Source organism: Anopheles nili, chromosome 2 (assembly GCF_943737925.1).
Source record: "Anopheles nili chromosome 2, idAnoNiliSN_F5_01, whole genome shotgun sequence".
Lineage (NCBI taxonomy): Eukaryota > Metazoa > Arthropoda > Insecta > Diptera > Culicidae > Anopheles > Anopheles nili.
In genome coordinates, this window is record NC_071291.1 from 57662404 (window position 1) to 57733808 (window position 71405).

A 71405-nucleotide genomic window follows, 5' to 3' on the forward strand; every position below is an offset into this window, starting at 1 on the left:
TCACGCGTGTAGTGCTTGGAACGAGATTTACCGGCGATATTTGAGTGCATCGTGTACAGTTGTCCCGTACGCTGCTGTCCATCAGTTCCATCGTTAAAATCCATATTTATGCGTCGCTGGGTTCGTCTTCCTGTGTCTTTGCTGGAAGCATCGCATTAAAATGCATCGGCCACATGTGTGACCAGAACACCCGGGGTTGGCAACGTTTGTCAAATCTTCAACTGTTGGGAAAAAGTTTGTGACCACTTTGGGCGCCCTGAACGATGCACTTCATTCGTTCAAGCGTGTTTGTGTGGCTTGTTACGTGTGGTCACGTCCGGTGTTTCGCAATGACCGAAGGTTTGGGGCTTTTGCTGTGGGAAAGGATTAAATTTGATTATATCTTTTCACTAGCAAAACTTCAAAAATATGGCCGTCGATTGAATGTTGTTTATTTGGTGCTGCTTTTTTTACAAAATTTGCAGGCATCTGTAATCCAAAATTGAGTTTTATTTGTTACGAAAGTATTCTTTACTATTTTCGAGCATCCATACGAACCATCACATGCTTTTTTCTTGCGTAACGAATATCCATTTCATAGCGGTAGGTGTACCATTTCACGGGACCTACCTACCCAGAAAACTTATTGTCTTCAACTCACCCACCGTTTGACTGCTGTCGTTCTGCAACTCTTCCATTTCTTTTCATTTTTCTCCGCCTCAAATACATGCACCAAACTTCCCAAATGAATCCCCTTTCGGTTCGAGCACAGTAAGGGGTAATATTTTTTATCCCTCTAGTACGCAGAATAGTCCACCAGGGAAGATTGGAAAGGTACAAAATGGAACGCTCGAAGGTGTGCACCATTTTTTTTTACCATCCCCGTAGTGAGCTGTAAACAAGCACAAGCGTAAGAGAAACGTGCCGGTGGAATCTTTCGGGTTGTATCTTGCGGTTGCCGCGTGTACGATCTTTCGCTTCACGGAAACTACTTTTCCGGTGTTCCGATGCTTCCAAACAGGAGGAGCTATCAAGTGGCAAGCGAAAAGTCGCACAGTGCTGTACACACTTAATGTACACCTATTGTTTTATTTTTATCAAATGATTGTAAAACTTCCACTACGAACTATTTACTCCTTTAATGTTTGTTTGACGAAGCAATCAATATTTTACAGATGAGTACAACTTTGTCTCATGTTTGATGTCCTACGTTTTAAGCACTCTTTACAAGCTTGTAAAACACACCCGGTCAGTGGAAATCAATGTACAAAAGTTGCGCGAAACTAATCGCCCTGCAAACCGCTCACCAGCTGTCTGTCGGTGATTGTGCACGCAACCCTTCACGCGAAACCGAAAAGAAGTTGTTGAGCAAGAAATGAAATGGAACAGAAGCAGAAGAGCAAAAGTACAACAACCCTGGAACGGAAGCAGCCGGCAAAAGTTTGCCCATCGTGCACCGATGCTACGCGCGTGAAACACCTGCACCACAACAGGTGAGTACGTGCGAAAAGCTCCCGGAACTACTTACAATACTTCGCGTGTGCTCTTTGCTTCCGGTCGTCGTCGGTGCTTCCGTGAGCCCGAAAAGCGCGTGTCTGGTGGAGAAATTTTTCCACGTCCCGGCTGTTTGCGATACCTGCGGCTACGTTTCGGGTACGGCATCATGCGAGCACCACAATCGATATATGCCAATTTATGGGCGAATCAGCAAATCGAGCGCTAGCGCACGTGAGTGGATCGTCGAGGCATCTGTTTTCGTGGCGAATGCATTCCGGCCCAAGCTTGCCAGCATTCTTCTGTTCTTTTGGGTGCGAGTGGTGAACGGTTGCAGCGGCAATTTGTCCCTGTTTTTATTTGCGCAGGTAATTGGCGCATTCATTCCCTGCCAAACGATGGTGCGCGTTTATATTTATCGTTTTTTTTGTGTGTAATAATTTGAAAGTATACTTCTTTTAACACATTTTAATAATACTATTCCTTCGCTTTGGAATCCATAAAAAGATTCACGAGGTGCTTTTACCGCTTTCCTATACTATCGCATCTTATTATATAACTAAACAAGAATCATGCTTAAAATCATCTATACAAAAAATAAAATAGTTGACTGAAATTAGTTTACTTAGCATTTTAACTATTGCATGCGATGTGATATGCTGACGATTGCTTGCATTTTAAGGAATAATGTGAAACAATTCACAACCATTGCTAGGTACTGATCCTTCTTGATTCGAAATTAAATTATTTTATTGTATTTACTCAAACGTTTAAACCTACAGCATTTGGATAATCGGTTCGATCAACATGTTTTAATAATGCATTCATCGCATCAGTTGCATTTGCACCAAAGCTTGTGATTGAAAACGCATGATTTTAATATTCTTTCCTCATCAGATGAACGTAACTAACTCCAATGGGAACTAACCCTTCATAACTACTCAGTCGATGCTCAATACTGAAGCACGTAATTCAATCGTGCTAAATATTGTGCCCTAACTAAGTGCATTATTGCATTACTAAAACTAACATTCCGTTACACACATGCTTATGTGACCGGAATGTTGGAATCAAAAAAAAAACAAAACAGGTAAAACTCCATACTGCCTCGGTGCTCTTCGTGATCGGAAACCAGAAGGGACCTCCGCCCGGCAGTAAATAATAAATTCAATTAATTCCCTTCCATCACGTACGACGGTAATGAAATGAACTGCAACAAAGCGGAGTTCTTTCCGGTTGCAACGACAAAACCACGGCACGGTCGCACGGAATCGAGCAAACATGGTCACCCCGGGACGGCAAACAGCGATAGCGGCGCACCGTTGTTTGCCGTTTTGTTTTGTCCGTGACGCTCACGTGTTGCAATTTAATTTGTTAGCTTTCAATCAAAGGTAACGAAGAGCTGTTGGTGGGTGTCGGAAAGCGCCCTCTAGCGGTGGCATTTCGTCGGCCTCCTTCGACCACTTTTACTAATCCTCTGCTACGAACGCTTGATGCATGTGTTTCACACGAGCCGTAAATCATTCGATCGTCTTCGGTTAATCAGCAAGCGAGTAATTTGTACACTATCGTGATGCATTTTTCTGTATTTTAGCAGACACAGAACAAACCGCTCTTACAATGCTGACCACTCTGCCGCCATGAGGGCGTGTTGAGCTTCAAATACGTGCACCTGCATTCGGGGACAACTATTAATTATAATAGCTTTACCCCGAATGCATCGAGATTGGATTAGGGTGAGTTTTTGGTTCCCACTCCGAAATATGGTAAACAGGCTTAGACAATGATGATATAACAAATCACGTAATTGGTAGAGAAACCACTAATCCATCTAGCTTTGGGTATAAAAGGACAGCAAGGTTGTCCAATTTCGCTTCGAATAATATTAGCCAGTATAACATTAGATAAAGTTGTTAAAGATAAGTTGTTGTTGCTAGTTGTTTCATTCAAAATTTCAAAAAATAAAGTACCTAATGGAGGCGCATGGTCTTTTACATCTTTTCTTAGCAGGTATGTTTTTAATTATAGTTTCGAGGCTTGTGCCATTTATGCAGATGTATCTCCTTTATTAATCGCATATAATATTTTTTGTTATAGATTCGTTTCTAGCTTTATTTGCCAGTGAAATAAGAGTAAAACTAGTTGTTTCATTCCCAATTTTTAAAAATGTACCTAATGGAGGCGCATGGTCTTTTACGCCTAATGTTACCGGGTATGTTTTTAAATATAGTTTCTAGCCTTGAGAGATTACTGTATATCCTATTAAGTTTTTACATTGATTTTCCCTACAAAACAGTGACATCAATGGTAGTTTCTCGCACGTATTTTAAATTTTCTGCTCTTCACAGGTTGTTATTTTTAATGTTCTATAGAGCCATTACTGTTACATTGCATGAGTCCAAAGAAAGTTTACGTTAAAACGTTACTTTCTAATAAAATGTGAGCTTCGTTATATAGAGCAATAAGGTTCTGCCGTCCATATATGAAACTAAAAACCTTTTACCCATTTCGTATACCTCTAGTGATAGTCACATTTCCATTACTTTACCCAAACGGCTTTTCGGTCGATCCATTGCCGGGATCGGGCACCACAAATTTACTGACTGCGAAACGATCGATACCAACCCGTAAAGTAGGCAAGCCTCGGACGATAATTAAGCCCGCGCATTGTCTTTCCCGCCTCATGGAGACGCCCGGTACTTCATGCGGTTGATTAATAGGTGTTGTGCTGCATTCGTTGCGTGCCATTATCCGCACTCGCCGTACCGTGTGGCATTACGGATGCACCGTATTTGCATGCGATCATCATCATCATCATCATCATCATCGCCACCGCCAATAGCAATGGCGTCACCAGCTACTATAAATCAGCGAACGGCTACAAATGCTAATAATCGATGCACGTACGCTCTCTTTCTTTCTCTTTGGTTCTTGGCTTGCCGTGGCTACCGGCCAGCGAACGACCGGAAGCGACATTGCCAGCGCACGATTACACGCCCAGCCAAACCCACTGTCTCATGGGAGAAAGAACTCTGCGGACCTGCGGCTCGGCGAAAGTGAAAAAGCTCCCACCCCACGGGAAGACAGCCGGCGGAACCGGAACCTAGAGCCGGTTCGTTCTTCGATTATTTTCCCCATAGCCGTTCGTTGACTGGTACCACCGTTACCTCGACTCCAGGCACGTTCCCGTTCTCGATAAGCGGGTTCTCTAGAATGGTGCGCTCACAACACAACAATTAACCCCACTGACGACTGAACACAGCGCCTGGAACAGTTGCCGGTTCCGCTCGGGGCCGACGAGACATTAAAATGCAATACTTCTCCATTTTGCAGCTGCAGTGGCACGCCAGGACGATGGACCGTTTACGCGGTATCCGATCCTTCGGTGTCCCGGTTTTTGCACTCCCCCTTGGGGAATATTGTTCGATTTCTGTCCCATTCGATCGGTGCCGGTGCAGCTCGAGCCGGAGCATACGGATGGCGGGCGCGAAAGGAGATTGATGCTTTTTACGCTCCGCTTTTCCGGAAATCGGTCTGAAAATCTGAGACACCGTCTGCAGCGGCCCATTTACACTGCACCCAGCGGCACAGCGTGAACTGCGGAAGAAAAATGGCGCAGCATTGCTGTAAAGTTGCGTTTGGCTCCTACGTCTCCCGATTGACCCCGGGAGAAAGCATGCAGCGTGCAGTCGCCGAATGAAATTTATCCGCTTAAGTACGGTGATTTGATAATAGCTTTGCTGATTTGTAGCTAGTGGATTCTAACTATTTGCTTCGCTTCAACAATACATTGAATAAATCAAACAATAAATTGCAACGTTGAGAAGCCATTGATTTTTTTTTTCAATTAATTTTGTTTGAGTGTGTCTAAATAGATGAATATTGCAAAAGACAATGATGGTAAGTTTTCCATTTGCTTAAAAAATCGAACGATATAAACTGTTGATTGTTTTTTATTGTTAAATATTACTGATCAACGGAACACTGCAGACATGGAGGAATTCCTTTAATACATCATACAAACCCTTATAAATATTATCGACATTTTGACCTAGCCTGCACATACTTTCTTATTTCATTTCGACTTTACAGACTTAAGATTACAGATTTGTTATAGGATTTGTGATTTACCTTTCGAAATCATGGCGCATTTTTCAATTAATTGTTATTAATTATTTCAGCTAAGCGATCGTGATGAAAATGATGCTTTCAACAGAATTTTTACAAAAATGACCTTACGAAAATTCATTAAAAATAAATGCTAAAATAGTTAAAACTATTCCTAACTTAATTGTCAGAATCCGCCACCAATTTCGACTAACTTTCAACAGCAAATAAACAATCAAGCTATATTTTGAACAATTTATATTTGAAATGCACATCAGATCAGAATTATCAGATCGTGTTGTGGTGAGCTTGATTTGTTGGGCATCATGACTAAAACAATCAAAATCAGCATTGGAATACTTGAGGACATTTGCCCTATTCTCATCCAAAGCTTTGTCAATCAATGTCTGTATGGATTTGTGTATTAGATAGTTTAAAAATTGAGCATTATTGATAATTAGCTGGTTAAATGATTATAAGATTATGTTAGGAAATTAACTGATTTATTCATATTTTTATAGCAAACGAATATGTTCAACATGCCCAGCCCTATGCTGTACTCCAACTGTCAAAGTGACAGTTATTTTATTTTTTTTGCTGCTTGTTGAAGCTGACAGTTGTTTGCTTCGTGTCAAACTAACTAACAAAACTGAGATTTCCGAAGCATCCGCGAGGAAATTTATATTTATTTATCGTTTGTCTCATTAGGTCCGATCTCCTAAATATCCCTATCAAGTGGAAGCATCCTTTTACCTAATTCTTTATTTTACAGTTGAAATAACAATTCGCGCAGTGCGGTGTTGTCTATTGTGACTGAAGGCTTTAAAAACACACATTCAACATGCACACTGTTATGACCCGCGGAAACGCGATTTTAGCGTATTCGCTAAGCGTGCTTTCGGTTCTAACCTTCTGCTGCTTTGCTTCCACGTTCTTTTACGATTATCGTACGGATGCAAAAATAAATACAGTCAAAGTACTGGTGTAAGTAGGATTATGCCCGAGCCGGGTGCCGGCTGCACGGGTTCCAAAAGCCACGTAATCATCGGCAATTTTAATTTCCAGCAAAAATGTTCCAGACTTCAGCGCTTCCAGAGAGAAAAATGATCTCGGCTTCATCACATTCGATCTCGGCACCGATCTCAACCCCCTGTTCAACTGGAACGTGAAGCAGCTGTTCCTGTACCTTACAGCCGAGTACACCACGGAACAGAACGAACTCAACCAAGTGGTGTTGTGGGACAAAATTATCCTGCGTGGAGAAAATGCCAACTTGGACTTCAAGAACATGAACACGAAGTACTACTTCTGGGATGACGGAAATGGTTTGAAGTAAGAACTAGTGGTGAACCAGTTGTTGTTCGTGGCACAACTAAACCTGTTTGTTTACGCCTTTCAGAGGACACCGGAATGTTACGCTTACGTTATCCTGGAATATTATCCCCAACGCTGGGCTGCTGCCGAGTGTGTTCGCTCACGGACAGCATTCCTTTAAGTTTCCAGAATCGTATATCGAATCACCAGTCTAGTCTTAGAGAAGATAAGATGTCGCCCTGCTAACTTCAAGCTGCTATTTGAGTCGACATCGCTTGGACTGTAATTTCGATCTTAAACCATTTTTCGATGTGAGTGAAGAATTGAGAATGGTATCGTAATAAATTGCGAAGGAATTTATCACAAATCACCAAATCGCTTGCACGCTGTGTAGCAATCCAAACCCAACATTTGAGGGACCTATTCGATGACGGTTCCTGGCATTGATGTAATCCAGCAAGATTCTATTTTTTTCTATTATGTTGAAATGAATGTTGTAACCCATTGTCATCCTAAGTTCTATTTCATTGATTTAATCTCAATTTGGTCAGTTGGTGAAACTACGAATAATTTAACAACTGTATTAAAACGTCTCGATTCAAAAGAGTTTCATCCCATCTGACGTATTACATTTGATTTTAATATGTCAAATTGCGTATGCTTTACGTTTGTTTTGGTAGTCATTACAACAGAATATCCTGTTTTTTTTAATTTAAAAAAATCTCAGGCATCTTTATCAACGCTGCCTAGAGAACAAAAGCCAGTAAAAAATTATTTTTTTCACGCGTACACACAAAAATCGCGTATTGCGCATACAATAACGATTATACTTTACTTTTGAAACCGAAGAAGAAGAAGAATTATGTAACTTTCAGTTTGGGCAACAAACCACCTCGCGATCACAACGATCAGATACTTTCACTTTCGTGCTAGAGTGCATTCAGATAACGTCCTTACATCGTCAGTTGTTTTTTTAGTGAAAAAAGTTATCAATTTTCAGAACAAAATGTTAAAAACTGCTCTGTTTGGCGCCCGCTTAGCAAAGCAGAGCTTTGTGAACGCGCACAGCCTGAGCTCCTGGCACCCGGTCATTACTACGGCTCGTCGCATGTACAATGACGATCATTCTAAAAGTCCTGCAGGAGCCGCTGCTGATGTTGCACCAAACCAAGAGCTTCAGCTCACGTATCTCACCGAGGAGGACAAGCAGGGCATCGCCGTCCTGGGAATGAATAGGCCAAAGGCAAGAAATTCCTTCAGTAAATCGCTGGTGACCCAACTACTTGATGCTATTGAGGTCCTTGCGCACGACAAAAACGTACGGGTTGTGATTCTGCGCAGTCTGGTGCCGGGCATATTCTGCGCCGGAGCTGATCTAAAGGAACGTGCCACCTTCACGCCTCAGGAGGTGAGCCGATTCGTGTCAAAACTACGCCAAATGATGGTCAACATCGAGCAGATGCCCACACCAGTTGTAGCCGCAATCGACGGGGCCGCTCTTGGCGGAGGGCTCGAGATGGCTTTAGCGTGCGATATGCGCGTCGTGGCCACCAACGCTAAACTGGGACTGGTAGAAACGAAGCTGGGAATCATCCCCGGAGCCGGTGGCACACAGCGCCTTCCGCGTATCCTCAATCCAGCCGTTGCGAAGGAGTTGATCTTCACTGCACGCCAATTCAGCGGTGAAGAAGCGAAATCCCTCGGCATTGTGAATCACGCCGTGCAACCGAACGAAACCGGTGACGCTGCGTACCAACGGGCACTGCAGCTCGCGATGGAAATTGTCCCCAATGGGCCAGTTGGCGTACGAATGGCCAAACGAGCGATTGATAAGGGTTTGCAGGTCGACATAGGCACCGGGTACGCCATCGAGGAGGCTTGTTACGCGCAGGTGATTCCAACAAAGGATCGCATCGAAGGTCTGCGTGCCTTTGCCGAAAAGAGGAAACCAAACTTTATTGGCGAGTAATAGCGACTGCATGCGAAACGCAAAACCAAGAATGCTCGGTTCGACCAACCGCTAACAGTAGGGTATAACTCACTGTGATAGAAGAAAGTGCATTTATATTCCATTTACAATTTGCTATCATTTTTTTTATTGACTCGGTATTCTTTCCAACCGAATTAACCGAACCAACCCTGCGTACCTTGCAGCAATGCCAATTATCTGTGGTCCTAGCCGACCGTAAACGAAACCATGGAAGTTAAATAAACATCCGTTCGAAGTTTTGAAAACCAAATTCATTTTGCAATCCACTTGTTGCTTCTTTCTCGTTTGACTACAGCTTTAGCAATTCAACCAACTGCTTCCTTGTGTCCTCAGGCGATGTGACGCTATGTCCGATTGTCTGGGGATGACTAAAAATTTCGTAATCGTTTCCACCGGGGCTAGTCTTATCACCAAAAAAGTGTATTTCTTTAAACTCGCGCGAGCGCTTGGACACATGGCGCAAACAGAACGTCTTATCCCATCCCACTGGATACACGTCGAAGCTAATCTGTCCACCGATGCTGTACGTTAGATCTACTTCGTGGAATTCCTTTCGAACACGGTCAATCATCTTCTGTCGTACCTGATGTGCCTGGTCATATTCGTAGAACTGCTTGCGCTCTTCCGAAGAACAGTTGCGTCCGATTGGGCTGATGTTCAGCATGCCATTGCGGAATTCAACAAATGTGCCACGCTTTATGGGTAGCTCCAGGTCGGCGATATAGTGTAAGCAAAAATTTATGAACCGCTTCAGAATATCCTCTCCAAGGTGCTGACTAATAGACATCTTGCCCATCTCCTTGCCACCTTCGTACTGCACCAGCCCATTTTCCGGAAAAACATAGTCGAACTTTTGCAAAAATTCTTGCCCATTCAACTGTTCGCACATCTTTTCCAAATCAGAACCACCCACCACTCCAATAGTGGCCCGAGGCAACACTTGCTGGTACAGAAAATTCTTCATTTCCTCCGTGATAAGCTCTCGCGGGCGTGTTAATGTACCATCAACATCGAAGAGAATCAACACGTCCTCTCTTGGATGATCCATCTTGTATATGAAATAATAAATTACAGCTCTATACCACAAAACAAGATGTAACTAAATCGCTATTGACTAATGCCCTTCAATGACTAACGCTAAAATTCAAACAAACACCTATCCTTGACTGGGAAAGTGTAGAGTGCAGCGAAAGTGAAAAAAAAACTTTGCCAAAGTAAACATTAACCGGCTGTCAACAGACGTAAACAACAAATACGTGGAATAAAAAAGCTCGGCGAAGCTTTCGGCAAATGTCATTTTAAGCTGCATTGCAAAATATCACTGCGATTATTCGGTTGTATGACGACAGTTAATTACAAATAATTTATGTTCCAGAATTAATTCATTTTATGCTTTATACGCTCAGCTAACGGTGAGGGCCGTTGCATGTCATGAGTTTGTATCAAAAACGCGATTTTTTAAAGTATTTCCAACGCGTTTAGTACACTGAACTGTAGTTCAGATTAATTGCTTTAATTCATCAACAATTATAGCAGCTAACATACACCACGTTGGAATTATTTGCATCATTGCTTTGCTGATGTCTGAATACACCTCATCTGTTTACCGATAGTAATTCACATCAAGATCGTTAGTCATGATTTTCAAACAATACACATTTAAACCGTTGCTTTCGTGTCTACACCAGGCATGATAATTTATGTGCCTCGTACCCACCTACGTACGTTTAATTTGTTCCGCATTGCACATTCCTACAGCTTTCATAGATCAATTTACATGACACTAGGCATTGCTATGGTGGCTAAACCATAAACTTGAGCCCTCGTTTCTGCGCCTAAAATATGCGTGAAAAAAAACCGTCTCCTAAAAAACTAGTCTCCAGAAGCGATCGATCCTGACTTTCCTCGATCGGTGTTACGTAAGCTCCCACTATCGTTGTGTGTCAACTGGCACGTTTTCAACTGCTGCTCATGTTTTTTTTTGGTTCCCGACCTGCTCTGACCCAACATAAAAGATCGCCTCAGACCCTGCGAGTGTGTTGGCGTATGCAGGAAAGCTGTCCGTTGCCATTTATGCAACAATTCACCTCGAGTTCGATGGGCATTTGAAGGTCTAGACTCTAGACAACCGAACTTTGAAGCAACGAAACCCGGTGCTGCAACACAACTTAAGCTTTCACCCGAAAGCTATTTTTAGCTGATCGTGCTATTGGCAAAAAATATTCTCCTTCCTGAAACTAAACCGTCTAATCCTTTCGCTGAGTCGTTGTACATCGATGGGAGCAATTTTGCGCTTTATTTGGAAGGCAAGTGAGTGTGCAAATGGTTCTCCCGACGCTCTGCAGCACCCTGCTTGTGGAAGTTAGCATGCTGTAACCGTCTCGTATGCCGATCAGGCTTGTCCATTTATTCGAAGGAGTCGCCAGAGAGCGTTTTTAGATGACTTTTTCTGTCTCCCTCGGTCACTGGAATGTTTGGGATCGTGTTGCATAACTAGGCGAGTTTCGATTCATCATACCAAGCCAAAATGCGATCGAAGAGATGCTGCAGCGAGTATGTTTATTTGGCACGGTGCGGAATAAAACTCGTTTTCCTCGATCGGGTTCGATTTCGAGCCAGTTGGCTGAAGATCGAGCAGGTTTCGATGGTCGCTGGACCGCGTAAAAGTGGGACATCGATTTTTCGACGAATAGTAGCTTGCCGGTTTGGGCTCAACATTTCGTTGCTGTATTTGAGCTTGCAGTTTTAGTGGCAATAATGACGAAAATGTTGTCTATTTTTGCATCTTTTAATCGTTTTGATCGGCACATTCATGCTTAAAAATTCGAATGACATAATGTAATAACAAATTGAATGTAATGTAATAATGAATTGAAAAGAACATAAATTCAAAGAGCTAGAATAAAAAAAAACCATTTCAAATCCGTCGCACACAGAGCTTGTAGCTGTAACAAACACAAATATACAAACTGAATTCAATGCATTATTGCCATCAATGTTCCAGACTTCCTATTTATCTTTGAACAAAGTTAGTTGTGTTCTATTTAAAAAATACCATTGAACAAAATAGACTCACAATGGAATTCATTCATTAGAACAAAGTTTATTTTAAAAAAAACGTTAAAACAGCAAGTCATCAATACATAATCAGAATAACGTCTCAGTTTGTGGCAGCGTATTAATTTCATTTTTGAATATGTAAGGCATTCATCATTTGAGTAATACTATATGATCAATAATTTACGTTTTTTACTTATCTCTGGGTGTAAAATCGTTTCTAAAAATTGCTAACTATCAATTGATAATGGCCATATAAATCGATAACAGTCAATAGGCAATGCGATTCGCTTTAACTAGCCCAAATAAAACTAAACTAACTTCATCCTTCGTCAGTAGAAAGGCGGATATTTGCGATCAAACAGGCTCGGTGATAAGAATTATCTGCCACACCGAAGAACGATTTGTCTGAACTGGTGGTGCCAGTTGTCGACCAGAAGCCGGTTTAAGTCTCAAGGTTGAGTATGTTTCCAACCAATCGAGCCATTGTAGACTTTGCTCCCGTTCGAGTTGCCGCCCGATATCCGCGTGGCTTGGTTCGAGTTTCATCACCCTGTAAGAACTGGTATCGGAAAAACCGGCCTGGATCATACTTTCCGATCACCTCATGCGGTGCGGTGTGTAGATCTAGAATCATTCCACAGGTTTCCGCAGATTTACTAATGCTGCGTACACAGCATACGCCGAGACATTGGAGCCAGAAAAATAAGTTTCTTTTGCCCGGGATCCTGCTGTTGGGTTGGACCACCGTATCGGTCACGGTAGGGCGAGGAATCTTCACCACCAAATGGGGGAATCCTGTTGACCAACATCGATAACCGGACGATGGCTATCGGACACCCCCGGACGGAGCTATCTCGTGATCTCGGACAACTTTGCCCGTCTTGATTAGGTTGTACGCGTCTGTCCTACTTCCTCCCGGTGACGCGTGTGCCCCAGATGCAAGTGGGACTCCTACCGAGGACTTCTCTCACCCGGGCTGGTATGACCGCAACCAGTTTTGTTCCCAAGACATCGAGCTACCCGATGCCATCAGTGTGATAAGATAGCACCCCCAGGGGTGGTTTTGCAAACACCCATGCCAACGACACCGGTCGCCTAGTGATCATGCATCTAACAACGGCACTTCCTGGGTGTATCTTACATCGGGCTTTGCAAATAATAATATGAAGTGCATTTTCGGTAGCGAGCTTTTTTCGAATGAACCACATCGCCATGGGTCGATTGATTCCGGTGGACGATTACGTTGAGAGGGTAAAAATTGCACATGCATGCAGGTCTTACGTCCACTTACGTCAGCGAGCACGATCCGGAAGAAGACTTACCGAATCATGCGCAGCTGGGGCTGCCCGGAAGTTTAACGAGCTTTTTTTTTATCTGGAGCACTCCACACACGATCGTTTCACTTTCCACACCGAAAAGTACCGTAATGTAACGCTCTTAAGATGCAGCGCGATCAGAAGGTGCTTCGTCGAATCGGTTTCCTACATGTCATGTGTCCCGGGCGCTTGATACCGGAAGTGAAGGAACAACTCTCGGCCCACGTTCGCCATCTCCGACTACGCAGTGAAAGGGAAAGTGTCGATCATGGTTCGCCTCGAAAGAATAGCGTCTTGCACGTGTCAGGGTGCCGGAGCGAAACTGTACTCCTTTTTCCGGGGTTTTAGCTGCTTCAAAGCTTCATCTGCACGAACCCGACCAATCCTTCGAAATCGTGCCCAGGGCCTACCCCAAACGATACGTTTCAAAAAAAAAAAGGAAAAAAGCTCGCCAAACTGCAGCAGCCCCACGCGCGTTGAATAATCGTGAGCCCTTTCTCAAATGTCTTTCGGGGGGGGGGGGGGGGGGGGGGGTTTGGTGATGGTCTTTAATGTTGGCGTTTTCTTGACGGCTTCTTGCTATCGATCGCCCCCGCACGAGCTGGAACTCGTGTTCGAGGGTAGAGCTATCTGATACAGGTTTCACCTTTCGACGTCTATGGAAGGTCATTCACCTTTTGTATGAAGGAAGTTTCCATGGTTCACTGAGAATGGTTTATTTTCGAAGGGCTTTTGAGCGTTTGAAATGGCACCAGCGGGAAAACACGCTAAATACCTTGTGAGAAAAATAAAACAAATTCAAACAAAACACAGTATCTATTTATTGTCATACATTTCTATTGCTTATATTATTTGGTTTACTTATAGCAGGGATTCTTGTGTGTGTGTTTTTTTTTTCTAGTGAAATAGCTTTACTATATTAGTTATCGTATTTGAATTTATTGTTTCTTTTTATTCTAAAATTATGCATGATTTAAGAACTAATAGTGTGGTCATATTAATACAGTACGTTCGTATGCATCCGTTGTAATATTTTTCCCGCCAAAAATCTTCCAAAAAAGTACTAAAAAAAGGTACTAAAAATAGTAAAAGTTAGAATTGCACCCATGAGAATGATGACTACTAATACTCGAATGCACCGATTTGTGAGCAAAATTCGCCCGTTTTTCGTTCGTGCGTCATTGCTGAATTTCGTGCATTTTTTCCCGCTAGCCCTAGTATACGTGGTCCGCCGGCAATTTCAGCACCATTCACTATTCCGTAACGCCAGTAACGCAAAACCTTCAAACCCCACCCGGCGGAACGTCGCCTTTCGAATGTCTGGATGAGTCCAGCACCCCACCCAGCACCTCTTCCACGAGCAGAAAACCCCCTCCTCAGGACCTTCGTGAGCCTCGTTGACGATTGTTGGAGTGTACGCGTTCTTAATTGGTTCCACTCGATCGCGTTTTAACGCGCAACGCTGTACGGTGATTTTGCGTTGTGTGGTTTGCCTTTTTTTTGTTTTACTCCTCCATAAGGCGGAAACCGATTTCCACGCCGCCCATTCGTGTGAGTGGGTGGGGAGGGCTGTTAATCCCTTTCCGAGGGTGGTTCAACGGCGGTGTTCTTGGGCATATAGCCGCTTGATAGTAAACCGCTGAGCTTCATCCAATCGAACATGCACTTCACATGTTGACAGGTTGCTAAATAAGCGAATGTCATATTTATTTAACGGCTAGTACATGCGTAATTAGGCGGCGTGTAGTCGGCACAGGTGAAGATATCGAAAGTGCACCGAAACACGAACAATCAATTTAAGAAGTAGTTAAAATGTATGTCTTGAAGCCGCCGGCAAGGAAAGTTCCTCATCTTGGTGGGAGATTGAACAAATATTGCACCTCTTACAAAGATGCATTCAAGTGTCTGCAATCGATTGGCTTCTTACAAGTGTCGCAGGCCGATTAGATTTGAAGATACAGACGGGACATCACACGGCATTATCTTTGAACAAACGGCAAACCTCACATGTCCGCTTCCCCTTTTTCAGGGGCTTATGATTTAAAGCACTGTGCTTGTAAAGCATTCACCACGTTCGGCCAATAAAACGTTCGGCCAATGGAAAGGATCGCGCTGGTTGACGGAAAGGAAGTTCACAACCGTGACCCTCGCGTGAAAAAGCCCGCACACACGGATTGTACGGCCATGGACGAGTGGACGAATGCACCAAGGCGTGAAAATGGCAAACCACCAAAATCGAGCAGTTGTACCATGGTTGGATCGTTGATTTTTCCTTCTCTCAGCCATTCGCCACCGGGCTTTGTCACAATGCTATCCGTGATTGTAGATTTTTTTTTCAGCTTGACGTGATCGACACGAGACCCTGTGATCGTGAGCGTGAGCAGGAAGGAAAAAATAGGTGGAAAAAAATGTCAAGGTTAGCGAGATAAAAGTGAAAAGTTGCGTCGAACCGTTTGCAAACCTCGCGCACTGAAGTCGAACACTCGAACTCGGCCATTATACTCGATCCCAGAAGGGTGCGAGTCCTCCACCAGAAGCTGGACCAGGAGCTTGCGTGAATAGGTGAGAATTGCGATATCACGACAATGCACGGTGTAAGAATTCCGCCGAGCTTGCGACGTGGACGGGCTTGGTGATCGAACGAAATCGAAATCGAAACCAGTTCACTGACGGCTCCGGTAGGGCTCCTTCAGGTGGAACAGGTTTTGGTGGTTTTCGCTCAAGCTGCCTAAAGGTGTTGTCCGGCAGGCCGAGATCACCCTGGGTCCAGACGAACTGGTTCCCATCGGCTAGCCGTTCTAAAGGTCAACAGGAAGATCCTGGAAGGAGGATCACTTTCGCGGACATTCGATCGATTGCCTGAGGCTGCGAGTGGCCCACGGAAGACCACACGATTCGTAATGCGTTATGGGTAGACCTGTTTTTCTGAATGTACATGTAAAATATTAAACTTAAATCGTAGAGCCGTTTGTATGAAATTATTTCCTTTCAATACATTGCTCATTCCTTCGAATGAAGTACAATTTCTTAACGACGTTAAACAAACAAGCAAAATGCAAAAATGAATACACCGAGTTCCGGATCTCTGAAACACGTGTTTAAGCGGCCATTTTTGTGTGCACAGCTTTTAAAAACAAGACAAAAAAATGGGATCATACTAATGGGCTGTATCTAATGAACAACACTGCGGATATAAACGAATTTGAAAATGTTGCGTTAGCTGCCTTTTAACGTACTCTGTAAAATATATAGCAAAGAAGGATATTGCATGTAAGCAATGGTGTCATGTAAAAAAAAATATTTGAATCAACCAAACAGCAGTTACGTTTTTATCTCCGTTTTTTCTCCAATTTCAATAATTTAATACTTCCGCTAGACACAAAAACGAGTCGTGAGCGCAGCTTTCGGACGACGTTTAGGGGGGGCAATTTGCCTGAAATCTATTAGGAAAAGAAGCCTCGTCTAATTTGTTGCCAGCACACGTCCACGAAGGCTCGTTTGGTTTTTGGTAAGGGTCGGCGCTCCCAGGCACGCATACACACGCAATCAGTGCCTGACCAGCGCCAACGTGACCGAAACTCGTTATATCTGCCGTGTGTGGCACGTCGCACGAAAACCCCCGTCACGAAACGCACGCAAGAAACGCGGCTGCATCGAGGGCACGGATCACCAGCCTAACGATGCAACCGCAGTGGGCAATTGAACGGTGGGCATGCCCAACCGAAGGAAAGAGACTGGGCATGGAAAAGCTCACCGTGGTGGGGTGGCCATCCATTAAAGTTACCGTTAGGTGGGCGCTGCCCGGTAGGCAGATAAGAAGCAGACACCAGACTGAAGCCGAGAAGAAATCACGTTATTGCGCTCGAATGCAACCACTACCGGGTCGAACCCTTCGATGAGTGGTTTTCCTTTCACGAGCTTTGCCTCGCGCTTAGCTTCCTTTTCTAGCGCTGCGGACACCAAAAACTCCCAAAAAGTGCTCCCTGCTCTTGATGAAATTGAAAACCACCACCACCACGGACGCTTTTTGCAGCCTCTTTTTCGCGAAATTTAACGACGGAATTGACCTTGGTGCCGTTGGGGGTGGCAACAACAAAAACCGTTTATAAACGATTGGGCAACTTCAGCTATGAAGCAACCCGTTTTCACTACCGCCCCAGTGAAGCGCGCCCGATTATGCAACCCGGAGTAGGTACTGAAAGCAACACCAACAAAAACGAGACTGAAGGAAACACCTCCCAAAGAAAGTTCCGCGATTCCGATGGGGCGCAAAACCCGAAACACTACATCAAACGAACAAAAAAAAACGCGCTTGCCACTCGCAGGAGAAAGTGCAACCCACGAGAAACGGCGAGAAAACGGGGTGAGAAAATGGAAGGGGTGGTGATTGGCCACATACAGGCCGCCTTGTTGCAGCTTTGCCCGGGACAAAACCGATGAGGTAATAGGAAACCTAAACAGCAACAGCTTGGCGCGATGATTCCTGCAAAACCCCACCGATCGGGTTGCAAACGGGTCCGTTTGGACAGGAACCAGGGCTATAAAATGCAGATTCGAAAAGATTGGCTCCATTTTCCGACGAGAAAGCGATCTTCGGATGTTTTTAATCGAAAGGGAAACGCTTCCTTCACGCGCTTTGGGTTTTTTTTACGAATAAAAAAGAAAGCAATAATACTTTATTCACATATACGCTTCCTTTCATGCTCCTGCTTCCGCCTCCTACAGTCGGATCTCGCGGGGGGTGGAGTGCATAGTTCGCTTCCTTATCCTTACAGTATTCTATAAATCGCTAGAGAAACAATTGCTATGGAATAGGGTACATTCTTCTTTCTTCTCTTCTGCTTCATTCGAATGTTGTTCCGCATTGCACCAAGCATAAAACGTGCAGTGCGCTTCAATGGCTACCTTTCACGCCCGAATCTTGTCTTATTCTTGTGTCCTTTTCTTCTCTTTCGATTTTTTTCCGTTAAATTTTTGGCTTAAATTTAGTCGTACATCTTAGCTAACACCGAAACAATTTAAAAAAAAACAACATCCACAACGAAGCGTGCCTTAAATCAATCAACTAAACGGAGATGGTCCTACCAACGTCACGATAATTGCATCGGGAAGTTTCGCTCAGCTTCAACTGCCCTTTGGCTTCACGCTGCCATCAGCTGGTCTGGCCGGAATCTGGGCGTCCTATGGCCAATCCAAAACGCGCACCTAATCGCATCGCTAGCACATTGACGCTAAACAATGGCCATTTAATAACAAACAAACGAAAAAATGCCGGCTATTACGACACAATCGATTGGAGATACTAATTTTTATTGCACTGCCGGAGGACGGTGGGTTTCGCGCATGGGAACCAAAATTAGGCCAAATGGTTTATCGCGCGAAACGCGTCCTAACACAAAAATGGCCCCTCCGTTTTTGACAACCCTGACCGCAACCCGGTGTCGACGCTCTATCAACCTGTCTGTCGGTTACTACCGCGCCATTGTGATAGTGAAACGTAGGCCTCCTTATCACCGCAACTCGCGTGTGCTAGTTTCTGTGGGCACCGGCAGGTGTGTGAGGTGGGTGGCAGTATTTGCAACTGCTGCTAACGCACGTTGCGGACGTGGAAGATGTCCGATTTTTTTTTCATTCTAACCACTTCCAACCGAGAGACCGATGGCACCGTGAGCAGGGACGCGATTATCGTGCCCGGTTTGGCCACAATACCGACGACGAACAGGCTCATTACCTCCATGGATGGGCTAATGATAGCGAACATTCCCGTAATCGTGCTCACCGTGTGGGTGTATCACTCGCAACAACAATCGTAACGATAAAAAAATGTAATAAAACAACATCCCTTCAAATGACACTGTCGCTTAAAATGTGATGCTTTTGCGAACGAATCTGCAACATCCGTTCTTCCCAGTAGCCAGGCGAGGCGAAAGCGTAAAATAAAACAAGTAAAAAATGTACCGATCACGAGCACAAGAGAATCGTACTAATAAAGGCGTGAGAAAATAGGGTATCGCTTGTAGCAGTAGATTGCAAGACTCTCTTGTCTTAACGTCTTAGAAACGTCTTAAAACCCTAGCTAAACCCGTGGTTTCTGCCTGGGGATGGGGTGGTACATAAAAGGATGCGTGGCGTACGTATATAGGCATATGTATATAAAATGAAAGATAAATTGCATATTGAACGCGCGTAAAACGTAATAAAAAGCATAAGCGTTGTTCCACCGGTCGACGCTATAAATCGAGGAAGCAAATGGAACGTCGTCCCGCACGGACAGGATCTTTTAGTTTCTTGACACGCACTTCGACACGATCACGTCAACACTGGATGTCATCCGCCCGTCCCAACCTATTCGACCGTAACGGATTTGGCGAGATTTCGCGGACAATCGACGTTGCAACCGCGCAGCACGGCGATGTGGTACGAAAGCAGCTGCATTGGGATGACGGTCAGGATACCCTGCAGACAGTCGACGGTGCGCGGGATCTCGAGGGCCTTCGACGAGAACGTCTTCGTCTCGGTATCACCTTCCTCGCAGATGATGATTGGACGACCCTCACGTGCCGTCACCTGCTGCAGCGCATTCATGCACTTCAGGTGCACTGGATCACGCATGATGATCATCACGATCGGCATCGTATCGTCGACGAGAGCGAGCGGACCGTGTTTCAGCTCACCCGCCATAATGCCCTCGCTGTGCATGTACGTCAGCTCCTTCACCTTCAGCGCACCCTCCATGCAGGTGGCAAAGTTGTACCCACGTCCCATGATGAGCAGCGACTTCTGCTGGTACAGGTCCTGCGCGATCTCCAGCACCTTCTGGTCGAGCATCAGCACCTGCTTGATGTGTGCGTCGAGGTTACGCAAACCCTCGATGATCTCTAGACGGCGCGTTTGCAGCGATAGGCGATCCTCGCTCATGACGAGTGCGAACATCACGAGCGAGATGAACTGCGAGGTGTACGCTTTCGTCGAGGCGACACCGATTTCCGGTCCAGCGTTCACGTGCACACCGCAGTGTGACTCGCGGCAGATCGAGCTACCGACCGTGTTGGTGATTCCGACGATCAGTGCTCCGCGTTGTTTGCAGTATCGCAGCGCCATCAGGGTGTCCGCTGTTTCACCGGACTGGGAGATGAAGAAACACACGTCATCACGGTAGATCGGTGTGTTACGATCGAGAAAATCAGACGCCAGTTCGACCATCACCGGAAGTTCGGTTAGTTCCTCAAGCAACTGGCGCGTGGCGACCGCACTGTGGTACGAAGTTCCGCACGCGATCAACATCAACCGCCGGCAGCGCTTGATCTCCGGGATGTAATCCTTAATGCCACCGAGCGTCACCTTGTTGCTGTCGAAGTTGACGCGCCCGCGCATCGTGTTGACGACCGATTCCGGTTGCTCGAAAATTTCCTTCTGCATGAAGTACCGATAGTTGCCCTTCATGATCTGCTGGATCTCCATCTTGAGCGTGGTGATTTCGCGCGCGTGCGGATCATCCTGGCTCTTCTTCAGCCGGTGGATACCGAGCGCACCGTCCTTTACCGCCGCCACATCATCGTCTTCCAGATAGATGACACGGTTCGTGTGCTCGATCACGGCGGACGCGTCGGATGCGAAGAAGTACTCCACTTCCTCGCCCGGGTTGATGAAGTCAGCCGTGTTGTCTGGTGTCGGTTCAACCTGCACGTTCCCAGACGAACCGTGTCGGTGGCCTTTACCGTACAGAATCGGCACGTGGTTAGTGGCCAGGCTCGTCTTAGCTTTAATACCGACCAGCAAGGGTGAACCACGTCGCGTCACGACACACTCCCCTGGGAAGTGCTTGGATTTGAAGGCAAGCGCAAACGCACCCTCAAGCTGCTGGATCACCTGCTCGACCAGCTCACGGAAGGAGTAGTTCGGGTGTTGCTTCCACAGATGATGTACCAACTTCGCGATCGCCTCCGTATCCGTGTCCGACTCGAAGGCGTACCCACGGAGCTCCAGGAACTTCTTGATATCCTTGTAGTTCGTCACAATGCCATTGTGCACGACGACGAACGCGTTCGTGTCGTCAGAACGTTGCGGATGCGAGTTCACCTCACTCGGTGCACCATGCGTGGCCCATCGCGTGTGCGCGATGCCCACGTGCGTCCGGCACGGTTCGGTGAAATCGAGCGTATTGGCCGCCTCACGGATCGCATCCTCCAGCACCTTCACTTTACCGGTGCGCTTGAACATCACGATGTCGGCATCAACCGTCGCGCCATCGACGGCCACACCGGCCGAGTCATAGCCACGGTACTCCAGCCGCTTCAACCCGTTCAGCAGCAGATCCAGCACCTCACGGCGTGACTTCGGCGTGAGGAAGTTGAGATACGCAAAAATACCACACATTGTTCCGCGCGTTGGGAAAGCGCCTTTTTTCCCCCTTGCGTAAAGGTTTCTTTCGTCCGCGTGCACACGTCACCTACGCAGGAGCGTGAAAGGAACACGTTCGTTTGGTTCGCGTGCCGTGACGTACGCGTACGATCGCGCAGCTAGCTAACGTAACGACCGAGTCGGGGAGACAAAGCGCTATTGCGGTGTTCCGGGATATCGAGCGGCTCGCGTGAGATCTTTCCGCGGGCGCGTACAACCGAAGACTGAGTCTTTCGCCCGCCGGTCAATACTAGTTTATTGTTGCAGCAGCAGCGCGCGCACCGTCTTTGGGCCCCTCCACGTTGTCGGTCCAGCACCGGGGAATCGCGGTGGTTCGTGGTGTTTGTGGCACCACCCTACGGGATGGTGGCTCCGTGTCCGTGTCTGGGGCTTGTTTGACTGGTTCTCGCGGAGTCTCCACGTCGGTACGATGAGGTGTGGCCTGTTTGGTGCCGACCTCCCTCACGATAGTACTTTGCAAGCAGGCAGTTTATCCTTTCAACGACGAGCCTCTGTTCGGCTTCGGGTTACTTTGGAAAAAGGTTGACTTCTTCCGTGGAGAACCGTGGACGGGATGTACTCCTGCACCTGAGATGGCAGCTCGGTAGTAGGTGTGTGCGATCAGAGCAACTTTCACGGCACAATTCACGCCACTGGTTTCACCTTCTGCTCAGCAGAACCTGTGTGGAACTGCAGGACTCTCCCTTCCTGACGAATAAGCTGTTTAGTATTCAAGGCAAAGCCTACAACACAAACCGCGTACGGAGTGTAATTGTTTCAGAATTCAAGCAACGAATGCAACTGTACGAATGAACTTTCCGCGTGAAAGGTAAAATGAAGTCAAATACCGCCCTCACTTGTTCGGTGATGTTGCTGTCCACGTGGACGATCGCGAGTTTCGTCAGCTGTGTGATAGTATTGTTTGCTGTTTTCTTTTTTTTAAATGACACGATGACTCATGTAAGCGGGGTAATTTTCTCTCACAGTTGTTACGGTAAATGCGTTTTCAGCGGACAAATAGCAACTTCTTTGGGAGATTTCTGGCACTTTACCTTTAACCGAACTGTTCCTAAACACACTTTTATTTCATTTCGGAAACAAGAACCAAAACACAAAATTCAAGAAACAAAACCGTAATCAAACTTGTATCTTAAGGGGTTTTAATAGCGTCACTCGCGGAACTGATAATCGATGATCATTAGCGCGGGATGCCACTACGCGTTCATGGAACGTTGGGTCGTGTTTTATGCTTTGGATGGCTTGATAAGATACCGAGAAGTTCCTGTACTTGTTATGTTTGTCGTTATTTTGTTGTTTTTTGTATCATTTGACGATTTTGTGAGCCGTCACAAATGCCAACACCGCTTGTCAGCTGACTGTCAAGATGGAAGCTTTACGTGTCAAAAATAGAGCTTTCTCTAATAAAAAGGGTGCCCGGAAAATGAAAGCTCACATACGTGAAAATTCCGTTAACGCAAATCGGGATAAATATCGACTCTCAATTTTAGATCTTTTGCTGATCCGCCATTAGGGCTTGTAAGCTTACAAAAAAATACCTTATCAGTTTAATTCCATCCAGTTTTAACTTAGATCTAACTTTGTTTTCTTTAGTTTGAAAAATAATTTCAGTGCTCTTAACGACAGTTTGGAGATTTTTATTTCTTTTATGTTAGATGTACATTTCATGCTCACGAAGACAGGAACGTAACGTATAGGTACTTTCGTCTATACACGAATCTACATTATCCCCTATTACTAAACAGATCAAATATTCGATTGACTATTATTAAATTGATGATCCACACACTCACCATTGGAGATTATACGGAGATTGTGTCGTGGCTTGGAAGGGAAATCAAATAATCGTTAGACGAACAAAATTGGATGGATATTCCAATCGTGAACACTGCGTTACCGCCTGTATAGGTTGCAAATCGAGAAAAATATACTCTTACATTTAGTCATTTCATTTCATGATGCTTCAAACAGATCCACGTATCCACATCTAGTTCAATTACTTTCATTTCGTAATCTATAATTGTTAACGATGAAACGACTGTCCGAAAGATGGTTTTCTTCCCTTTTCCTTATTCAAGAACAAACGCGTATTTTGGCACAGTTTAACGTCGATGACTATTGTTCGCTTGTCCGCACAATCTCACTGTTCGTTACACAGCTATACGATTTAAATTTATATTGATTAAAAAACAGAAGCTAAAACCTGCATAATCCCGAAGATATAAAAAAATGAAATATTAACAGCAAACGTAATTGACAGCGAAACAAATAACATCACAAGCGAGTAACGAAAAACTAATAATCAAATAATTCTTAAAAAGCTTTGCGTAATGATTTCACCGTTTTGCGTTATCCGATGAGTTCTGTTATTACGTGCTACCAGCGCATGACTCTACATTTTACTTCTGCTTCACATATTCTTTGGCCACAGTTTCTGAATTGGGATTGAGTAATATGTTCACTAGATAATCTCATCATGGGTTCAGTCTATCGGAATTATTAACCTTAAAGAGTAAAATCATTCGACCTTGTCGCACGGCGAAGAAAAAAAAGGAAATCAATTTAAAAAACCTAGCACAACCAAAAACCACCATTAGACATTAACCTATTCGGAGCACTGAGCCCATTTTAACTGGTTCCAGTAGTTTGCTGTCCAAATGCCATCGAATATCGTACATTTCATATACATTGCATGGTGATTGTTTCACAATACAAATCTACGGCAAGGAGAACTGGTTCGCTTATCATATAAATTTTCATGAGTATTCCCGTAAGCAAACAAAATAATATCAAATTATAAATTCATGAGCAATTGTATTCTTACTGATTCGCTGAGTACCACTTCGAGAAACTTCAATTTTTACTTCATCTTCTACGGTTACTATTAATTTTACAACCCCTAAAATTCCTGCAGGTGCACCGGGTTATGAACAAAATTAAACTTAATGAAATTCGCTCTCCGTTCGGCAGCCAATCAATTGCCGCAATTGCTATCTCTGCTTCGATTCGGTTCATTGCCGTTTAGCGCTAGAATTCAAAAAATGGACCCAATCCAGCCTAACAGTGCGATCCTATACCTTGAGTAATGGAGTTTTCCAGCACTATGTGAAATTCGTCCAAAGGTTCCAATATCTGCCGCAGGAATGTCAACAGGCCTTTCTTGCGCATGAAACTTTGCTCTTCGTACATCTCGGCCGTTACGCGCGTGTACGCCATAGGTACTAACATTCGGTGTAGCAGATGCTCCCTGGAAAATGAAGGAAAATGAGCTGATTATTTGTGTTTCAAGCGATGTGAATCATAATCGAACTCGATTATCAAACTTTTTACAACTTTGAACAAATGGTTTGATTGTCTTTACCTCAAACTTAAACAGATAAACAGTTGGAACCGCCCATCCTTGCCTAGCGTTTGCTTGACGTTATTGATTTCATCCATTAGATGGCAATAGCAGTGCCACACGGCCGACAGTTCCTGACGAGCTACCGGTGAGAGTGCCATACTGCTAACACCGGCAACACCACCACCTTGTCCTGTCACGCCGAGAGGATGACTACCACCGATACTCGTTCCTTGTGGCGGTGATTCCGGGCTGGACCCGCTGGTTGGAGGCGAGTTCGATGCACCACCGCGTACCGTTTCCACCGATTCCTCTACCAAACAAATCTCGAACTGTTCCTTCACCCGAACAAAGTAGTCCCAAAGGTAAAAGTTGCGCCCGAACAGGCGAGACGAGCGGAAGCCACACAGGAACGCCTGTTCTAGACACTTCACCAGCCCATTCTCACCGCACAACAGATTCGCTAGTGAGCTAGCGTCCCGATCCCGGCTCGGTCGGTAGTGCCATTTGACGATGGCGTTCACACAATCACCCAGCATGTGCTGAATGTCCGATGGACGTACCTCTGGCCGTTGTATGCTCGGACTACGGGTACGCGGTGGTGTTCTGCAGGCTTCCACCAGCTCTTCGCTGTCCACGGTTCGAGGTACAAGCTGCCCGATCAGTAGCCTCTCTATGGAACCGTCATCGATACCTCGACCAAGCCATCGACCGCAAGGGAATCTGTAAAATCGATGAAGAAGACATTTGATTTTAGTGATATCCATAAGATGTATGACACATGATATTAACGGACGATTTTTTATACGGTTTATCGTAAAATATATGCATGAAGGATTTTAAAAACGAAACACTCACTTATAAGTATGTCCGCTAACTTCATTCCTTATTACAACGTGTTCTACCAGCCATTTTGAAGACATTCCAGTATCATCATGACCGATTCGAAGAGATGTCAATATACCGAGTGTTTTGTGCTAGAATAAATAGAGAAAAATGACCAATTAATCAATGGGTTAATATACTGCCGGCCATTTTAAGAGATGCAGTCTTACATGAAACACAAATTCCAACGAATGCCGCGGAACATTGATTGTCTGCGTTTCGCCAAGGCTGCCGGATATCGCTATCCACACGTTCGCCGAGGTTGTCGCAGCGCTAGATTTCTTAGACGGGAAAATCACAACCCGATACGGTAGCTTAGTTGTCGGGTACGTGTTGGTGAAGCAAAAATAGTCCACAGCGTTCAGTGTGAGCAAATGGTACAGGAATTGTTCCACCTCATCGTCACACCGCACAAATGCGGACCGTTTGTAAAGTTGGCGCAACAGAACAGCATCCGACAGGAGCGTTCGCAAATGGCGAGAGAGAACTTTCTTCTCCAGGGCCAACCGTACCCACGCCCGAGCGTATCCGATGTGAGTTTTAATGTCTGTCATCGCCAAAATGTTTCTGTACGAATAGCATGTAATAAAAATTCGTTAAAGTTTATCAAATCTACCTGTTGACGAAAAAAATAACTTACCGTATATCAAATTCCAACGACTCCGGAAGTGATCGTAGTTGTTCTGGGCCTAAGCTTTTGCGCTCTCGCGATTTGGAACGTCCACGTGTCGGTGACGGCGGTGGTAGTTGAGGTTCTATGGCCAACGAGGACAGATCTGTGCAGAGTTTTGGAAACAAATCATTAAAATACATAGATTTCAAATACCATTAAAAGATGCAACCGAAAAAAAATACACTCAATAGCAAATCATAAAACAATATAGATCAAAGAATAAAACAAAATATGTTTAGCGAAAACAGCAACATAACAACAATGATTAAATCAAGTTTAAAATTTGGTAAAGCAAAACCATTTTGTACAATGATCAAAAATAAACAGGCCTAAAATTAAACAGTAATATAATTTTGATAGCAATGGAAACAAAAATATGGGTTCTCGACACGATTAATGTTCAATGAATGATGCTTGGCAAGTAAATATTCTCACATAGTATGTCATAGTATGTATATGAATATTCTAACATAGTATAAAATATGTCATTCGAAACTATTTTAGTAAGGTTTAAAACGTATCGTTAACCTCATACCATCAAACTTCACGTACCGGAACGCGCATGAACGTTTAGCGAATATACCGAAAACAACGATTACCACGCGCACACCCGTTAATGATTTCACTCTGGCCACAACTCTATTAAGCTCGCGAGTGCTCGGAAGGACATTACTCACCGCAATGGCTGCGCATGGAAAACAGGCTAGCTACCGACCCATTACGCATACCAACAAAAGAAGCAACGACATCGGACAACATAAAGTTAGTAAAGCGACCCGGTGACGCTGGTACCGTTTCCGGCGACGAGGCTGAGTATACCGATCCGCTACTCGCGGTTAGTTGGCTGGTGCTGCTACCTTGCAGCCGGCGAATTTTGTGCGCAATAGTAGTATGGTACTTAAAGCTCGCTGTACCACCAATTTTCGGAGGCTTTAGTGTGTGACATCGCGTTTCAGAATTGCTACGTGCTTTCACTTCGTTCAGGCAAAGATTCGTTAAACAACGTTAGAGTTCGTGTTGAAGCAAACGGAGGAACGAAAAAGAATGTTATCAAAGTAAATTATTGGAACAATACACAAACATAATAACTAAAGAATGCTCTGTCTGATCAGTAAGGTCAAAAATAAAAGCAAACTCATCGAATCATGCTATAAAAGGCGAAGAAGTAGAAAAATGACTTGAATGTAACCGTAACGTACAATCCATCCGCTTCCTCATGACTGTCCACGCTAAGGCTATATTAAGAAATAATGTAGCATGTGTTTAGAATAAATATCTAAATGATTCGCTCCGTGATTGTTTTTAATAAAATTTTTAACAGCTCCCTGATTTATTGAATCCCGGAAAATGATGGCAAATATCCTGTAAATCCTATTCAATGTGCTCTTGGAATGGTATTCGATCCTACCTGGTGTTAAATAGCTGTTCTCCATCTGATGCGTGCCTGGATTTTGACAATCCTTTATCTCCAAATAGGCAGCTAGGTGCGTCCAAAGGGCCGATTTACTCTGCTTGTTTATTAATCCATGTGACCACACCTTTTCCAGCAGATCGCACAGGGAAGCGATCATAGTGTTCTCCTCTACGCCAGTGACCGATGCTTCTCCACTGAGACCAAGCTCGATTGCTTCCGTACCCATCTTTTCGAGTAGCATACGTTTGGTTTTGCTTTTGATGTCCTTTAAATGAATAAAATACCAAGGTTAGTTAAGCATACCAATTTCGTCGACAATAATTCAATCACGTACCTTTAGTAGTTTCTCGACGAACGTCCAGTTTGCTTGAGCCAGCAGTGCGGGGCTAATTTCTGTGCCGGAAAGGTTTGCAGAGTTGCGATTGGACTTATTTCCGTCACCATCCTTCGGTAAGCCCGGGAGAGTTGAAGCATTGTTTAGCCCTCCACCGTCCAGTGATATCTCTTTCACCTTCCACTTTGTGCTGCCATTTTTTACGCGACGCAAACTGCTACCTCTGTAAGAAAGAATACGTTTGATTGAAAACATTGCAATTAATTTACTGGTATAGATTTCCTGTTCCATAATGAAATCCCGGCTATTAATTTTTCCAAAAGCCAAAAATCGTTCGTTAGTAAGATGATCACACAAAATGCGATAGTAGTAAGAAAGCAGAAAGTAACAAACATCACCGAAACATAAAACATTGTATGATACAAACCGATACTAGAATCGAATAAAAATCCTTACCTGAGCGAATTACAAACACATGCTCTCTGTCGTGTCAAGTTTCCTTGAAACAAAACTTCGCGAAGCTAATAAACAAAATCATGTGGCTGAGATGCACATCCTATTACTATTACTTCGAGAAAAAATATTATTCTTAAAAAAAATGACCATGAAACAATAAATGCAGCCGGTATTTGTTAAAAAGAAAAATAAGGATTTTTATTGTGTAACACATCGTTGTCCTTTCCATCTCCTAGAGACATCATCAACCCATTGCTGTACACGATCGATCGAGTTTCAACACTTGTACCTAATCACAAATGCTAGTGATCTTACCACAATGTAGACAACTTACAATTGCCTTATGATCCATACATCTACATTCTAAACATTGTCACGAAACATACTGTCCATGCAAAAACGTCACATTCATGCATAACATTACAGAAAACTCTACGTTTAGAGAGATTCATGGCTTAAAACGACTATAAACTAGAGAGAGAGGATATGCGTATCGAAACACCTTTGAAGGTGAAGGATTCTTCAAGAATAATAAAGGTAATGAGTGCATTAAGAAGCATAGCGTAGTGGGATTCTCTTCTTGCAGAGCAGTGAAGAATTTAAACTTATTGGAATATACACGTCGATATACATATCAGAATTGATAGTTAGGTGAACAATAGTGGCAGTTAAAGTGCAAAAAAAGAATATAATTCATTACAAGCTATACGAAGGATCTATAATGTAATTCAAAAGATTGATCCTGATTATTTCGCTGCATGTTTCATAAAAAAAATACCTAAAATATTTTTCTTCGCGTTACTCATTATAACTGTCTAAACGTCTGTCCGTTTGATCTGCTGATAAAACTGAGCACCGTTTGCGAAACATAAAAAAAACTCTTCGTATACCTACGTTCTGAAGCCGGCAATAATATCAAACATTAACAGGAAACAGACAAGTCGAAAAGAAGTTGAATTGTATCACATGTAAGTGAAAGTAAACAAAAATTCTTCTTATACGTATGGTAAACTATTGCATCCTAAGGGAGCTGCTTAAAATGAAGCTTACTCTACTGCAAACAATTAATCAAATATATAAGCAATGACATATGGAGAACCATTTTGCGTAAAAAAAACTATTTACGAAATATCACAAAAATTTACACTTGAGGATGAAGCTTGATGTTGTAGTTTTTTTTTTGTGTCGCCGTAAAGGGAATTTCAGCGTGTAGGCGCTATTTCCATATGAAACTGGAAACCAAACCATAATAGCAAAACGAGCAATATTTTAAACAAAGCATCAAACCATTATCTGAGAACCGGAACCCCAAAGCTTGTAACCCGAGGAAGCGATTCGATGGAAATCAATTTAGTGTTCAGCATTGTTTGACATCCTTTTTTTACTGTTGATTGTATTCCACGTACGATTTTTCTCTTCTCTCGTGTTTGCATATCCTTTCCTTCGCGCCTCAAGCCTTGCACCCACAAAACACAAACAACACCCCACTCACATGAACAAAAAGATTAAAAAAACAATCAGCGCAGCTGATTCCAGAAGGAGAGGAGAGCGGTTTGCCACACATACACACATAAAAGCGTATGGTGCTATTCGTACCTCGAGACGCATTCTTGGTTGAGGACGGACTTTTCCAGTAGCGGGAAGCTTCGGTAATACGGAGCACGTTTATCCAATATTTCACTCGGTGGCGCCACTTCCATGTCGACTGCCTGCAATCGTTTTTCAAGTAGCTTCTGCGTTTCTCTGGTCAGTATGCACGGTTCGTAATTTGCGGTCCGAATCATGCTTTCTCCTCCGTATCGCTTTCTATGTGTTTCGAGAAAAGATAAATAAAACGCACAAACGGCAATCAAAATACAGAATCCTTGAAGAGCTCGATATTTCTGGGCGCAAGATGCTTACCGAAGAATTTTTATCCTAGAATCGAACAACTTCAAGCTATACTCCATGTCGCCATTCAAACTATCCACAAGTTGACACCCGTTGACGCTATCGCCCCACGAGAGCATGATTTTGTTATCGATAAGAGTGGCAAACATCTGGCTTTCGAGAAAGCGCGACAGGAACGGGCGATGGTGCTGCGGTTGGTCCGACAAAAATGACGCCTTGTCGAAGTTGTGCAACGACTCCCTGTTCGTAAGCCATTCATCTTTACTCTGTGGAAGCGTTTGAAAAGCACATAGATACTCAAATTGTAAGCCTAATCAAGAAATCATTTATCCACGAGCTTTCGTGGCCCGAAACTCACCTGATTTGGAAGAATTACAAAGTGTTCATAAGCGGCGAACATCTGTACGAACCGATTGAGGAAAATTTCGCGAAGCGCATTATTTAGTCTCAGATCTTCATAGTACTGCTCGAGGGTGGAGAGCGGTTGCTTCTGCTTTGCACTAGGCATGACTTCGTTTGGCCCACCGCTGTCCACCTCATCACCCCCGCTACGTCGCACGATGTCCACTATCCTCTGCCGGACGTCAGGGCGCGCAGGAACGGCCGTCGGTGGCAGTGGTAAGTCGGGTGAGTTTGGCCGGTCCCAATCGAGCAGATCATGCAACGAGTGCTTTCTACGCACGTGCATCCCGGACGGCAGCGTGCAGCTGGCCGTCATCATGTCATGGTCCTTGAGGAGATTCTTTGGGCTGAGTATGCTGGGTGGATCGAACGACCGATCGCGCGGAACCGCGTATTTATCCAGTACGGCCGTGATCTCCGAGATGAAGTCATGTCGGTACGGGAAAGAGGGCAGCTCTTCCGGCAGCTGCACCGATTTCTTGTCAATATCGACGTAACACAGGTTCGCCTCACTACCAATGCGCACGCTGCTATCGCAGTCGGCGTGCAGCCCCATCACAAACGGAACCGGCGCATCGAGGAAGTGGTGCAGCGAGGCGGGCAGGATCGGAGCGTACACGTGCGGCCACTGAAACGGGAACAGCAGCGAGGTGATGCACTCCGCAACGATCGTTAGCTTCTGATAATCGGACGAGCGGAGCAGCACTTGGCTTTCAAGGAGCACGCATGTAAACAGCTGAATGACGCACTCGACGCCGAGATAGGTGAACAACAGCCGGAGTGGAAAGTCCATGAATGGTAGTTCGTCTTTCAGGGCGGGGCGCTGCAGCATGGTTGCTACTGGAGGTAGGTGGGGCTCTTCCGGGGGTATGTATATCCGGATCGATTTTCCCGGTGACGGTGTGGAAACCTCATACAGGATATTATACACGTAGCTCTCCAGGCTAAGCCGCGATCCGGGGTGTCGAGGAAGACATCTAAAACGCAAAAAAAAATGTAAAATTCAAACCATTAGCACACTAATTCATTTATGAAAAAGCTTCGGAAAAAGCTTAGGACTTCGGGTGCTACTATACCGGTATAGATTCTGTAGAAACAGCTCAGCCACGTGTGCATACGGCACCTGGCACACCAGCGAAAGGCTTTTGGCCACGTACAGCTTGTCCTTCATGACATCGTAGTAACTGAGCGCGGACGCAGGAGCCTGAGCGGCAATTTTGAAATGCCTCGGTAGGGACCGACTGACGGGGCTTTCCTTAACGCGCCGCAGCGTCGCCGGTGGCGGTTGCTGCGAGCTGGAGATTTCGGTAATAAACATCGACTGGAGCGTGTGCATGGCACTGCAGATTTGACGGTTGCGCACCTCCTCGTAGAACACCAGACTGAACCCATAGCAACGCTTGCCATCTTCGCGCGTGGTTGCGAACGCATGGAACCGTGGCTCGATGTTGTGCTTTTGGGTGCGAAAGCGCAGACCTTGCGGCAAGGACAGCATGCAGATACCGTGTGCGTCAAACGGATTCCACGCGACGTGCTCCGGGTAGTGTGCCAACGGTTTGCTTTTGTATGCACTGTCGAGCGGGGAACAGTGGAGGCTATCACCTGAAATGAGTATCAAAACAAATATAACTGTGTTAAATGTCTTGCCGTATAAAATGATGTAAGAAAAAAGTCGATAAAAAGATAAAAGAGAAATTTAAAAATGACTTTATTTGCGACATGCATGCCAAGAGTGACAACGAACTATCACAAACTGGTCAATTTAGATGAATGCGGGAAGAAATAGCATTCATTAGAGAGTATTTAATATGAAGTTTAAAAATTAATGATAATAAATTGAATTTATAGAAGGCAATCTAAAATACATTTTATTCGAATCGGATTGTTAACATATAAGTGCAACAAAAAACAAGCAACGATTTGGAAGTTAAAAATAACAACAGTTGGTGAAGATTATTTAATTTCATTTTTGTCTCTGTTTTGTTAGGCAAATGTATGTGCCCAATAAACGAAAATGTACAGAATGTTCTACGAGCATTCCAGTTCAAGCCTAATTGAAATCAGTTAACCTGACCATATCATTACTTTTCCACTGTGTCGAATGCCACAACCGTATTAGTTGCTGGATAAAATTCTTAACCTGAAACTACCTTATGGCACTGTGATGCGTTCCCACACCAAGCTACTGGCCTACGGTTTTTAACATTCCTTCACCAAGTGAACCAACAACACCTAAGCGTTCATGTTCCATGACCTATGACTATAAGCACGACCTGCTGCGTGCGACCTACCACGTCTCGGGTATGCCTGAAACGGTTATTTTTTCGTTGGTTTTGCTTACTCAGCTGCCTTTCTTTTTCTCCCCGACACCGACCGACCAAACAGAAAAGGCGCTATTGACCGAAAAAGGGCTAGAAACCAACCACCGTTGTGGGCTCCCGCGTGTGATGCCTCGAGCAGAAAAGATACCATTCAAGATGAAATGCGTCACGGGACGACGGGAGGATAAACCGGAACACGCCCCGACCGGCAACCCACATTCTTTGAAACGACACAATTGCACGAAAATTACACCACACCAAGCCGGGAGAGTGCGCATCGAGTGTGGAAATGTTCGACTCGTTCGGGTGGTTGGAAAAGCGATTAGAATCGCTTGGTGCAGAGCACACATCCTCTACTCATCCAAGCGCTTAGAACCCATTACGGTACGAAACGGTCGGCACATGAAGGGCTGATGATATGCTTCACTTCAATGAGGTCGACTGTTACCCACTGTGACGCAACTTTAAAGCAATGGTGATGTGCCAAAGCCTGGGTGCCATTTTTGTTTTGAGCTACCGTGTGCTCGCGGTTAATGGCAATTCATGAGCAGGAACAAATTTTGTTACTAGCAGCGCTCATGTTGAAAGAAATCTACAAACTTAACATGTTACGGCGAACTCACGCTCAGTTTCATCTTTATGGTGGCGGTTGAAATCGTAACCGTAATCAGTGACCGTGTTAGTGTGATTGCATCAACGATTGACGTATAATAGGATTCCTACAATCAGCTGCTGGGTTATCAACGAACGAACGAACGCGTAAGCAAACATACATCTTCATCACTCATAAAGCAAACTATATGTGGAACGGATTATTTTTTTATTAATCCATCCATCCATTGGCAGATTTCTTCATAAAAGTAAACCCTCCTCTTAAACCTCATTGAATCCAATACGCAATTACCCAACGAGTCAACGCTTTTCTCGACCCTTCAGCATTTTCCAGCTTACGCCTTTTCCTTGCTTCATCGAGCTTTCACTAAGATTTATTTTCCTAAAATTCTGATGAAGCCAAAAAACACCGTGACGAACGAAGCAGCAGCAACAAGTTTGGTCCTCACAGTCCAACGCTCTATCGTGCGATGTTGATGATGCTGACGATGATTGAATTAGTACCGGCTCATTACGGTCGAAAACAATAGCGACCATATCGTTACGGGGCCCACGCTCCGCGGCAGACGATAATCTTTTATGACCCGCTTTTTGGTTGGGCTATCGCACGAGAAGAAAAAACGTGAAAACAGTCAGTGACGTCGCGAGTGGGTAGGTTTTTTTGTTGTTACTGTTTGAATTTAGTCTCGCCAGCAATGTTTGTTTGAGCGGGAAAACCCGGAAAACCCTCTCGACGGAACTGCTGTGAACGATTTCAATGCAGACCTTCCGCACTTCCACGAGCAGCAAAACAAAGCACGCAGCAATAACAAAAAAAAAAGAAAAACCACGCATTGGAAGAAAAGTACTTCCGTTTTCACTTTCGAATGTGATCAGTGAAGCGGGGGACTATTTTTCAACCAAGCAGAGCCGGGCTCCGGGTGGGTTTAGTCCGCTGGGTTTCCTGTAACGCACCGCGAAACGGTTACGGACGAACACGCTCGTGGTGGTGTACGAATTCGAATGTACTTACGAGGCCTCACACTGGACTATCATTAACGACCCCCAACTGGCAGTAAAATCACGTGCTAATCGGTAATCTGTTTGCTGAATCAAACATCAGCATAAAAGCACGCTTCCTTCCTGGTCCCCGATGGTGGAACATGCGAGTGTCACATTTCTTTCGCGGAAGTACTAGCGGGTGGTTGGCTTGTTGTAACACCACTATCACACCCTTTTTCAAGGCGCTACCTGAATCGATAAAACAAGACTGCAGAACAGCTAATGTCATATTTTCATGTTACAACGTCTCTAAACGCGAAACAGCACACTAACCCAAGCGTCCCATGCAATTGTAGCATTCGATTTACGGCGATGTACTAACAGAAACATTGTTCCCCTTCTTTTGAAGGCCCCTGTTTTTTTCTGGTTGACCTCCGAAACCTTCTGACTGGCGTTGGAATTGGTTCTTGACATGGCACGAACCCTTTTGCTCACGCCATTGCCAATAAGGTTGACGAACTTGGGTTTCTAGCCTTGACCAATGTGATAGACGAGCGTGCCATTTACGATTGGAATTATATGAATGCCTTGACTCACCGGCTAGCCGTCTGATTCATTAGTTAATTAAATGGAACGGATAGGTCGCACCTTTACCTCGTCCCTTGAAGTCATCAGCCATCTCCAAAATTCATCAATATTTGACGAACAGCCATCGAAAAGCCGGTAGTTCCTGACGGTACTGTTGTTTACCTTACATAGATAATTTTTGCTTCGGTCTAATAAATACTACGACGTTGTTTATCTTACATACTTAATTCTTGCTTCGGTCTAATGCATCCCACGTCTATATGGAACTGGTATATCTGATATTAATCGGAAGATCCAAAGGGACACCACCAACAATTCATACGACCCCGACATTCACCCCAATATTGATTTTCGAGGACGTTCCGGATCAGTGTACGCACCTCTAGAACGTTAGCGCTCTGCGTTCCAGATCTAATTCAGCTCTTTACAACTTTATACCAAATATGGAGGAGTCAAGTCACTGGATAAACCAGAAGTAGTCATGACTACTTATAGCTTTATTGTTCAATTTTACCCCAATAGCAAAAAAAAAACTTAGTGAATGTACAGTCAACTTCACGTACAATGTTTTGAGCAGAAACAAAGGAATAAAATGTGTACTCCCTAATAATATATCTTTACAACAGAAATATTGCTTCGAGGAATTACACGAGCCGAATGACGTAGAGAACGCATGGCATGGCAACCGTGAAAAGTGGAAAGCCTAATAGAGGTCGCGAAAAGAAACCTCAGCGCATGGTCACGTACGTGATGAAATCATTCACCATAAATCACGCGCGCCAAACCACAATCGGCAGTTTTGTGCTCAGTCAGTCAGTGTTTGATCTATTCCGGGGGAAGGAGTTGACACCGTTACCCATCGGGTATTAAAAACGCAAAATTACCATCAAATACATCGACTTTAGCGCCGAACCAGGAGACAAAATTAAAAAAAGTTTTTAAAATGCTAGGACTCTTTGCTAAAATTACCATCACTTATGATTCAAAGGGAGCAATTTTATGAAGAACACGCTCCAAACGAAAAATAACTACATTTCACACGACTTTTTGTTGCTTCGTTGCCACTTGTTCCAGATCTCAGAAATGGGAACAGGTTGCATGGCGTGATTCTTTTTCCTTTTCAACTTACTATTAACGTCCCACTGCTCATCGGGACCAATTGTGTGAATTTTCATTTCACAAAAACTCGGTCACACTAGCCCATCGTCTTTCTCCCCAGCATGGGAATTGAGCTAAATGAATATGCGAATTTAACACGTGATGGACAAATTCAGCCGATGTTCCAGGCCACGAAAAACACGCTATAAAAAAAACTATGAAAAACACGCGTGGAAATGATTTCAAAACCATTTTTTTTTCATACATATATTCCAAAGACAATTTCTGATTGTGACTGATTACATTGTGATTTATCTTTTCATTAAAAGAAATTTGTTCCCAAAAAACATGAAAATAAAATGCCCATACAATACGGACATGAGGGAAGTTCATTACCGTCAACTTTCTCTAGGAAAAAAAAACGAAACAAGCAGTAAACTGTTCATTGCACCCAAGGCTGATACAAAAACTTCCTTGTCTTTTAACTGCTCCCAGAGTGTATATTTATGGATGATGTGATGTGGGCTAATGATGCACTTCGTTAGCTACAGGAAATGTGTAGGAAAAGCATCACAAAATACATACATAGTTTGAGAACATTCATGGATAATCTGGATTGATTGAACAGTGAAGTACGAAATCGATATTAGATTAGCTAAATATGTGTTTAGTAAAATTTATACACCTTTTCTAAAATTTTTATTGAATTTTTATTCATAAAACAAATTCACAACCAAATTTGGCAATTTGCTCAAGCAAGCTGGCAACGTCAATTTGAGGTACAATGGAAATAAAATCATCAATAAAGGAATGTAGTAATTTCTGATTGTAAATTTATAAGATTGAAACAATTTTTGCAAGAAACGCTCAATTTGAGTAGCATTCTCTGGAAGTGAATAAAATCATCCATAAATGCCTGCAGCAAGCATACAAAAATTGAATACTTTAATAGGAAAAAGGAAAAATTAGAATTGCAGAGAAAATGTTAAAACTTTCACCGTTTTTTTTCATCCCCTGATGGCGCTGAGCAGAAACCTCACCTAAAGCAGAGAGGCATGCGTTCAAATCGCTCCCAGGTGTACGACCCGAGCAGATAAACAGTTGCACCACAAAAAGATGCACCTAATAGTCCACAACTAGCGGTCAACGTTACTCAAGTCGGTTGTTATGGTCACCTTTCTCGCTGGGTTAAGCACCCTACCAATTGTGAGCAACCACACAACTTCCACAGTTACATTTATTCAAGTGCACTCCGCGGTGCATTGGTTGAACTGCACACACGGTCAAAGCAGGCAATGAATACAGAGCCGCACCTTGCCGATTGGGGGTAGCAGCAGCAGTGAAAGTTTGCAATAGACGAGGTAAAAGTGAAATCGAAGCTCCGATGGAAAACCCATCGGCCAAATGGGAAACCAGTGAAATGATGGTGAACCGTAAAAATTTCAAGGTCGTTGCCGTAAATACTTTTTCCAGGGGAAATATACACCTAAACGTTCCAGGGAGCACCTCTTTGCCAACCAGCCATATCGCATGCGCAGTAACCATCAAGTGCACCAGGTGTTTGACAGGGATACATGGCCAAATTTTACATTAAGCTCATTACAAAACTCACCGAAAATAGAGGGAAAAGTTTATCATTAATACATGACAAACATAAAAACAAACCGCTTCATGAATAGGCTATAAAAACTATAAAACGTTCAATCATTACATATTGATGCAATTTTAAGAAAAGCGTTTATGGTACATAATAGTAACATAGAGGTAAGAAATAGATTAATACATATATCGCAATATCAGCATGAAAAAAATATCTATTTGAATAATCATTATACATGATAACGTTGAGTTTCCTTCCACTACAGATCGATAAATTTCCTCTTACACTAAAATTGCATGTCTGTAAATTTCTGCAAATTAAAATTGCATAATATGCCCTTGCGAGGCGTTCATTACAGGTAATTATTGCATCTGCTCATCATCAACATGAGCGTTATCTGTCGCATTCGTAAACGATTATCTCGATTTACCACCCGAGATGTAGCGATTAATTGAATTAAACAGTAAAACCATAAAGCAACCCCGTAATATCAAAAGTCGGACTACACGCAACACAACAACACCAGATGCTGTGTCAAACCCTTTTTTCAGTTATTTGGCGAACTGAACTGAGATGCCTCCATGCGCCATTCACCAAGACGGACGATTTCTCAACGTTTCCCAACGCAGATCCATCAATGCTGCTTGGCGGATCATAACGTATTACATCAACACTGTGGTGTGTCGCTGGTCAGATCGAAGCTGTTCAATTTTTATGAGCATCCAAACGGACCACCGCCGCCGGCACGGTTCGAATATCGTGCCCCAATAACATTGCCCCATCCGGCAACAATCGGCTGCCACTAGGTTATGGATGTGCAATCGACAGAAGACACACAGGCCATCGTCTTGAATGTGATTTTGACACGACACAGAGTTAACGGAAGAGTCCAACAGTCCCGCACGCATTCTAATAATGCCTTTTGGCACCAACACAATTCACTCAGGCTCGCGCTCGGATCACGTTTCAAAGTTGACTTATTTTGAGATTTCCCTCCTGTAGTGCACAAACAACATCCGCACCTAGGCGGTAGAAGCAAACATTCTTGTGTGAAAAAAAGCTTGCAACTTCTACGGCAAATTGCGAACGAGAAGATATTAGGGGCTCTGGGACGGAACTCCTGAATAATGTATGTTTGGACACCGCTTGCGTAATATGCATTCGCCCATCCGGAAACATTGCGGTGCTAATGTAAACACACAAGACGCTCTAGTACTACCAATATTATACGCTGTGTTCGTAACTGAATTCTAAGGGGGGGGGGGGGGGGGGGGGGGGTTGGTCGATGAAATTACCCAGCACTGGGGATTTATGGGAACCCTGTTTCATCTGCTCACGTGCAAGTAAACCAAACCAAGCCAAGCAACAGCAGTTTCACAACATCGCGACAATTACATTATCACAAATTGCTATAATAAAATTGTAGATGCTACAGTACTACGCTCTGTTTGTACTCTCTGGTCCTCTGTTGTTACTTAGAAATAAATGTTCCTATTGTAATTGGCAGGTTTTTTTTTTATTTTATGATTCTGAGATGCATTTACGATAGCGCTCAATAAAACCCTTGCAAATAACATCATGTTGAGCACCCAGTTTAATTTACAACGACACAAGCTGCGTGTGAGAACTTTATGATAATACAAGTTATATTTATTTTATAGTTCATGTGAAAAACATTTTAGCAAAAAAAATATAAAAAAAGAACAATCAAAGGATTGTAAAAAGCACAATTATGTTCTCTATATTTAGCAACACACAGAAATGTGTGGGTTACGATTTCAGCAAATAAACAACACGTTTTATTGTTTAAGCAAATAAGCAACACACATGGAACATATATTCTTGCAAACTCCCCGGAAGCGAAGTGAGTGTTCATGGGACCATTTATTAAAACCGTTGTTCTATTCTGTCGGCAACAAATTAGCCAAAGTCCTTACGGATTTAAGAGATATTGAAAAGTTGCACTTCATCGCACACGCAACAATGGAACGGACAAGCTCGCTTTCCAGGGACCACGGCTGGCAACCGAAAGGAGTCAGCAAAAATCGAAACCAGGCATAGATGCGCGCGTGCATTACAACGGAACGAAAAATCAATACTTGGCACTATGCTCGTTGCGTGTCGTCCGGAAGCGTTTCTCGGAGTCTGGTAGTCATTTTCCGTAAGTAGAACCCCCGCTCGGGTGCATCCAAATGGCGGGACAGAGTTTTGGCGCCGTTGAGTCTGTTATCGGCACCAAACTATCTTCGAGTTGATGATAGTATCGTTTTCACGGTACAATCCGCAGCGTTCACCAGTCTGGTTTGCCATATTTATCTGGCAAAACCACGACATAAAAACTTTTTTTTTGTTCTCAAATCGATTTCAGCGAGAATGGCTAACCTTAGTTTGGTACCAGTCGCATAGAGAAAGAAGAAAAAGATACCCAGTTTGTTGTGACTAACGGTCTGGAGTTCGTCGCCTTTGAAAAGACGCCTGTCTGGAAACGCAAAACCACATAAATCTATTTATTCTTTGATAATGCTCATCCGGTGTGGAGTTATGGGATCATCAAACTCTACGTGAGACACACCCATTAAGACAATTGGATAACTGCTATTTTTTGCTGTGATAAAAGCAGCATTATATAAAAAAAACATCAGCTTGCAGTATCACGCTTGTCAATCAGACGGTCAAAACGGTTGAAGTTGTGTTATCTTTATTTATCACCCAAACAAGACATTATCGTTCATCGTTATTTTACTTGGCCAAGCGAGTTGTTTTTATTTCCAACAACGCTATACCAGAAAATATGCTTTTGGACAAGACAAACCGTTATCAGTGTGTAACAATACTGTGTGTCACTCGTAATGACTCATTGCAAGGCCAAGAAGGTCATGGTGCAAACGATTTCACTTTTCGGCGAAAGCGCAATTTTGTTGTCGGTCAGCAGTGCCGGAAAAAAATATAAAAAAACACACGCCAATTCGTTTCGATCCGTTTGGCTGCCAGTGTTTGAAATATTTCGCACACTAACCCGTCAGGAGACTTTCGTATGCGCTCGACGCTGTCCTGACTGACGAGATTGCGATCACACTGTGGCATTTAACAGCATGTCATGTTGCGCATCATGTTCCTAAACGGTAAGAGTTTCAAGCGGAACAGATTTATTTGTCTCGAGCAGGCCATCCTTAAAGGGTGCAGCTTACCATCGCGACGTCATCTTCCCAACCGAAGCAAATGCCAAATCTCATGTAACGTTACGTTTACTACACGCCCGTAAGCAAAATAGCGTTTGAGATTTTTTTGTTTTTGCTCACTTGCTTTTCCCAATTTTGAAAAGAAAAGAAGGCATAAACACAATAACTAGCTCCGGCATTTTTACTCCCACAAAAAGCCCTTTCACCCTCGAACCATTCGACCATCTAAGCTCAGCGGCCATGAAGACAGTATGTACCGATTGTTATCGATAGCAGATGCTGTAGAAAGAAACAACTAAGCTAAATTTCCAGAAACTAGGCAACTTTTTACATTTTTCGAAGAATGCTTTTAAATGCGCTATTTTGTATGCATCAATCGATGTTTCAATCTTTGATCATATGCTTCAAACTATTCCAAAAAAGGATTCATAGAACGTCATAGAAAATGAAAAGCTAATCGTTTTCAATTTAACAATATTAAATATCTTTTAGATAATGTCGCATATGTTGATGAGATATTTCCATCTTTTCATGCTTAGGTTTCCTATTTTTCAGAGACTAACTGTAATTGCATTCGCCAAGCACCGTTGCTTGCAGCATAATTTCAGCATCTCACACGAGTTCAACAACCGTTCTCGCAACATACGACAGCGCAATTGAAGAATTCGTTATTTGCTGGAGGGCATCCGCGTGGGGGCCGTTGGCTACTTCCACCATTTTCCCATGGACCTGCTCATGTATGTGTGGAGCATTCTTTAGGCCACACTGCGTTGGTCAATAGGCCTGTCGTTTTCCCCACTGATCCAGCACCATTAGCGTCAAGTGTACTTTGTAATTATGGTTTTTATTTTTCACTTTTCTATCTGGTTTCAAACGGATGTTCATTGCGTAAATTAAAATAATTTGTTATGGTTGCTTTTAACCAAAGCCTTTCGCAAAAATTCATATAAAGCCTTTTAAGAAATACCTCATAAAGTTATAAAATATATTACCTCTTATGAATATTATAATGTTGTGATTATAACGAAGTAATATTGGACGGACTAATCGCTAAACCGCTTCGCGATTGTTTCGTTAAATGATATTTCCATTAAAAAACAATTTTGTCAAACTTGTGGTAGTTTAGTTCGCATTTAAACATGACTCATTACCATTAACTTTGTTTTTCAATTCAGCATCATTTTGTTGGCAGATTTCCAAAACTACTGCAACCTTGTACTTGCCGCTCGCAAATACCGGAAGCACGTGTGAAATGATACGAATAACAGCTATTTAAAAGCCTCGAACGCGACATTTAGTAAAAAAAAATATATATATAGTGTGCGACTAGTATGTTTCGAAAGTAAATGAAAGCGACACGAGCAGTACATTGGCATTTGTTTAGGAACTAGCCAAAAAGGAAGACCTCTTTCCAAACTGTACATGCTAACAATGGTTCCGGAAACCAGACGCAGTGCCAAGGGAAAACGTTGCACACGCGTTTGTACAAACGGGCGCAAAATAGTCTCGCAAGTGTTGCTCAATTGTTTCATTTTGTGTGCAGGTTCCTTGGCACTATAGCTTGCCTCAGAAGCGAGCTCATTTGCGTTGTCTGTCTAACAAAACATCCTACAACGCGTTCCGTTGTTCTGTAGGGAGTTCAAGAACGGCCATACTTCACACAACGCATTGCAGACCCCTCATTTCCTTCACAATCGTACTCCTGCGGCGAATGGACGCTCAATTGAACTTAATTGGCAGCAATTGATACCGTCCGGGTTGGTAGAATGCGGGAGAAAATGAAAACGAATGTCGTAAAGGAAGCAACGTTTCAAACGCAACTTATTCGTGTCTTGCTAATACTTTATTATCTATTTCAAAACGTCCACGAATGCATCAGCAGCAATGTGCACATAGCACGTTCAATTGTATTATACATATACCGAAAAAATCATCCAGATTTGTAAATTTCTTTAGCTGGACAATGTCTAAGCTAGAGAAAAGTTTTCAACTTAGACAACCCATTCAAAAATAGTCTGCATGAGACACCAAAATGTAGGGCACAAAATGATGCCTGCAGTTTATGCTAAGTTTTAAATCAGTTCCATCGCCACGTCAATTTTAAAGTTAGCAACAACAAAATAACCGTAAAATCACCGCAAAAAAACCCCACGCCGCTTCGAACGGTGTAATTATCGCTAGTCTTACCTGCAAACAGATCCGGTTCGAGACCTGAATCCAGATCCAGCCCGCAGATCACGAAGTAATCCGCAAAGCGCGTAAACTGCTGTTGAACGCTTTCATTCTGTCCCAGGCGCTGACCGGGACTAGGAGATTCCGTGGGATTTCTGCCCGTTTCCGTCAACGTGCCACCGTTTGTTCCGGTTTCCGCTGTAGCGCTGCTGTGGCCACTGTTTTCGGCCATGGTGTGACCGTTCGATTTATCACCCATTTTCTACCACGCCAACGAGCTGGAGGAGTATGGTTCAATAGTTAAATGAGCTTCTTTTGTTAGGACAACTGACGCTACCCGTCTCAGTAAACGGTAGCGGGTTTGTTTTGTTTATATTTGAACCATTTCGACAGAGAAGTGACTACTCGAGAGGGTGTTTCTATTCAAATATTGTTTGCTGTCATACTGCTATGAAATTATATGTTGCTTAAAGAAAAACATTCAACGCCTACTTGCTATGCGAAAATCACACAACCCGTTAGCATAGTTTGTTTGAACTATGGCTTTATCACCTTTTTCCTGCTATCAGGACTTTCTTCGTCCCTGTTTTTCTCTGGGTTTTGACGAAGGTTGGCAACTTGTTTGTAAATAGACAAACCTTGTACAGACGAGGGCTCTCACAACTATGGCAGCATATGTAACATCTTTACATAGCATGCACACACGCACGGTTGGGAAAACCGATGTACATGATGTTGACCTTGCTGTTTTTCTTTTCGTTTTTAATCGTAAATACCACTGCGTTACTATCCTTATAACAATCACTACGGCGTGTTTTATCATTCGACGACAAAATGCTCATCTCTTTCATTGCTTGGTCACCATGCGTTGATGTTTTATGTAAGTGCGCTGTCAACACTGTAGTGCATACATTCTAGCCTAAAAGGATAACGATAAGACAACACCTTTGCCACTAGAACTTCAGTTGTTTACATGTGGCATATGTGTTTGCGAGTGAGCGCGCGCGTGCGCAGACGCGTTTACAAACGTGTGTGTCACTTGCACAGGACGACCGTGGCACCAAACATCTCCTCGTAGCAAACGTACTCGCCTGGGGAGCCTTTGCTGCCCAACTTTCACCAAAAGTGGAGCCAGGAAGTGAAAGGTTGGTGAGATACTAGCTCCTGGGAATGGGGCTGCACGCACATTGGGATATACGCACGAGCGTGAACCAGCGAGCCGAGTGAAGGAACAAAAATAATCAACCGATTTGGGGAGCTGATAAGAGAGCAAAATGATTCTTCCCTGCTTTCTAACGACCTTTTCCTAGCTTTCGGTCACACAGCATCTTTGGCGATATTTGGCCTTCACCCTTGGTAAAGAAAGCGAAAGAGAGGGCACGGGAGAGCGAACGAAAGATCGAGAGCGAATGCCAATAGCACCACCAACACACGCGAGCACGCAATCTCAGGAAGTTTTTTTTTACTTCTACGCTTCGAAATTGAATATCAATGGTTGTTTTATTTTTTACATTTATTCCCTTCCCACACTTACTTCACACTAAACGACTTTCCGAATTTCGAACACAATTTTTAACATTCACTTAGCAACGCAACAACCGCTCATGTAAGCACCGAGGGTGTGCAGGTTAATGCTTTTGTTATAAAGCCTTGAATAAGGCATCACCATTATAAATCACGGCAAACTACGCACGAATCGATGCTTTTGATGAGCCTGAGGCAAGGCATTTTGCGCAATAATATTCACATTTTATACACGCTCAACAACATTTCGTTTTCGTTTCGACGCTACCGATCTTACGGAACTTTAATGGCAACACTTGACCGTGGTGCGATTTTGTGTTCCTTTTTGTTACATCTATTGAAATAAAGTCCTCTTTGCTAAGTTACCCACGAACGTAAGCGCTTCGCACTACACCACAAAGAGGACAGAAATCCGTTTGCAAGGAAACATAGCAATCTACCACGTCGACAGTCCTACACGTAAAACTGCAACGAGCAAATTTTGTGACTCTTGCTATTTGAAGCACTACCACAAATTGCCACGCTTAAATGATTCATTATACCATGAAATAAAAAGGTAATCAATCCATAAAGATACATTAGCAGTAGGGCTATCTAATAATAAAATTAAGAAGCAAGTAAAAAGTTCTTTTAAGCAGTGTTTTTGAGAGTATGTTACTGTAGTATGACCGTAACTTAAAATGTCATGCGTAATGTCAAAGAGTGTTAACAGGAACATTCAATAACTGAAATTGAAAAGATGAAGCTCATCGGGGGCCAAAACAGACAAATATCAAGAATTTGAGGAAATTTTCATTAATCTTCATTTTTTTAAATTTCTTTAATGATAGGAAAAAATAGAATAATGTTAAGGCGTTTTTTAATTTAATTCCAGCTATGTGTTAAATCAATAGAACAAAACGCAATATCCATCATCGAAAATATCAAACAGGGTTGTTGAAAAACCATCCTGATGAAATTAGTTCTTCAAAAATTAATGTTTCAAACAATGTATGTCATTCAGAAAGTATACCACTCTTAGAATAACTATAAAATTTTGAAAAGAGGTTCTTTTGTAACTATCTTGTTAGTATTGAGGTTTACATTGTAAACGATAGACGGAAGTCTGCTGGAGATCCGTTTGTCAAAGTAAAAATTGACCAGCCTTGATGGTTAGCATACCGCCACAACCGGTGTAATTTCTTGACTGATTGAACGAATAATGGCGTACATTATACTTTAAGCTAAACGAAAACGGGTTTAAAGCGTTCCATTTGTGTTTCACCAAACGAAAAAGTGTGCTTTCTGATGCGCTCCGTACCGATTGATATTGGTGAGTTCTAAAATCTTTGTTCAGAAAAGAAAAAATCAGTTTTTGTGATGCGGCAAGAGCATATATCGTTACATTGTTACGACGCCATGTTCACAGCGACGCCATTTGAGATAACCTTCTTTTTTGATTTCAATTGAAGTGGATATTGAAGCCAATTTTGTGTTTCATATGAAATGTGTTGCATTTTTCTATACCGGTAGTACAGCGAGGTAACATACGTTGGCTAAATTACACGTTACGAATAGTTGTAGCTAAACCAAGCAAAATGTTATTGCGCATTAGAGGCTAAGTTTGAATTTAATCATCTGAACCGTTCGGTTCCAAAAATTTGTCCATGCATATTTAGGGATTTTTATTACAACACTTCTACAGCCTACTAATAGCATAAGTTTCTTTTTCACCCTCACAGGAAAATCAGGGCGCGCAAATGATTTACTAAGCTGAACACGTCGACGCATGCTCAAGCTGCCTGATCAGTTTGTGTACGGAAAATAATCATCGGATCAAATTCTCGCACATATCCGGTGGCGTTCGCAACGAATTATGATTTGATGTATGGTTTCATACATTAAATTTTTATCCCGAACAAAGCGTAATAATGACACCATAAGTCATACAGTTAAGGTCATACATAGCTCATAAAACAAATAGATTTCGAAAGCTCAATAGAGAATCTTGTTTAGGATGAGCCGCTGTTTGGAACATGGTATTTCACACATGAAATGATTAAATTTACACACTGCTCTATAACAGCTGTATAAGAAAGCAGAATTCGAATTTGAAGGCCATTCATATGCGTCTTATTGTGTGCGGTATGATGAAAACGTGAAAGGATTGCAAATGATTGTGTGCCGTGTTAGGTGTGAACATTTCGGTAAATGAATCGTATTGTAAATGGTAAAAATATGAGCATCTTGAGGCAGTATGTTTACGTTGAAAACAGTGTAGTAACTCGTTTTCTCAGTACTGAAGTGAATGTGATGAATTGTAGTGAAGTGAAAGTGATTATCGCTGCATAATGATTCGAAATGGATCAAATAAACTAGCTATAATATTTTCAGTGGCACAGGAGAAAAACATGTGCATGATCAAAAAGAACTAATGGCACCCGAGCTCCGAGCCGACACCGAGCTTATTAATGACTGTCCTTGAAATGGATGAAATGAGGAGGTACTATACTACTATATACTATAGATACATGTGACACTCTTTCATATTATATGCTAAGCATAATATTATATGTTATATTTATATAGTGTATTATATGTTGACATAGTATTATATGTTAATAGTTTTCACTCATATATTACAACAGGACACCACTGCACAGGAAACAGACATTCAGCAGGAAAAGTCGAAAGCAGAGGAATCTTCAAAATCCTTGTAGTAGCAGCATAAGGTAGCCCGAATAGCGAGATGATTCGATTGATTTATCTTCCGATATGAATTTGACTCATTTATTATTTACACATTTACGATAACTAACCATAATTTTATACTACGATTGTGCTGTACTGGATGAATTATTTAACTGCGTATTTAATCCCAGCGAATAGTTGTTATGTTTTAGAATATAGGTCTAAATGGCTGTTATTGTAACACGAAATAATCTGACGGGTAAAAACGGGTTTGCAAAAAGCGAAATAGTTGTATATATATAGAGTAGGTTTCTTGATAGTAAGCATAAAGATTTTAGAGTGATTCCAATGATTAGATTATTGGGCATTTCGTAAATCCTACGTAAGAAAAAAATGAAGAGAACTTTTTAAAGCATTTTCGTGTATAAAACAAACAACATAGCTTATATAGGATGAAATATGCATTGCACTTTTGACCTTAATTGATAACGAAGAGCTTTAGATTAATTCATATGAGAAATGTACATGTTTCTCCATGGAAAAAATCTTTGTATATGCGTAGTAATTACAATCATTTTTATTGTTCCGTTAAATTCCTCTTAATAATTGCAATGGTATGCAATCAAAGTCCTCCTCTCCAAGAGGAAAAAATTCAATCTAAGGGTTTCAACCATGAATGTATACGATTTCCCATTTGTAGCTTTGCATAACGATCTATTTATTGATTCAAAATGATACTTTCAATTTGCAAGATATGCGTCAGGTGGATTCCCACCAAATCAGGCGGATAGAAGTTTCCTAGAACGACCATTCTAGTTTCTAACAGTATACGTAGATGCTCTAACCAGCATCCGCCGAGAAGATAATTTCAATTTTTCTAATGAGAATAAGCTTTCCCAACACGTCTATACGTTTCCGATGCTGAAATGTAAATGCTTTGTTGTTTACAAGTTCATCAATGCCTTTGAATCGTTATCTCTATTCAGTGTAAATCAAATTTAAGATAAAATTTTATCGCTCTCGGCGAAAGCGCATATTTCTACACGGTTATATTTGGCCATTTAGTTTCCTTATTAACTATCGGACGAGACAACTTATCTAGTGCTACATCCTCTCGACCGTGGCAACAGTAGCATATGATTGCTCGCTGCCCGTCCAGTCGCCGCGCATTAGCCAGCGGCAACTTTACTTTGGCTCGCTTTGTGCCGTTATAGAGCTCCCACAGGTGAACGTGGGCAACTCCAGCCAAGCGGCCGAACTTCTCATTGATGGCTTGGGTTATGTCATCCGCTGTGGCGAACGGGATTTGATCCCGTTGATCGCAAGTTGTAGGGAGTCTGACCGAAGGCTCGGTACTCAAGCGTGTTAAGTGCACGACTATATCTCATATGGTAAATGTAGTCTTTTGTCTCGATTTCGAATTCGTCCTGCTTCTTACTCTTAGACATGCGACATTGTCGCCGACGCGGGTTTTTCGAAGTCGATTCCTCGACCTCTGGAAGGTCACGTTCAGTTTTAGTTGTTGGTTTAAACATGATGTGAAATTGGTGATCGTTTATTCAGAAACGAAATTGTAACCGACGGTAGGGATAACTGGCTTTTTTTGTATAATAATTGTGCTTTATTTCGAAAACAGAAAACAAAAGCACCCCATTCCAAAACCGATCACCCGTGAGGGACTTTGGTGGTTTTGAAAGTTCCTTGTCAAGCACTTCTAGAAATGAGCATCTATTCATCTACTCTTTCTTTCCAAGGATTTCCCTTATTTTTCTTTTTTCCTCCCAGCTCTTCCTACTTCTTTTCACCCTACCTTAAACACCACTTTAAACCCCATGGCGGATAATTTTTCTCAACGGTTAGGCAGCTCCGCCGCTCGGTTGCTCCTTTCCTCGTTCCAGGACTGATGTAGTTCGGTGGTGATCTGCCGGGCTGCCTCGCAGCCCCTGCTCCAACAGTCCTGGTCTCGTAGCAGGAACTCCACAAACCTGTCGGGGGTGACAGGACTCGTCTCGTCCTCTTCCAACAACCGTTGCCGCACCTCACCAAATCTGGGGCACGCGAACATTGCGTGTTCCGTATCCTCGACAGCTCCAGGGCACCACTGGCAATCCGGGGACGAAGTGAACCCCATGGCGCACAGGTAGTCCCGGAAAAATCCGTGACCAGAGAGGACCTGGGCCAGGTGGAAGCTCACCTCTCCATGTTTCCGCGAATGCCAGGCCGCAATGTTGGGTAGGACGCGATGTGCCCACCGCGTGTACCTGCTGGCACCGTCTTCAGTCGCGTCCGCATCCCAGCCTTGCTGCCACTGTTCCATGGTGATGGCCCGTTCCGTCGCCCGGATCTCGTCGGTGGTACGGGTTCGAGCTGGGTCCAGTCGAGCCTCGTACACCCGGGCATCCTCCTTGATTTTCTCCAGACCCAAGCAGCTTTTCTCTCGATTCTCCTCGCTAAAGAGACTAGACATGAATGAAGCTCTTGCATAAGGGCATACTTTAGTTAGTATTTACTGATCTAGGGATAACTGGCTTGTACGCAACTAGCCAACGATGAACTCTGTACATCTGGTGCACCGACAAAATCTGACGGATTGCCTCGATGTTCCAGGTTATCGTGGCGCGATCATACGCAACCGCTGTAGCTGCTCCAACACCGCGGGTTGCTACAGAGAGTGGCAAAGCCAAGCGCTGTAGAGTTAGCTGTACAGCATTTACTACGTTAGAGAGGGATTGGTCAACGTCCTTGGTCAGAAAACCGAACGTCTCGTCTCTACGCCTGTCTACTTCAGCCATCTGTTGAGCTCCAATGCGTTCACGGAATTCGTCTTGTTTTCGACTTTTGGAGTTCCTACCTTGTCTCCTTCTAGGGTTCTTCGACACAAAATCCTTTGTGTCAGTGACAGTAGTGTCAACTTTTAAAGAGGAGGTGGACATCTTTTAGGTTGACTGGTTTTCGTCTATTCAGAAACGAAATTGTCAGGGATAACTGGCTTTTTTTACAGTCTAGGATCATGACGATCGTAGACGGTGCCTCACAAACGAGGCGGAGGACGTCACGCACATCGCCAGGGATGTAGATACGCTCAAGAGCGTCGTCCACCGTTATGGGCTCTGATTGAGCCTCTTGTGCAAGATACAGCTTATATGCGACGAGCCAAAGATGTACACGATACATTTGATGCACCGACAGAATTTGCCGTATAGCGTCAATGCTTCATGTAATAGTGGCGCGGTCGTATGCGATTGCAGTTGCAGCTCCAACAGCGCGGGTGGTGATTGATAGTGGTAGTGCCAAGCGTTGTGGAGTGAGTTGCACTGCGTTAACCACATTGGAGAGGGACTGGTCGACATCTATTGTCAAGAATCCAAATTTTTCGTCTCTGCGACGGTCAGCCTCAGCCATCTGCTGCGTTCCGATTCGCTCACGAAATTCGTCTTGTTTCTTGCTTCTAGAGTTACGACCCTGCCTTCTTCTAGGGTTCTTCGACGTGGTTTCCCGTACGTCAGTGACAGAGTTGTCAATTTTTGCAGATAATGAAGACATTTTCTTTAAAATTGGTGGTTCTGCATCAGCGCAGTAACTGCCTTCGCAACACGGAGAGCCTTTTGCGACACGGCCTCGACGTGATGTTTCCAGCTCAGGTGGTCCTCCAGCGTGACACCGAGGTAGCGGATGGTCCTCGGTCGACGAGATGTCGACCGGTATCCACGGGTGGCCCTGACGGAGGCTGCTGATCATCACCATCTCCGTTTTACCAGCGGAGAGCTTGAGGTGCTGCCGCTCCATCCACTGGTCCACGATCCGGACAGCCTTCTCGGCCTCTGCAGCGGCCTCCCTGGGAGTGTAGACAGGAACCGTCAGGACGATGTCATCCGCGTATGCGATGATTTCAACGCCCGGTGGCAGCTCCAAAGCCAAGACGCTGTCATACAGCACGTTCCAAAGAGTAGGTCCAAGGATCGACCCCTGCGGAAACGTCGCAGGTAACGATGCCCTTACTGGTCTCGTACCACTCGTACCCAGGCCCGACTGCTGTCTCGGCATAGTGGCGTTGCAAGCTTCGCGTAGAAGCTTCATCAGACCTTTGACGTCCTTCGCCGTTTCATCAAGGCGGAGATCAACCAATAGTTTAGCGAAGATGTCCGGGCTGAACCTGGTGATCATCCACCTCATGATTTTCCGCGATCTGTCTCGGCATGCTGTTGTCGCGCTCCGTGCCTGGTGCTCTCGGTTGCTGTTGTTGACTTCGTTGACGGTGAAGCAGACCGCTCGATGATCACTCAGAGTGGGCCGGCTGCTGACCGCCCAATCGCCCGGTCCGGCGATGGCATGGCTGGCGAAGGATACATCGACAATGCTCTCGCTGGCAACCCCGTTCCCTACGAAGGTGGGTGTGTTGCCGCGATTGAGCACCTTCAAGCCTAGCCGTTCGCAGGTCAGCAGCAGCTCCTCGCCCTTAAGGGACGAGCGAGGGCTGCCCCACTCTTCATGGCTGGCGTTGAAGTCTCCAGCGAGGACGATCCGCTGGTGACCCATTGCCACCATTTCTACGGCTTCCAGCACCTGCACAAAGCGCTCAACGTTGACTAGAGGCCGAACGTAGCAGCAGATGAAGAGCACGCCTTCAATGACGGCTGCTGCCACCCACGGCACTCCAGTCGCTAGCACTCTCTGAACTGGCGACCTACCTGTCGCGATGATTGCGACACTCCCGGACTCATCTGCGACCCAGTTCCCGTTGTTCGTGGGTACGCGGTGCGGATCAGACAGAAGGACAACGTCCGCCCGATCCTCACGCGCATGCTGGATTGCAAGGTCCTGGGAGACGGCGCGTCGGTGGCAGTTCAGCTGCATTACACGTGTGAACGTGTAGCCTGCACTCCTCGACATGACCGATCACCGGTCTGGTGTGCCGCATCGCACACTCCACAGCGAGCGGGAGCCTTGCATCCCCTCGCGCGATGGCCTTCTTCGCCGCAGCGGAAACATCGGTTGGAACGGTTAGTTCCTTTACACTCAAAGGAGCGGTGTCTGCTTTCATGGCACCGGAAGCACCTTTGAGCGCTCCGCTTGGGCTCTTCTGCTACCTTGATGGTGGAGACGCAGAAACCGACTCTCAGCTTCTTGCCATCAAGCAGCATGGCCTCACTTCGCAGCACACGCGCTCTGAGTCGTTGCAACCCATTAGGGTACGCATGCAACGATATGCCTTCGGCGGGGATGGCCACACCATACTGAGCTTTAAGCTCAGCGGCCACCTCCTCCGGCGTCGCCAGGGGATCCACATTGTTTGCCGAGATATACGCCATCTCGGCAATGATCGTGGTCACCCCGCGCGACCCAATGGCTTTGGACACTTGGTCCCGCATTCGTGGACCATCTGAGCTCTGCTTCAAACGGAGGATCAGATGATCCCTCCGTGTGCGTTCTGTGCGGACTACCTCCGTCCGTAGCTCCGTTAAGGAGGTGTTCAGCCGCGCCAAGCGGGACACCTCTTCCCAGCTAGCGTCTTCCGCTGGGATGACTCTAAGGGCTACCGGTCGGTTCTCACGAGCCTTCGTAGCCTTTTTCATGGCTCCTTTTTTATCCGGGTTTCTCCATACCTCCTGGACAGGCTTCACCCACTGTCCAGGGAGAGTTGCTTTCTTGGGTGGGAGAGTATGGCTACCTCCCACCACCGGCGGTATCACTGCTGCTGGTGCTGGTGTCACCGCAGCTTTCTTCTTCATTTTGCTGGCCACCTCCTGCCAGGTACCAGCATCTGTCGGCTTTTGCTGCACTCCCGCTTGTGGCTGCTTGTTGGCCACCACAGGTTTTGGCGCCTGTGGGGTGGCCTTTGCAGCCATTGCAGCCTTCAACTCACAGTTATTTTTTTGCAGAGCGGCATTCTCCTTTCGCAGCTCTTCCACCTGTACCGTTAGCGAGCGGACCGACTCGCTCAGGTTCCGGATCTGCTTGATGAGATCTTCCATTCCTAATGGCAGTGTTTTTTCTACTGCCACTGGCTCTGCAGTCTCCTCGGGTATTATTGGCAGTCGCTCCAATAATACCTTCGGGGACTTTACTGCTTGACGAGAAGGGGAAGGGGAAAGCGGGGAATTAACCTCCTCCCTCGCCTCTACCGACCCGAGCCGCCTGGATCTGCGTAGCAGCTCCATAGAGCCGTTGTTCTTCAGTGGGACTGGCCCATTTATCCAGCAGTTTTCACCTTTCAACCACGTGGTCTTTCGATCACTCTGACAGGCGATCTGTCGAAAACTTCACGCAGTTTTTCTAGCACTTTTATTCCTGACAGACGATCTTTGATCAGTTTGATGATCACTTAGAGTGGGCCGGCTGCTGACCGCCCAATCGCCCGGTCCGGCGATGGCATGGCTGGCGAAGGATACATCGACAATGCTCTCGCTGGCAACCCCGTTCCCTACGAAGGTGGGTGTGTTGCCGCGATTGAGCACCTTCAAGCCTAGCCGTTCGCAGGTCAGCAGCAGCTCCTCGCCCTTAAGGGACGAGCGAGGGCTGCCCCACTCTTCATGGCTGGCGTTGAAGTCTCCAGCGAGGACGATCCGCTGGTGACCCATTGCCACCATTTCTACGGCTTCCAGCACCTGCACAAAGCGCTCAACGTTGACTAGAGGCCGAACGTAGCAGCAGATGAAGAGCACGCCTTCAATGACGGCTGCTGCCACCCACGGCACTCCAGTCGCTAGCACTCTCTGAACTGGCGACCTACCTGTCGCGATGATTGCGACACTCCCGGACTCATCTGCGACCCAGTTCCCGTTGTTCGTGGGTACGCGATGCAGATCGGACAGAAGGACAACATCCGCCCGATCCTCACGCGCATGCTGGATTGCAAGGTCCTGGGAGACGGCGCGTCGCTGGCAGTTCAGCTGCATTACACGTGTGAACGTGTAGCCTGCACTCCTCGACATGACCGATCACCGGTCTGGTGTGCCGCATCGCACACTCCACAGCGAGCGGGAGCCTTGCATACCCTCGCGCGATGGCCCTCTTCGCCGCAGCGGAAGCAGCGGTTGGAACGGTCCGTTCCTTTACACTCAAAGGAGCGGTGCCCGCTCTCGTGGCACCGGAAGCACCTCTGAGCGCTCCGCTTAGGCTCTTCTGCTACCTTGATGGTAGAGACGCAGAAGCCGACCCTCAGCTTCTTGGTGTCCAACAACATTGCCTCGCTGCGCAGAACGCGTACTCTAAACCTCTGCAGTCCGTTCGGGAACGCGTGCAACGATATGTTTTCGGCAGGAATGGCCACACCATACTGAGCTTTAATCTCAGCGGCCACCTCCTCCGGCGTCGCCAGAGGATCCACGTTGTTTGCCGAGATATACGCCATCTCGGCGATAAGGCTGGTCACTCCGCGTGACCCAATGGCCTTTGACACCTGATCGCGCATTCGAGGGCCATCTGCGCTCTGCTTCAGCCGGAGGATCAGATGATCTCTCCGGGTACGCTCCGTACGGACTACCTCAGTCCGTACCTCCGCTAAGGAGGTGTTCAGCCGTGCCAAGCGGAACACCTCCTCCCAGCTGGCGTCTTCCGCCGGGATTACTCTTAGAGCCGCTGGTCGACTCTCTCGACCCTTCACTGGCTTTTTCTTTCTCCATTCCTCCTGGACAGGCTTCACCCACTGTCCAGGGGGGGTTACTTTCTTAGGTGGGAGGGTATGGCTTCCTCCCACCACCGGTGGTATCACCGCTGCTGGTGCTGGCGTCACCGCAGCCTTCTTCTTTTTCTTCTGTTTCTTTTTACTGGCCACCTCCTGCCAGTCACCCGCATCGGTCGGCGGCTGTTGAAACACTTCTGCTTGTGGCTGCTTTTCGGCCACCACAGGTTTTGGCGCCTGTGGGGTGGCCTTTGCAGCCATTGCAGCCTTTAGCTCGTTGCTATTCTTCTGTAGAGCTGCATTTTCTCTTCGCAGCTCTGCAACCTCCTGTGTTAGCGACCGGACCGATTCACTCAGGTTCCGGATCTGCGTAACAAGGTCGTCCATTCCTGCTGGCGATGTTTTTTTAACTGCCACTGTCTCTGCAGTCTCACCCAGTTGCCGTTGTTCGTGGGTACGCGATGCAGATCGGACAGAAGGACAACATCCGCCCGATCCTCACGCGCATGCTGGATCGCAAGGTCCTGGGAGACGGCGCGTCGCTGGCAGTTCAGCTGCATTACACGGGTCACGGGAGACTTGCGCGGTGACCCTCCTCGCCGCAGCGGTTGGAATGGTCAGTTCCTTTGCATTCGAACGAACGGTGCCCGCTCTCGTGGCAGCGGAAGCAACTCTGCGAACTCCGTTTGCGTTCCTCTTCTACTCTTATCACTGACACACAGAAGCCAACTCGCAGCTTCTTTCCTTCTAGTTGTGACACCTCGTTGCGCAGAACGCGAGCTCTTAACCGCTGCAATCCATTCGGGAACACGTTTCGGAAAGGGTGATAGTCTCAGGCGGGATGGCCACACCATACTGAGCCTTCAGCTCAGCGGCCACCTCCTCCGGCGTTGCCAGGGCATTCACATTGTTCGCCGAGATATACGCCATGTCGCGCAATAATTGTTGTCGCCCCGAGCGATCCCACCGCCTTGGTGGCCACCTGCTCGCGCATCCGTGGTCGCAGGCGCAGTATAAGGTGGTCTCGACGGGTTCTCTCCGTGCGCAGCTCCTTTAAGGAGGTGTTTAGTCGCGCTAGGCGAAACACCTCCCAGCTTGCATCTGCCGCTGGGATTACTTGCAGTGCTACGGGTCGGCTTTCACGAGCCTTTGTAGCCTTCTTTGGTTTTCTCCATTCCCCCTGGACAGGCTTCACCCACTGTCCAAGGGGAGTTTTCTTGGGTGGGAGGGTATGTTTTCCTCCCACCTGTGGCAGCATCTCTAGCTGTGTCACAGCTTGTTTCTTTTGCTTCTTTTTTTCTGGTGACTTCCTGCCAATCACCCTCAGCGGACGACTGTGGTTGCGGGTCCGCTGGTGGCTGCTTCTTGGCTACCACAGGTTTCGGCGCCTGCGAGGTGGCCTTTGCAGCTTTTAGCTCTCGGTTCTCTCTCTGGAGCGCGGCGTTCTCTTTCCGCAGCTCCGTCACTTGAAGCGTAAGCATCCGAACCGATTCGTTCAGGTTACGCATTTGGGTTAAAAACTCAGGTTACGCATTTGGGTTAATAAATAATAATAACCAACTGGGACCTTGCAACTCGCGGGGAAGAGGGGAGCGGAGAATTTTCCTCCTCTCTCGCCTCCATCGACACCAGCCGCCTTGACCTTCTTAGCAGCTCCATGGAGCCGTTAGGCACGGGACTAGGATAACTGGCCGCCAAGCGTTCATAGCAACGTGGCTTTTTGAGCCTTTATTGTCGGTTCTTCCTGTTAATCCCGGTTCTTCCTGTTAATTGTTGTTCTTCTTGTTAATTTGATTGCTTATGGATAACGCAGATGTTCACAGATACAATGTCAAAATTCAGGACGCAAAATTCACCAAACGTAGGATTGTTCACCTTATCAAGGAAACGTAAAAGCTGATGTTTTGGTTATCACTTCAAAGGTTCAAAGTTTTGGTTATTACTCATGTTGATGTTCGAAATCGACAAACGCATTCGCAACGACGAACAACAACTAAAACGAGGAATAGCTGGCTCTTCATTTCATCGTTCTTCTCGTTTAACTTTATCCTTATGAGAGCAACACTCTCCGTACCTGATGAGAAGGTCTCGATTGGAGAGGAATACGGAGTAGCTGCGCCTCCTTCTCGATGTTCTCTTCGATCGAATCTTGCGATCGCACTGAAGCTTTCGCCGCTGGGAGACGGTGGTCCACCCTTTCTAGGGTTGCTGCGCCTGTTGTTGTGACTGCGGCTGCGACAACTGCTGATGATGCTGGGCCGACAGTTTCGGTGGCTGATGCATCACCTGCAGCTGGGTCTGCTGTATGCATACCATTTGCGAACCAGCAGCTTTAGCTTTAGCAGCTCTTCCGACCGAGTGCCAACAGTCGTCTTTGCGGTCATCTCGTCCAGCAAGGCTCGCATCTTCTCATGGAGCTGCGTGATAAGCAGCTCCGAAGACTCAAGGCGCTTCGCCAACTTTGCGAGCTCTTCATTTTTATTTTTCTGCATCAGACGGAACCCTTGTGTTTCTGCCTGAAGATCCATCTCCTTCTGTCTTTGTTTCTTACCCCGAACAGCAGCCACCTGTTTGGTCATTGCAGGTTGTGCCACTGAAGTCGTTGGGCTCTTTGCGCTACATGTATGCATTATGTTAAATTCCTTATTGGATTCCAAAATATGCCTGACATCATCAGTAGTTTGTATAAATTCATAATTTTTGTTAACTCCATGGTCTGACACAATCATTCTTAAACATTCACCAATATGAATATAGTCACTAGTGGTATTGATTACTCTACCATTAACCCACATGCTTATAGGCAAATCCTTTAAACTTACAGTCATATCAGATAACAGCATGTACCAAACGTTATAAGCTCCAAGAGCATCAAATTTCATTCACGTTTTTCATATGCATATAATCAATTGTGGCAAACATATTTGCTGATATATTTAATGTTTTCAATTTCGAGATAACGATTCCGGTTTCATCTTAAGTGATTCCATTTGGATACTTTCTCCTAACATATCGATTATACGATGATGATACCGCGTCAATTAAAATCTTCTGCTTTGAACTATCCATATGACGCACCATAACAGAATCGGAAAGCGGTAATTTACCTCTGCGCTCTATATCATTAATGATCATTGTTGGATCATTAAACAACTCAAGAATTGATTCATCATCTGATCAAATCGCTTTGTAGCATTGCGACCCTCAAAAGCACTGAGTATTGTTCTAACCATTGTGTTTAAGTTATTAGTCATTCTGATCCTCTTGCTTTCCTCGCTGAAAGTTGTTCCACTTGGTATAGTCTACGTGGTTAGCTATAATAATCATATTAAACGTCCGGTCATTGTGACCCTAAGAAGCACTGAGCATCTTTCTGACAACTGTGTTAAAGTTATCAGTCATTCTGATCCTCTTGCTTTCCTCGCTGAAAGTTGTTCCACTTGGTATAGTCTACGTGGTTAGCTATAATAATACTTTTATACGTCCGGTCATTGTGACCCTAAGAAGCACTGAGCATCTTTCTGACAACTGTGTTAAAGTTATCAGTCATTCTGATCCTCTTGCTTTCCTCGCTGAAAGTTGTTCCATTTGGTATAGTCTACGTGGTTAGCTATAATAATACTTTTATACGTCCGGTCATTGTGACCCTAAGAAGCACTGAGCATCTTTCTGACAACTGTGTTAAAGTTATCAGTCATTCTGATCCTCTTGCTTTCCTCGCTGAAAGTTGTTCCATTTGGTATAGTCTACGTGGTTAGCTATAATAATACTTTTATACGTCCGGTCATTGTGACCCTAAGAAGCACTGAGCATCTTTCTGACAACTGTGTTAAAGTTATCAGTCATTCTGATCCTCTTGCTTTCCTCGCTGAAAGTTGTTCCACTTGGTATAGTCTACGTGGTTAGCTATAATAATAATATTAAACGTCCGGTCATTGTGACCCTCAGAAGCACTGAGCATCTTTCTGACAACTGTGTTAAAGTTATCAGTCATTCTGATCCTCTCGCTTTCCTCGTTGAAAGTTGTTCCACTTTATATAGTCAACGTGGTTAGATATAATCCACATCTGGTGAACGACTGCCTTCTTCATTCTTCTGCCATGTGAATTCCGGGTGGCTCGGGAACAGGTCTCCGACGATACGCTCTAGTACTGCGCAGTTTGTTTCGTGTAGATTACGACTGTCACGCAGGCGAGCCATTATCACCTGATAGCCTGAGCCGAAGGCGTTGTCCTGGACCGCATCAATGAGCTGCTGAAATTGTTCCTGCTTGCTTGTTCGGATCAAGCGCTTCAGGGCTTTCCGGTTCTCCCGGAGTTGCTGTTGCTGTTTCTGCTCTCTCCTCTGGGTCCGACATCGTCAATCTTAATCATTAATCTGCAGGACGCTTAGCGTCTCCAGTCTCGATGACCCACGCGGTGAGGGCCTGTACATACAGCGCAACACGCTTCGGCGTTGCATTCTCGAGCCTTATGGCCGGGAACGCCGCATTGACGGCACACCTGCGAGCGGTCGACTTCGGAGCGGCACTTCGCTATGAAGTGGCCCCGTTCCAGACACCGAAAGCAGCGCATCTCCTTCTTCGTCTTGACTGGGACCAGACGCACCTCGCATTCTGTGTACAGTACTTTCACCTTCTGGTCCGCCAGTTGTACTGCAAACTTCTTTGGGAGCCTCCACTCCAAGTCGCCTGCACAGCCCGCTGTCACGCACCCAGCTGCGGTTGGGCTGCCTGGTGCTGTGGAGGTGTAGCTTGCTGTAGTTGCTGCTCTTCCGATTTACGCTTAAGTTTAGCCTCTCGATTGAGCCGCTTCTTCTTGCTGGCCGACACCACCGGTATTCACTCTTGTTGTGGCGGCTGTTGGGGTGGTGGCTGATGGGCAGGGGCAACTGCGGTCGTTTCTGCAACTGCTGTTGGCGCTCTGATTGTTGTTGCTGGCTTTGCTGGATCTTCGGAGCGAGCCGTACAACAGGGCCTTCGCTGGTGTTATAGTGCAGCTGTCGTCCGTGGAAGTAGCTCCGAAGAATCCGCTGAATGCCTTCATGTACACGCTTCTCCTGAAGCGCGAGGGCGATCGACTGCCAGCTCGCTGTGTTAAAGGCATTGCGGATGTCCAGAGTGACGACCAGTAGATACCGATGTACCCCAAGTTCAGTTCGGCAGAAAGCTACCAGCCTGCACGATTCGGGCTATCGCGTCCACAGTTGAGCGTCCCCTGCGGAACACGTACTGCCGGTCGGACAGCATTTGCCCAGACGTACTTTCCAGGTACTGGTTGAGTCGCTCGAGGATGAGCCTCTCCAGTACCTTTCCCACGATGTCTAGCATACACAGTGGGCGGTACGACGAGCTCTCGCCCGGAGGCTTCCCCGGTTTCGGAATGAGCACAAGACGCTGTCTCTTCCATGCCGCGGGAAACAAAGCACGGTCGAGACAGTCCTGGTATATGGTATAAGGTGGCTTGGCTCTGGCCAGTCGAAAGACGGGTGTTCTGGGAACAGGTCATCAACAATGCGATCCAAGGTCGCTCGGTCAGTTTCCGGTGGTACACGACTGCCACGGAGAGACGTGAGTACGACCTGGTACTCTGCTCCAAACACATCGTCCTCGACGGCTCCTCGGGTCAATCAGCTCCTGGAACCGCCGTTCCTTGCTCCTTCGTATCTCCTTCTGCAGAGTTTTTCGTGCAGCCAGGTGACCTGCTGCAGCGACCTCACGTTCTGGCGCGTTCGACATGCGCAGAACGTGGTCCCGGGCTACTCTGCAGGCCTGCTGCAGCTGTGAGATTTCCGGGGTCCACCAGAACACATTGTTCCGACGTCCGTGCTGTCGCGGGTTTGTTCTCTGCATTGTCTCGTCACAAGCTCCAGCCAAAGCTTTGACGAGCGTCGCAGGGCAGACAGCAGCCTCGGTGATTTTCCAGGCCTTGAGGGCCTCGCGATAGCAGCCCGCGTGGAATTGACCCATTTTCCAACGGCGGCCAACCTGCCGTTGACTTAATTGGGTCCCCCGTTGTCTCTCGTGCCTCGTTCGATGCGGTGCGTCGGCAATGAAGCAGATGGACGCGTGGTCACTCGCCGTGTATGCTTGGAAACACACACCAGGAATCGGGGCGAGCGATGGACATGCTCGCAAACGTTACGTCGACTATGCTGGGCCTTGCCACACCATTCCCAAAGAAGGTTGGCTGGCTTCCGCTGTTTAGCAACCTCAAGTTCAGGAGCTCAGCGGTCGCGAGAAGCTCCTCGCCGCGGGTCGACGTTCGTTCGCTGCCCCATTCCTCGTGCCAGGCATTGAAGTCGCCTGCCAGGACCACCTTTGCGTGATTGAGCGCCTCCGTATGTACTGCTTCAAGGAAGGTCGTGAACTCGCCGATGGTGAGGCGGGGAGGAGCGTAGCAACTGATGAACGTTATTCCGGAAACGGAGGTCCTCCACACCCGCTGAATTGGATGTGGTCCGGTGACTACTACTGCTACGCTACCCCCAGAGTCGCACGCCCACTTCAGGTTGTTATTCGGAGCGCGACTGACCTCCGAAAGTAGCAGCACATCCACATTCTGCTCCATTGTCGTTTGCAGGATTAAATCCTGCGCCGTCCGCGCTCGTCCCAGGTTGTGCTGGAGGCACTTTAGGGGCATGACGCTGGCTGCTGCATCCCGCATAAGCGGTGCCCAATCCTATGTGGCCCGCCGCACTTCATACACTTAATATCCGCGGTGCACTCGGCGGCGATGTGGCCCTCCTGGCCACAGCGGATGCACTTGCCGCGACGGTCAGTGTTGCGGCATCCTCGGGCCATATGGCCGCGCTCAAGACAGCGGAAACAACGCTGTTGTTCCACTGCCGGCTTTGGAAGCTCGCGCAACTCGCTGCGGATGTAGCAAACGAACACTTGCTGGCCATCCAGTTGGCGAGCGTTGGCCAGCGGCAGCTTGATTTTCGCCCACTTGGTGCCGTTGTACAGCTCCCACAGATGGACGTGGGCAACTCCGGCAGGGCGGCCAAGCTTTTCGTTTATGGCCGTGGTAATATCCTCCGCGATTGCAAGCGGGTCCACATCGAGGACCAGCAGCTCGCCCATCTCCGTTACCACTCGGGAGCGGCCCTTCTCCTCGAGTACGGCATTCACGCGCTCACAGAGCGCCACCGAGTCAATCGAGCGGTCGATCTCGACTCGAAGTCGGCCGGCTCCGGTGCGTTGACCAATACCGATCTTGGTCCGAACATCCTCAAGTTCTGGCGCCTGACGAAGACGGAGATACATGTCCGTCCACGTCTTTCCGGCTGCCGCCGTGACCTCAATCTTATCCGCCGTTATTTGGTGGCGGGGCTTCCTGCGCAGCTGCGCTGCCTGGGCCTGTTGCGGTTGACCAGACCACACCTGCTGGACCGGTCGGTTCCACGAGCCGAGATTCGACGGTGCCTTCACTGGCTGCTGCTGCTGCCGCTGCTGCTCTTGCTCACGGAGCTGCTTCCGTTCGCGTTGCCGCCTACGGCGCTGAGTGGCAGTCAGCCATCCGCCAACTGTCTCTTGCCGTTGTTGGAGCTGGACAGTTTTAGCGGCTAGTAGCTCCGCCAACAGCTCCCGGTTCTCCTTGGCGAGCACGGCGTTATCCCGCCGCAGCTGCGCAATCTCCTCGCTGAGCATTTTCAGCGCTTCAGCCATTTGGGCCATTTCTCCGGGATGGTCCTGCGGCTGCAAATCTTTGGTCATTTTTGGGGTTTCCTCTTCCTCTGCTATAACCGGGAGCTTTCGAACTACCACTACCGGCGATAGTGGTTCTGCTGCCCGGCGGTACGAGGAAGGCGGCTGCGTGCTCTCCTCCGTTTTTTCCCCTGAACTAGGATAACTGGCTTGTGGCCGCCAAGCGTTCATAGCAACGTGGCTTTTTGATCCTTTATTGTCGGTTCTTCCTATCATTGTTTATTGTTTATTAATCGATAACTACTGTCCGCCTATGATGGCTTAACAGTTAATTTGATTGCTTATGGATAACGCAGATGTTCACAGATACAATGTCAAAATTCAGGACGCAAAATTCACCAAACGTAGGATTGTTCACCTTATCAAGGAAACGTAAAAGCTGATGTTCAAAGTCTTGGTTATCACTTATGTTGATGTTCGAAATCGACAAACGCATTCGCAACGACGAACAACAACTAAAACGAGGAATAGCTGGCTCTTCATTTCATCGTTCTTCTCGTTTAACTTTATCCTTATGAGAGCAACATTCTCCGTACCTGATGAGAAGGTCTCGATTGGAGAGGAATACGGAGTAGCTGCGCCTCCTTCTCGATGTTCTCTTCGATCGAATCTTGCGATCGCACTGAAGCTTTCGCCGCTGGGAGACGGTGGTCCACCCTTTCTAGGGTTGCTGCGCCTGTTGTTGTGACTGCGGCTGCGACAACTGCTGATGATGCTGGGCCGACAGTTTCGGTGGCTGATGCATCACCTGCAGCTGGGTCTGCTGTATGCATACCATTTGCGAACCAGCAGCTTTAGCTTTAGCAGCTCTTCCGACCGAGTGCCAACAGTCGTCTTTGCGGTCATCTCGTCCAGCAAGGCTCGCATCTTCTCATGGAGCTGCGTGATAAGCAGCTCCGAAGACTCAAGGCGCTTCGCCAACTTGATTCACCATCTGATCAAATCGCTTTGTAGCATTGTGACCCTCAAAAGCACTGAGTATTGTTCTAACCATTGTGTTAAAGTTATCAGTCATTCTGATCCTCTTGCTTTCCTCGCTGAAAGTTGTTCCACTTGGTATAGTCTACGTGGTTAGCTATAATAATAATATTAAACGTCCGGTCATTGTGACCCTAAGAAGCACTGAGCATCTTTCTGACAACTGTGTTAAAGTTATCAGTCATTCTGATCCTCTTGCTTTCCACGTTGATAGTTGTTCCATTTTGTATAGTCTACGTGGTTAGCTATAATAATACTTTTATACGTCCTGTCATTGTGACAGTTCGGATTATTCTCCGGAGGGCGGAAAACCTTCGATAGGATCAGTACATCTACTTGGCTAATTCTTGCCATCTGCAGGGCCAGGTCCTGCGCCGTCCTCCCCCGTCCCAAGTTGATCTGTAGCGGCAGTAGCATATCACCACTTTCTGCCCATTAAGGTGCCGCGTATTGGCCAGCGGCAACTTGACTCGCGCCCGCTACGTACCGTTGTGGAGTTCCCACATGTGCACGTGGGCTACTCCAGCCGAGCGGCCGAGCATCTCACTGATGGCCTGAGATACATGCTCTGCTGTGGCGAGCGGGTCCACGTCGACGACCAGCAGCTCACCCATCTCCGCCACGCCTCTTGAGCGACCATTCTCCCCAAGGACTGGGTTAATCCTCTCGCAGAGGACCGCGGAGTCGACTTCACGGTCGATCTCAACCCGAAGCCGGCCAACTCCGGTGCGTTGGCCAATGCCGATCTTGGTCCGCACGTCCTCGAGTTCTGGCGCCTGGCGAAGACGGAGGTACATGTCCGTCCACGTCATGCCAACCGACGCCGTTACTTCAATTTTGTCCGCCGCCCGACCAAGCGGCAACGCCCGAAATAGGGTGCCAGCTCCTGGCGTCGTCTCTCCCAATGCAGCTGGACCCGCTCCCGGATGAGCCGGCGACGCTCAGCTGTTCCCGGTAATGGGGGAGGCACTGGAGCTCGCTCGGCTCTGATAATAATATTTAAGCACGCATTTCATTGAGTCTTTGCACTATTACGTCATCAGGAGCCATCTTTGGAGTCCTGGAAACCAGTAGCGCTTCACCTTTACTATTATCGCACATTTCGTACGTGATATAGCTCAAAATTTCATTTTTTAATTAAAGGTGAAAAATATCCATGAGCGAGGCTCGGACATAGGGAAATAGGGTTCAATAAATTCCAGATCAGTAGTAGTGTCCGTGCCGGTGATATAGTGGTGGCTTGAATGGCTCAGACGGAGACGTCGTTGGCTGTGATAATGCATAATCCATGTGCGTTGGTCGCGATGAAATTGTTGCGATGTTTGCGCCATCAGCAGGTGCAGTGGAGAGTTTAATCAGCTCTCTTCGGTTGTCGATAGGATTTATTTGAGCGTCCTTTCTACTGGACAGCTCACTCAGTAGATCCTCACGGATTGCTCCTAATTCCGTTGAAATATCTCTTTTAACCGAAGTTATTATCTCAGAGACGATGTCACTTGTCGAGGCATAGCAGCTAGGAATTGAGAGATTAGACTCTCCTCCATTTTCGCCAGTAGAGAGGTAACTTCTCCGATAAGCCCGTGTCTGCCGGACTCTCTGAATTTCAAGCACTCCGCACACATCCAAAGGAGACCATGTCCTTTCCTAAGCTCCCGAATATCAGAATAATTCAGATGATGATCTTTTTGTCTGAACATGTTTTATAAGTCTTTTTGTAAAGAAGCCAAACCTTCCTGTCCCCTGTGGTTTCTTTTCTACAGTCGCACATGCACACATGCACACACACACAACAATGAGAAGAAAATGATGACCTAGGGGCCGATACCTTCTGCCTATACTGTACAAGATCGTGAAGTCTCTAAGGTGGCCAGATGCCACACACACGCACGTACACTCATGATGGAAAACTAATTTCTCAAAACGAAAGAAAGCGCGCCAGTTCTGCTTAACGTTCTGTCGCGAAAAAAAAATACGACTATCTTCGAGTCAGCTACACTACATATATGCATTATGTTAAATTCCTTATTGGATTCCAAAATATGCCTGACATCATCAGTAGTTTGTATAAATACATAATTTTTGTTAACTCCATGGTCTGACACAATCATTCTTAAACATTCACCAATATGAATATAGTCACTAGTAGTATTGATTACTCTACCATTAACCCACATGCTTATAGGCAAATCCTTTAAACTTACAGTCATATCAGATAACAGCATGTCCCAAACGTTATAAGCTCCAAGAGCATCAAATTTCATTCACGTTTTTCATATGCATATAATCAATTGTGGCAAACATATTTGCTAATATATTTAATGTTTTCAATTTCGAGATAACGATTCCGGTTTCATCTTAAGTGATTCCATTTGGATACTTTCTCCTAACATATCGATTATACGATGATGATACCGCGTCAATTAAAATCTTCTGCTTTGAACTATCCATATGACGCACCATAACAGAATCGGAAAGCGGTAATTTACCTCTGCGCTCTATATCATTAATGATCTTTGTTGGATCATTAAACAACTCAAGAATTGATTCACCATCTGATCTAATCTCTTTGTAGCATTGTGACCCTCAAAAGCACTGAGTATTGTTCTAACCGTTGTGTTTAAGTTATTAGTCATTCTGATCCTCTTGCTTTCCTCGCTGAAAGTTGTTCCACTTGGTATAGTCTACGTGGTTAGCTATAATAATAATATTAAACGTCCGGTCATTGTGACCCTAAGAAGCACTGGGCATCTTTCTGACAACTGTGTTAAAGTTATCAGTCATTCTGATCCTCTCGCTTTCCTTGTTGAAAGTTGTTCCACTTTATATAGTCAACGTGGTTAGATATAATCCACATCTGGTGAACGACTGCCTTCTTAATTCTTCTGCCATGTGAATTCCGGGTGGCTCGGGAACAGGTCTCCGACGATACGCTCTAGTACTGCGCAGTTTGTTTCGTGAGGATTACGACTGTCACGCAGGCGAGCCATTATCACCTGATAGCCTGAGCCGAAGGCGTTGTCCTGGACCGCATCAATGAGCTGCTGAAATTGTTCCTGCTTGCTTGTTCGGATCAAGCGCTTCAGGGCTTTCCGGTTCTCCCGGAGTTGCTATTGCTGTTTCTGCTCTCTCCTCTGGGTCCGACATCGTCAATCTTAATCATTAATCTGCAGGACGCTTAGCGTCTCCAGTCTCGATGACCCACGCGGTGAGGGCCTGTACATACAGCGCAACACGCTTCGGCGTTGCATTCTCGAGCCTTATGGCCGGGAACGCCGCATTGACGGCACACCTGCGAGCGGTCGACTTCGGAGCGGCACTTCGCTATGAAGTGGCCCCGTTCCAGACACCGAAAGCAGCGCATCTCCTTCTTCGTCTTGACTGGGACCAGACGCACCTCGCATTCTGTGTACAGTACTTTCACCTTCTGGTCCGCCAGTTGTACTGCAAGCTTCTTTGGGAGCCTCCACTCCAAGTCGCCTGCACAGCCCGCTGTCACGCACCCAGCTGCGGTTGGGCTGCCTGGTGCTGTGGAGGTGTAGCTTGCTGTAGTTGCTGCTCTTCCGATTTACGCTTAAGTTTAGCCTCTCGATTGAGCCGCTTCTTCTTGCTGGCCGACACCACCGGTATTCACTCTTGTTGTGGCGGCTGTTGGGGTGGTGGCTGATGGGCAGGGGCAACTGCGGTCGTTTCTGCAACTGCTGTTGGCGCTCTGATTGTTGTTGCTGGCTTTGCTGGATCTTCGGAGCGAGCCGTACAACAGGGCCTTCGCTGGTGTTATAGTGCAGCTGTCGTCCGTGGAAGTAGCTCCGAAGAATCCGCTGAATGCCTTCATGTACACGCTTCTCCTGAAGCGCGAGGGCGATCGACTGCCAACTCGCTGTGTTAAAGGCATTGCGGATGTCCAGAGTGACGACCAGTAGATACCGATGTACCCCAAGTTCAGTTCGGCAGAAAGCTACCAGCCTGCACGATTCGGGCTATCGCGTCCACAGTTGAGCGTCCCCTGCGGAACACGTACTGCCGGTCGGACAGCATTTGCCCAGACGTACTTTCCAGGTACTCGTTGAGTCGCTCGAGGATGAGCCTCTCCAGTACCTTTCCCACGATGTCTAGCATACACAGTGGGCGGTACGACGAGCTCTCGCCCGGAGGCTTCCCCGGTTTCGGAATGAGCACAAGACGCTGTCTCTTCCATGCCGCGGGAAACAAAGCACGGTCGAGACAGTCCTGGTATATGGTATAAGGTGGCTTGGCTCTGGCCAGTCGAAAGACGGGTGTTCTGGGAACAGGTCATCAACAATGCGATCCAAGGTCGCTCGGTCAGTCTCCGGTGGTGCGCGACTGCCACGGAGAGACGTGAGTACGACCTGGTACTCTGCTCCAAACACATCGTCCTCGACGGCGTCAATCAGCTCCTGGAACCGCCGTTCCTTGCTCCTTCGTATCTCCTTCTGCAGAGTTTTTCGTGCAGCCAGGTGACCTGCTGCAGCGACCTCACGTTCTGGCGCGTTCGACATGCGCTGAACGTGGTCTCGGGCTACTCTGAAGGCCTCCTGCAGCTGGGAGATCTCCGGTGTCCACCAGAACACATTGTTCCGGCGTCCGTGCTGTCGCGGGTTTGTTCTCTGCATTGTCTCGTCACAAGCTCCAGCGAAAGCTTTGACGAGCGTCGCAGGGCAGACAGCAGCCTCAGTGATTTTCCAGGCCTTGAGGGCCTCGCGATAGCAGCCCGCGTGGAATTGACCCATTTTCCAACGGCGGCCAACCTGCCGTTGACTTAATTGGGTCCCCCGTTGTCTCTCGTGCCTCGTTCGATGCGGTGCGTCGGCAATGAAGCAGATGGACGCGTGGTCACTCGCCGTATATGCTGGAAACACACACCAGGAATCGGGGCGAGCGATGGACATGCTCGCAAACGTTACGTCGACTATGCTGGGCCTTGCCACACCATTCCCAAAGAAGGTTGGCTGGCTTCCGCTGTTTAGCAACCTCAAGTTCAGGAGCTCAGCGGTCGCGAGAAGCTCCTCGCCGCGGGTCGACGTTCGTTCGCTGCCCCATTCCTCGTGCCAGGCATTGAAGTCGCCTGCCAGGACCACCTTTGCGTGATTGAGCGCCTCCGTATGTACTGCTTCAAGGAAGGTCGTGAACTCGCCGATGGTGAGGCGGGGAGGAGCGTAGCAACTGATGAACGTTATTCCGGAAACGGAGGTCCTCCACACCCGCTGAATTGGATGTGGTCCGGTGACTACTACTGCTACGCTACCCCCAGAGTCGCACGCCCACTTCAGGTTGTTATTCGGAGCGCGACTGACCTCCGAAAGTAGCAGCACATCCACATTCTGCTCCATTGTCGTTTGCAGGATTAAATCCTGCGCCGTCCGCGCTCGTCCCAGGTTGTGCTGGAGGCACTTTAGGGGCATGACGCTGGCTGCTGCATCCCGCATAAGCGGTGCCCAATCCTATGTGGCCCGCCGCACTTCATACACTTAATATCCGCGGTGCACTCGGCGGCGATGTGGCCCTCCTGGCCACAGCGGATGCACTTGCCGCGACGGTCAGTGTTGCGGCATCCTCGGGCCATATGGCCGCGCTCAAGACAGCGGAAACAACGCTGTTGTTCCACTGCCGGCTTTGGAAGCTCGCGCAACTCGCTGCGGATGTAGCAAACGAACACTTGCTGGCCATCCAGTTGGCGAGCGTTGGCCAGCGGCAGCTTGATTTTCGCCCACTTGGTGCCGTTGTACAGCTCCCACAGATGGACGTGGGCAACTCCGGCAGGGCGGCCAAGCTTTTCGTTTATGGCCGTGGTAATATCCTCCGCGATTGCAAGCGGGTCCACATCGAGGACCAGCAGCTCGCCCATCTCCGTTACCACTCGGGAGCGGCCCTTCTCCTCGAGTACGGCATTCACGCGCTCACAGAGCGCCACCGAGTCAATCGAGCGGTCGATCTCGACTCGAAGTCGGCCGGCTCCGGTGCGTTGACCAATACCGATCTTGGTCCGAACATCCTCAAGTTCTGGCGCCTGACGAAGACGGAGATACATGTCCGTCCACGTCTTTCCGGCTGCCGCCGTGACCTCAATCTTATCCGCCGTTATTTGGTGGCGGGGCTTCCTGCGCAGCTGCGCTGCCTGGGCCTGTTGCGGTTGACCAGACCACACCTGCTGGACCGGTCGGTTCCACGAGCCGAGATTCGACGGTGCCTTCACTGGCTGCTGCTGCTGCCGCTGCTGCTCTTGCTCACGGAGCTGCTTCCGTTCGCGTTGCCGCCTACGGCGCTGAGTGGCAGTCAGCCATCCGCCAACTGTCTCTTGCCGTTGTTGGAGCTGGACAGTTTTAGCGGCTAGTAGCTCCGCCAACAGCTCCCGGTTCTCCTTGGCGAGCACGGCGTTATCCCGCCGCAGCTGCGCAATCTCCTCGCTGAGCATTCTCAGCGCTTCAGCCATTTGGGCCATTTCTCCGGGATGGCCCTGCGGCTGCAAATCTTTGGTCATTTTCGGATCTTCTTCTTCCTCTGCTATAACCGGGAGCTTTCGAACTACCACTACCGGCGATAGTGGTTCTGCTGCCCGGCGGTACGGGGAAGGCGGCTGCGTGCTCTCCTCCGAATTCTCTCCTGATAGCAGGCGCTTCGAGCGCCTTACACGGTCCATCCCGCAATCAGTCCATGAACTGATGCAGGGATGGGGGTGCTCGCCACGCTGTTACTCCGGGGCACTCAGGGCTCTCACGGAACTCACGGGCACTCAGTGGCACACCCGGGCACTCAGTGTGTGAGCCACCCACCGTTTTGCCCACTGGGAAGGGCCTCGGAAAGTTGCCTGCTGGGAATTCTGGTTTCGCCCACGATACGGAGCGACGCGGAGGCACGTCCGCACAGCTCGAATGACAGTTCACCTCTACTAGGATAACTGGCTTTTTTTTTTTTAATATAGTGTTTATTTAACAAGTTAACAAACACCCCCTTCCATGAGCCCGATACCCGTGAGGGACTTAAAGCTCCGGAAGACCCCGTAACATCCTCCTTCTTCCTATTCCTTCCGTTTTTTTCCTTCCTTCCTATTTCACTTCCTAACTTCCTCCTTCCAACGATTCAACCCTCAAGCATCAGTGCTGCTTCAACGGCCCGGCAGGTCTGCTTCGGCTGCCGCTGCAACCGAGGCCGCAGACCTCGCGCTTCGCCGTAGATGACGCACGTCGTTCACGTCCCGATGCTGGCCAGGCTCCGCCCGGAAATAGGGTTCCAGCTCCTGCCGTCGTCTTTCACGATGCAGCTGGA

At 46.3% G+C, this 71405-nt stretch overlaps 6 protein-coding genes across 6 annotated transcripts in view; 2 read left to right on the forward strand and 4 right to left on the reverse strand.

Annotated features, from left to right (window-relative positions):
* Positions 1-6216: 6216 nt before the first annotated feature.
* LOC128731435 (signal peptidase complex subunit 3) lies at positions 6217-7259 on the forward strand. The gene is made up of 4 exons (XM_053824557.1): positions 6217-6288; positions 6353-6564; positions 6646-6912; positions 6980-7259. The coding sequence occupies exons 2-4, from the start codon at positions 6422-6424 to the stop codon at positions 7107-7109; spliced, it is 540 nt and encodes a 179-aa protein (XP_053680532.1). The 5' UTR covers positions 6217-6288; positions 6353-6421; the 3' UTR covers positions 7110-7259.
* Positions 7260-7900: 641 nt separating this feature from the next.
* On the forward strand, positions 7901-8894 carry LOC128726736 (methylglutaconyl-CoA hydratase, mitochondrial). Its single transcript, XM_053820564.1, has one exon. It carries the CDS (start codon positions 7901-7903, stop codon positions 8861-8863), a length of 963 nt encoding a protein of 320 aa, XP_053676539.1. The 3' UTR covers positions 8864-8894.
* A 154-nt stretch (positions 8895-9048) lies between these two features.
* Positions 9049-10020, reverse strand: LOC128730325 (phosphomannomutase). The gene has a single exon (XM_053823366.1). The coding sequence runs from the start codon at positions 9930-9932 to the stop codon at positions 9174-9176; it is 759 nt and encodes a 252-aa protein (XP_053679341.1). The 5' UTR covers positions 9933-10020; the 3' UTR covers positions 9049-9173.
* An 8533-nt stretch (positions 10021-18553) lies between these two features.
* LOC128721291 (glutamine--fructose-6-phosphate aminotransferase [isomerizing] 2-like) lies at positions 18554-21636 on the reverse strand. Its single transcript, XM_053815029.1, has one exon. The coding sequence runs from the start codon at positions 21634-21636 to the stop codon at positions 19606-19608; it is 2031 nt and encodes a 676-aa protein (XP_053671004.1). The 3' UTR covers positions 18554-19605.
* A 3099-nt stretch (positions 21637-24735) lies between these two features.
* LOC128731222 (DENN domain-containing protein 5B) lies at positions 24736-43882 on the reverse strand. Its single transcript, XM_053824328.1, has 13 exons — positions 43639-43882; positions 32149-32674; positions 31029-32049; positions 30683-30936; positions 30377-30586; positions 28325-28547; positions 27985-28255; positions 27254-27550; positions 26544-26679; positions 26074-26470; positions 25877-25995; positions 25040-25741; positions 24736-24925 (listed from the first exon to the last, which is right to left on the reverse strand). The coding sequence occupies exons 1-13, from the start codon at positions 43880-43882 to the stop codon at positions 24736-24738; spliced, it is 4590 nt and encodes a 1529-aa protein (XP_053680303.1).
* Positions 43883-71244: 27362 nt separating this feature from the next.
* LOC128726746 (uncharacterized) overlaps positions 71245-71405 on the reverse strand; it is a 5526-nt gene continuing 5365 nt past the window's right edge. The window contains 1 exon segment of the mRNA XM_053820575.1: positions 71245-71405. This exon segment is cut by the window's right edge and continues 752 nt beyond it. Within this exon segment, the coding sequence (XP_053676550.1) occupies positions 71245-71405 (161 nt within the window).

Coding starts and splice junctions, on each gene's coding strand:
- LOC128726736 (XM_053820564.1), top strand. CDS start 7,901: ATGTTAAAAACTGCTCTGTTTGGCGCCCGCTTAGCAAAGCAGAGCTTT.
- LOC128730325 (XM_053823366.1), bottom strand. CDS start 9,932: ATGGATCATCCAAGAGAGGACGTGTTGATTCTCTTCGATGTTGATGGT.
- LOC128731222 (XM_053824328.1), bottom strand. CDS start 43,882: ATGGGTGATAAATCGAACGGTCACACCATGGCCGAAAACAGTGGCCAC. Junction 30,937..31,028: donor TTGTAATTCTTCCAAATCAG/GTGAGTTTCGGG, acceptor ACGCTTCCACAG/AGTAAAGATGAATGGCTTAC. Junction 25,996..26,073: donor CGTTGGAATTTGTGTTTCAT/GTAAGACTGCAT, acceptor TATTTATTCTAG/CACAAAACACTCGGTATATT.
- LOC128721291 (XM_053815029.1), bottom strand. CDS start 21,636: ATGTGTGGTATTTTTGCGTATCTCAACTTCCTCACGCCGAAGTCACGC.
- LOC128731435 (XM_053824557.1), top strand. CDS start 6,422: ATGCACACTGTTATGACCCGCGGAAACGCGATTTTAGCGTATTCGCTA. Junction 6,565..6,645: donor AATACAGTCAAAGTACTGGT/GTAAGTAGGATT, acceptor TTTAATTTCCAG/CAAAAATGTTCCAGACTTCA. Junction 6,913..6,979: donor GATGACGGAAATGGTTTGAA/GTAAGAACTAGT, acceptor TACGCCTTTCAG/AGGACACCGGAATGTTACGC.